The sequence below is a fragment of the Nothobranchius furzeri genome, chromosome 11, assembly GCF_043380555.1.
Source record: "Nothobranchius furzeri strain GRZ-AD chromosome 11, NfurGRZ-RIMD1, whole genome shotgun sequence".
In the NCBI taxonomy this organism is placed as follows: Eukaryota; Metazoa; Chordata; class Actinopteri; order Cyprinodontiformes; family Nothobranchiidae; genus Nothobranchius; species Nothobranchius furzeri.
Window position 1 is genome coordinate 24,714,858 of NC_091751.1, and position 72,089 is coordinate 24,786,946.

Below are 72,089 nucleotides of genomic sequence, written 5' to 3' on the forward strand. Positions count from 1 at the left end.
TGATTATAAACATGTGCATCAGTATGTCTGTCGCTTATGCTGCATAGTTCTGGAAACACCCGTTTTCTTTTATTCGTTGTTTTTAGTGGACGAAGGGAACAACAATAGCTGTAATCTTATTATTTTTCTGTGTGTTTGTGCTGCTGTAGCAAGTGAATTTCCCCACTGTGGGATCAATAGTCTACCTAAAACTTTGTGAGGATCGTTGTTTGAGCCTTTCTCTAAACGTTTGGTCCCAGCTGGGCATCAGAACCAGGTCTGATCGTACAAAAACACCATTCGGTTTTACCATCTCAGTTTTATTACAATAAAAACACGAAGTTACAAAATGCAGCTCAGCCTCTGACACATGGACGTCTGCAGGAAAACATTTTACCCCCAATTTGCAAAAGAAGCTCAAAGCAAAAGTCACACAAACACCTCAGGACGGGTTCTGACCCAAAACACTCAGCAGGACTCACTCAGGAACATGTCTGGTTTCCAGAAGCTGGACAAGAGAAACGATGCTTCGACACCGAGGCAGATAGAAAAAGGACAAACAGGAAGTAGGAGGGTGATATTAAACTGTTCTTCCTGGTTCCATTAGGAGCTGAGTGAACCGGCTCGAGCTCAGCCTCAGCTTTTTGTCCTGATGCTGAACAGGAAGTGAAGGGCTGACGTCTCGGTTCGTTTTTGGCATCAAACAAACTGAGATCAACACAGAATTTCCCCAAAATAAAAGAACAAAAGGGAAAAGAAGCAACAAAACCTGAGCTTGTATTCTGAAAGAGCCAGGAAGTAGCCTTGGTAAGCAGAGTCAAACACAGTGCCAGAACAGAAGACCAAACATCGTTTAGTCTAAACTCAAGGTGCTGCTGCTCCCAGGTCCTTCTCATCCCAGCTGGTGATCTGATTGGTTGGCACGGTCCTCAGCAGGATTAAAATATCTTCTTCTTGCCTTTGTTAGCTCTGGACAAACACGAGGAGAGACCTTCAGTCAGACAATCACCTGGATAACAGACCAGTGCTCCTAAACACTTCCTGTTTGACCCTAGTTCACACCGTGGGACTGTTTCTGTGTTACTGGGACTCTAGTGCTTAGTATTCAAGTCCCAGTAACACAAAGGCGAGTCAGAGTCAAGTCCCTAGGGGCTACAGGCCAAGTGCCAGTCCAGCATCCAACCGCTGCATTACGGTTCCTAATGCTATTAGCCAATGCTAATGTTAGCTTGTTATGTGTGGTTAGAGCCCTGCACTGAAGCCCTAGGCCCGCGGGTCGGCCCGGCCCGACGGCCGGGCTTCGGGCCAACGACTGTGTAATTACCTCGGACACGGGCCGGGCGCCTTTATTTTTTAATCAAATTCATAAAAAAAAACTGAAACACTTGAACGCAGCAGCACCTGCCTGCTTCTCACGCACCGTTAGCTCAGTTAAGGTCTGTGTGGTTTACAAATGCGCCTATAAACAAATTCTCAAACTGCTGATTGAAACATGTGCCCCTGTTCTAATATGCCATTTTATGTCCACTTTGATGTCAGAAACCATTCGTTTATTCTCATGAAAACGGCAGCATTCCATTTTTCTGTGAATAAATTCGCTCTGCAGTTAAAAAAAAATACAGCATCCATTGCTGTTTTTTTTCTAACCGGAGAGCGCATTTTCAGAGCGGCAGATTAAATGTACAAACGCGATATTCATTGGGGGCGTTTATTTAATCTGCCGCTCTGAAAATGCGCTCTCCGGTTAGAAAATTAGAATGCTGCTTTTTTTTCTAATTGCACAAGAGCGCATTTTCAGAGCAGATTACATTTACAAACACATTCAAATAATATAGAGTTCGTAAATTTCATCTGCCGCTCGAAAAATACGCTCTGTTAGAAAAAAAGCTGCATTGATGCTGTTTTTCTTTCTTTTCTTTTCTTTTTTTTTTAACTGCAGAACGCTTCTCACAGATAATTAGAACGCTGAGCATTCTATCACGCTAAAACATTATGAAAGGTTAAAAAAAAAAGTCGGGCTGGGGCTCCACCCCCTCGGGCCGGGCCGGACACGGGCTCAGATTTTAGGCCCGTGCAGGGCTCTATGTGTGGTCATACTACTGGGAAAATTAAATAACCACAAGATCCCAAAGCCTCTGTAATGGTGACATGCTGATTATTTGTTATAAACTTTATTTTAAGCATGTTTATTATTTTGCAACAGTGTCTCCCATTGTTCTCCTGCACGCTTCACATCTGGAATCCTCAAATCATTAGTTTAATTTTCGACTGAAAACCAAAAGTATAAAATACAAATTTTGTTTTATTTTCCATACTTTCTATTTTTCTATTGGACGAAAAACATGAAAAGGAAAAAATAGCTGTTTATTATTTCCTGGGTTTACGTGGACCGGTGTTGTGCGTTGGGCAGGAAGCACGGATCCCGTCGCCTCTGCCTCGCCTGACTGGATGTTAATAGTGTTCTGACTCTACAGAGAAAGTGATGATGCATTTATTGTTCTAGCGGGGTTTTACACGTTAGTATTTGTAAACAGTTTCAGAACCAGGTGGATTATCTGATGCTGTTTTTTCCCTGAAAAATCTGTAAAAGCCAACTGCAGACTTCCTGGTGCGTTTGGATTAGGGATGTCCCGATCAGGTTTTTTTGCCCTCAAGTCCGAGTCATTTGATTTAGAGAATCTGCCGATACCGAGACCCGATCCGATACTTTTGATACATAAAAAAAAGAAGAAAAAGAAAATTGCTACTTATTTTTTATTTAATTACCTTTTTATTTTAATTTTTAACAACAGATCACTTCTGTGAGGTAGCTTGAACAATCGAGTAACAAATAACATAAATTCTTCACTTTTGGACTTTATTGCAAATATAAAAAGTCTAAAATAAAAACAGACAGCACTTCAACTTAAAATACTCGGCAGGGGTCCATTTTACCTCGGCAACCCCAAAATGCTTAGAATCTACCTACATTTTATTTTTTTAAGAACTTTGTTTTGTTTTCTTGGTTTTTATTTTCCTGTCTTCCTGTCCTGTCTGTCTGTCTCTGATCTTCCTGTCTGTCTGTCTCTGATCTTCCTGTCCTGTCTGTCTCTGATCTTCCTGTCCTGTCTGTCTCTGATCTTCCTGTCTGTCTGTCTCTGATCTTCCTGTCCTGTCTGTCTCTGATCTTCCTGTCCTGTCTGTCTCTGATCTTCCTGTCTGTCTGTCTCTGATCTTCCTGTCCTGTTTGTCTCTGATCTTCCTGTCCTGTTTGTCTCTGATCTTCCTGTCCTGTCTGTCTCTGATCTTCCTGTCTGTCTCTGATCTTCCTGTCCTGTCTGTCTCTGATCTTCCTGTCTGTCTGTCTCTGATCTTCCTGTCCTGTTTGTCTCTGATCTTCCTGTCCTGTCTGTCTCTGATCTTCCTGTCCTGTCTGTCTCTGATCTTCCTGTCCTGTCTGTCTCTGATCTTCCTGTCCTGTCTGTCTCTGATCTTCCTGTCCTGTCTGTCTCTGATCTTCCTGTCCTGTCTGTCTCTGATCTTCCTGTCCTGTCTGTCTCTGATCTTCCTGTCCTGTCGGTCTCTGATCTTCCTGTCCTGTCTGTCTCTGATCTTCCTGTCTGTCTGTCTCTGATCTTCCTGTCCTGTCTGTCTCTGATCTTCCTGTCCTGTCTGTCTCTGATCTTCCTGTCCTGTCTGTCTCTGATCTTCCTGTCTGTCTGTCTCTGATCTTCCTGTCTGTCTGTCTCTGATCTTCCTGTCTGTCTGTCTCTGATCTTCCTGTCCTGTCTGTCTCTGATCTTCCTGTCCTGTCTGTCTCTGATCTTCCTGTCCTGTCTGTCTCTGATCTTCCTGTCTGTCTGTCTCTGATCTTCCTGTCTGTCTGTCTCTGATCTTCCTGTCTGTCTGTCTCTGATCTTCCTGTCTGTCTGTCTCTGATCTTCCTGTCTGTCTGTCTCTGATCTTCCTGTCTGTCTGTCTCTGATCTTCCTGTCTGTCTGTCTCTGATCTTCCTGTCTGTCTGTCTCTGATCTTCCTGTCCTGTCTGTCTCTGATCTTCCTGTCCTGTCTGTCTCTGATCTTCCTGTCCTGTCTGTCTCTGATCTTCCTGTCTGTCTGTCTCTGATCGTCCTGTCCTGTCTGTCTCTGATCTTCCTGTCTGTCTGTCTCTGATCTTCCTGTCCTGTCTGTCTCTGATCTTCCTGTCCTGTCTGTCTCTGATCTTCCTGTCCTGTCTGTCTCTGATCTTCCTGTCTGTCTGTCTCTGATCTTCCTGTCTGTCTGTCTCTGATCTTCCTGCCTGTCTGTCTCTGATCTTCCTGTCTGTCTGTCTCTGATCTTCCTGTCCTGTCTGTCTCTGATCTTCCTGTCCTGTCTGTCTCTGATCTTCCTGTCTGTCTGTCTCTGATCTTCCTGTCTGTCTGTCTCTGATCTTCCTGTCTGTCTGTCTCTGATCTTCCTGTCTGTCTGTCTCTGATCTTCCTGCCTGTCTGTCTCTGATCTTCCTGTCTGTCTGTCTCTGATCTTCCTGTCCTGTCTGTCTCTGATCTTCCTGTCCTGTCTGTCTCTGATCTTCCTGTCCTGTCTGTCTCTGATCTTCCTGTCTGTCTGTCTCTGATCTTCCTGTCCTGTCTGTCTCTGATCTTCCTGTCTGTCTGTCTCTGATCTTCCTGTCTGTCTGTCTCTGGTCTTCCTGCATCTCCCAGTCCTCCAGAAAAACTCCCGCCTGCTTCCTTCTTTTTCACCTCCCAAGTAACTTTTTAACCAGCAGATCAAATTGATCTATTGACTGCAAAAAAAGCGGAGTGTGCGCCGCGCTGCCCGTCTGCACCAGTGACGAGCGCTGCAGCGCGAGCGCGTCCACACGTCATGCTCAAATACAGACAGAACTTACCAGAGAGAAAATGAACGGACACGAACGACTGTGTGTTAATTATATATTTTTGGTGACGCCACTTAGAAAAAATTAGAACATGTTACTGTGGCCGTGTGCAGAACGCAGCTGGAGTTCACGAATAATCAGCGGTCTGCCTGCTGCTCTGCTCAAAAGGATCCCCGCTACACTGAGTCCATATAAATAATGTAATATAGGAAGAAACTGGATCTTTTTTGTGCTCCTTCTGGGTGTGTAAGCTAAGGGCATCAGGGGAGCCTGACAACCTTTAAGGGGAACCAAGTTGCTCTCCTGTAATTTGAACCCAGTATCCGAGTCCGGATCGGGAAGTAAAGCCCGAGTCCCGATCAGTCTGAACCCACGTGATTGGGGCTGATTTCCGATCATGTGATCGGATCGGGACATCCCTAGTTTGGATCCTAATGTTGATGACGTCAAACGGTGGTGCTACACCTTCGCACATGTAGGAGTTTGAGTCAAGTTTACGTCCTAACTTTGTAAGTCCAAGTCATCGGCGTGCTCCACAAGTTAAGTCACACGTCCCTTTATTGTGACTTGAGAAACTCCGTCCCTGGATCCAGCAGAAGTTTAAGTTTTACTTAAAGACGAACTTGTTAAGATGCACGACTTTGGTTTTCAGGGCCGATAACGGGAGCTCTGACCTGCTGATGCTAAGGATTTACTTTGAGAGTAAGAACAGCCATGGAGGACCTGTTATTGTTAGCATGAGCTAGCGCTTGGTGATACGTAGTTCATGGAATGGGAAGTTTCAGATTTTCTGTTAATTCAGCCTGAATGTGGACCGAAGAGCTTTTTCACCGAGGTCTTATTTGATAGAAAACAGCCATTGCTGCTCAGCCTGAATGTGGACGGTAAACTGTTACCTGTTTATGGTCTCTAACTTCTGCTCCAGAATCTTCTGCTGGGCCTCCCAGGTGACCTTCTCCTCCTCAAACTGACGCCGTTTCTCTTCCAGTTCCTTGTGCTGATTCTCCAGGTTGGTTTTCATCTGTTCATTGCGCCTCTGGAGCTGGAAGGACACAGAGAACCAACCCAGAGTAAGCTAGAGTGAACTTTGAACGCATCACAGGAACCCCGGCTGGCTCAGGTACCTCGGCCTCAGAGTCTCTGAGCTTCTGGAGTTTCTCTTTGACCTTCATTTCAAAGACTTGCTCCATTTCTTGCTCCATCTTCTTCATTTTAGCCATGTGATCCCGACGCTCCTCCTCCATCTGAGCCAGAGGACTCCTAGAGACACGTGACGGGGTTATACCTGCAGTAGAGTGTCTATGTGGACTAAACCAATCATTATTCAACAGTAATCTACTGAAACAGCCAGAGTGAAAAGGACAATAAAACATCTGGTTCTCATCAACAAGGTAAACAACTATCAGTAACGTGTTATTTATCAAAACCAGGAATGGTGAGGAGGAAACGGAGCCTGACTGCTGGTCCAACAGAACATCTCAGAGGACCTGACGAGTGAGTCACATGGTTCTAGAAGAGTTCTGGTCCACTCCAAGTTCTGTTGTTGCTTCAGAGGTCTGGAGACATTCAGCTCTACAGTGTTCGGGTCAGGTTCTGGTCTACACTTACCTGGACTGGACCACTGCAGCACCTTGGTTCTGTTTCATGACCAGGTCCGGTCCAAGATGTGATGTCTGACTCTGAAGGACTTTGGGATTCATAGGGGCTCCTAGTGGAAACACAGTCAGAACCAGCCTGAAACATCAGCCTTCCACCACGTGCCAACTGCTGGGATCAGCTGTTTTCTGCTATAGTGCATTATGGGTAAACATCTCCACTTTGGTCTCGTTGTTCCAGAATTCCTGCGGTTGGATCCGAGTAAACTCCAGCCTGAGCTCAGCTGCCAGGGATGGGGACTCCTGCTCCTGGAGGTCCACTATTCAGCATATTTGAGGTGTTTCTCTCCTCCATCACACCTGGTTTTGATCAGCAGGTGATGAACAGGCTCCTACAAACCCACATACACTTCTGAAAAGGTGATTCAACCATCTCCACTGTAGAGGAAGGGCATTTCCAATTGTCCTGAAATGACCTTTGACATTTAACCTGCTACCTAAGGGGACAGCCTTTCAGTGTTCATTGAGATCTCTTTGATTCATGTTGTTGGGACTCTCGTCTCTCGCTGTTCTCCATCAGTTTGGATTTCCTACAACTTCATGTCATCTTCTGATGGCTTTTCCTGCGTCCCACCTTCTCATTTACGTCAGCTGTTAGCGACGTTTGTTTGCAGACGGGTCCGTTCACAAACCCACGACTGTGACTGTCTAGTCTGTTCCCTTCATACACCAACGGATCGTGTCGACTGTCCCCAGCTAGTGCACACGTTGTCCAACTGTGTTCACTCCCGAGAAGACTGGCGGCCTCCAGAAATGTTCTTCTATGGTAAATGATCACGTTCGCACATGATCCTTGACCGTTTCCAGATTGATGGGCTAGCTCTGTAAAGTCAGTGCTTCCTGTGTGAACACGCGCGTGTATGCTCCGGAACAGTCAGCAGACCTTATGAAGGAGCTGATGAGGATGATCTAGTGTTGGATCAGTTCCTTGTTGCTACTGAACCTCTAGCATGAGAGGGTCTACTTCTCACTACTGCAGCTTTAAACAAAGAACGACATTTCATCTGTTTATCAGGTTCTTTCTGACTGTTTTTATGACCTGATGAGAACCAGATGATCTGTGAAACCTAACAGGAACTGCTGAGTCAGAAACCAAAAGGAGATGGAATGAGGCAACACTTACATGTCGTCAGCAGGCTCGGGTCTAAATACAAACAAACAAACAAACAAACAACCATTTAGCATGCTGACACAAACCATGCGGTGTTAGCTGTGATTAGGAGTCAGATGGTTACACCTGGCTCTCACAGGTGGGTGGAGGGGTGTTAGTGCTGGATAAGGTCTACATCTAGACCACTTCAGTGGCAGCGTGAGTTTTAGTCTGGGTCAGAGACACAAGGACATGAAACTCACTTGGTCAGCTGGACCTTGGTCTTGGTGTTGTCCACACCGTTGTAGGTGACAGCAGCCAGCTTCCTGCTGCGGTAGTTTTCATAATGAACGTTGTTCGTTACGTCTCTCAGGTCCTGCATGTGGGTCCTAAAAACACGAGCGGTACGTGAGCTTTGATGTCCTCACCGAGGCTAAAGGAGATTGCTGTTTTAGTTTATTTTGTATTTTGATGGTGTGTCCATGGACAATATAACATTATTTTTTGTGTTATTATGTTGTTTATTAGACTGTATGTATGTTGTTTGAGTGTTTCTTTGGAATCTGTTTTATCCGGTGTGGGTTGGTGGTGAGGGGGGTCCTGGTTTATTGGTCTGTTTAAATGTTTTGTTAAACAGTGTTTAAAAATAATCAAGACCTCGTTTACACAACGGTTCCTTTAGGAACATTACTGTAGAACAGTGGTTCCTAATCTGGGGGTCCCGACCCCCACAAGGGGGCGCCAAAGCCTCTCAGAGGGTCGCCAGGACCTCTCCACTTTAAGGGGTTAAAACTTCATTTATTACTTGTTTATAGCCTACATTTTGCTCTGTTTTTTTTTCATGAGTGAAAAGTTTACTGATATTAAGACAGGAAATAATTAGTACAGAAAAAGTAACACACTTTTAAGAACATTTTGCTCAGCTCACTGTTTTATTTTCAAGTGTCAAAAGTTCATTAAAGATAGGACTGGTTGATTAATCACAGCCTTTACAGTAAATAATCTAGTATAAACAGTAATATACACATTTAAGTACATTTTGTTCAGTGCATTTTTTATGTGTCAAATATTTATTGAAAGGAATGATTGATTTATCAGTGTTTACAAGAAACCATGTGTTCAGAAAAGTAATACAAACTGTCAAGCACATTATGCTCTGTTTGGTTTTGTTAATGACTTTGTTCTGTACTGGAGCCTACTATTACTGTTATCTATTGAATCAAAGCATATTAAAATGTGCTTGAACAATTTTATCATTTCTTAATAATGTTTGTACTGGAAGAGAGAATGGGAGGGAGTCGTCAAAGAATTTACTCGTAAAAAACGGGGTCCCTTGGGAAAAAGGTTGGGAACCACTGCTGTAGAACAACGTGTTTCAAAGATGAGCCTCTCACGTGTAAAGGACCGGTTGTTTTTAGTTAGTTTACATGTCAGAGATGCTGCTGGTGGTCCGAGTCAGCAAATAAACCTACACCAGGTCAGTCCCAGCCTAATGTGGGTCCTACTCACCTGATTAACATGTTCCGCAGAATTGTGAAGTCACAGTGTTCTCCATTTTCCACTGTTGGAGGAAAACAGAAACCATCACTTCTCAGAACAGATGTAGGAGGCTGCAGTACCTCCAGAAGCCACCATGTGGCAGCCTAAGCTCCCCCACCCCACCCTGGCTCACCACAGTCCTCTGAGGTTGTTCTGTGGTTCAGAGACTCTCAGAGCTTCTCATGGATGACCCCTCCCTCCCTCCCTCTCGTATATATTTATGTTGACAAGCAGCCAGAGGAACATTTCTGGTATTTCCAAACGTGCTCCCAGAGGACGATCAACCCTTGTGGAAAACCAGTTCCATAGCACCCCGCCTACAAGTGTCCTCAGTTCTTTAGCAGCTGGATCAGTTCCCCTTAGGAGAACAACAGCTGGATCCATCCAGCTCATGGTTTTAATGTGACTGGATCTCACTTTTCTGTGACATCAGATAAACTCGTCTGGAGCTTCATCATTTATTTGGATGTTTTCTAATTATTAACCTTGTTACGATTACCTCTCTAGTCCTCCGAGTAGGCGACCAGTGAAAGGTGTAGGATGGTAAAACTGGTTGATTGTTGTTCTCTTACTTCTAAAGTTCTGAAACTTTAAGTTTCTCCACGTGTTAGCGCCACTCAGAAGAATAATTTATATCCTGACCAACTCCAGGGGTTTTCTTAAGTCATGGTTTAAAGGTGCAACGTGAAAGAATTCAGTGAAACAAGGTTTTACTGAAACAGATTTCATTGTCAGTTTTCCTCCTCTAAAAAACACAAAAGCTGGATGTAGTTAATGTTTTCACCCTGTGAGTTTATCGAATCCGCAGTGAGCTAACACAGCAGTGCCGGCATTTGCAATTCGACCCCAGCGGGTAAAAAGCTCCAGTTGTTTAAAGAACCAAAGCCAGCGAACATGAGCGACCCAGAAGTTATTTCTTGTACCCCTAAGAAGCCACAACATCTTTTTGTTTTACTCTCATTTCATATGAAGCAGGCTAGAGGCCAACTATGAGCAAACAAAGCTAACGGTGAATTAGAAACAACGAGGCAGCTCTAAAAAGATCAATACTCGTACCCTTTTTAATATCATCTATGCTAAACAGGAGGCTTCGACACCTGAAATGGTTATTTCCTTAGGTGCTGAAAAAGCATTCGATAGGGTGGAGTGGGGGTACCTTTTCGCGACTCTGAAGAGATTTGGCTTTGGTGAAAAATGTATTTCTTGGATTCGTCTCTCATATACCTCCCCATAGCAAGAGTACATACTAATGACTATTATTCAGACTACTTTACACTCGGTTAGGGTACCCGACAGGGTTGTCCAATATCACCTTTGTTGTTTGCCATCGCGATTGAACCACTGGCTATTGAATTAAGAACTTCTCCTCTCGTTAATGGGATAACCCGCTATGGGATCGAGCACAAGCTATCGTTGTATGCGGATGATTTAATGTTTTATATTTCTAATCCCAAAGTCTCTGTCCCTGCAGTTCTGAATATTCTGAGGAATTTCGGTCTTTTTTCGGGCTATAAATTAAACTTAGTGAAAAGTGAGTGTTTTCCTGTTAACACAGCTGCCTGTGTTTTTCCTCAGGCAGACCTTCCTTTCAAATTCAGTGTGAATGAGTTCAGATATCTTGGCATCACTGTGACACGCTCTATGACTAATCTTGCATCAGCTAATTTTACCCCTCTTATCTCCACTATTAACACAGATATCCAAAGATGGAAGAATCTGCCTCTTTCATTGTGTGGCAGAATTAATGCAGTTAAAATGAATATCCTACCCAAATTTTTGTTCCTGTTCCAATCAATTCCTATTTTTCTTCCAAGGTGGTTCTTGGACTCTCTAGACAAGATTATTAGCGCTTTTATTTGGGACGGAAAACCACCAAGAATTCGGAAAGCGCTCTTACAAAATTGTAAACTTAGTGGGGGACTGGCGCTGCCCAATTTTCAGTCATACTACTGGGCGGCTCGTGTTCATAAACTTTGCTACTGGCTGCAATCGTCTAGTTTACCTTGGTGTAAATTGGGATTATCATCTTGCATCGGATCTTCGATATCTGCCTTAATTTATCCCTCCTTATCTATAAAACTTTCAAGTCACACAGACAATCTGATTGTCTACAACACACTTAGGATTTGGTTTCAGTTCAGGCAGCGCTTTAAATACCAAGCCGCCTCTCCTTTAGGCCCTTTATGTAACAATCATTTGTTCCCTCCCTCTCTTATGGACTCAACATTCATATCATGACATAATAAAGATATAAAACAGCTCACAAATCTCTATGCATATGGGATCTTCGAAAGCTTTGCTAATTTATCTCATAATTATAAGCTTCCGATTAATCATTTGTTTCAGTACTTTCAGATCCGTAGTTGGTCTCCAAGCTCTTCCCCAGCTTCCCATTTCGGCCCCCAAACCAACTTTGGGAGGATTTACTTGCACACACTCCACATCAAAAAGGTTTGATAGCAAAAATATATAATATCATACTTCCATTAACTTGTCAATCAAACACAAGGATCAAAAACTCATGGGAGATCGAGTTGGGGATTCGTATTTCTGATGATGTGGTATTCATTCAGACCAGATTCCAAACTTCATTCCCATTTCTTTTTTTTTCTTTTTCTGTCTTTTTTTATTTGATTACTTGAAAAACGTGAATATATACAACTATGTACAAATATATACACTCCTTTTGGTTTTTCATCTTCGTATGTGTATACTCACTGAAAATGTCAATGACGTTCTGTATTGTATTGTCTTTGACTGTGATGATAATAAAAAAAATATATGTATATAAAAAGGCGACTCTAAAAATATCTCAAGCTCCTTTTTCAGTTACCAACAACTCAGTATTACAGTGAAATGTGTGTGTGAAGTAAATAATGGGTTAATTGTAGCGTTTTACTTCATTTAATGAGTCATTCAGAACTATAACAGCAAGCTAATAGCAGGATGGTAAACAACCACACTTCCTCTAGTGCCGGAGACAAACTACTATAATACGTGTAGTAAGTGCTCCCTACCATAAATCGTGCAAGAGCGCTAGCACCAAATATGACAATGTATTTATATACTTATAAACTGAATGTATATGACACATCTTTGCTCGTCAATTAGAATTTTCTGGTGCTGATCCGTAACTGGAAACAGTCACGAAACTCTTGGAACGGCAGTGAGTGTCCTACTTTTGATTAAAAATGGACTGCAGTACCGACAACTGACCACAGGATGTCGTGCTTACAAATTGCACCTTTAAGTGAACGTTGTAGTTTTAGTGTTTGCAGAATGAGTGAGTTTCCTCTAGAGAGCTGGTTTTGTATTATTTAGTACGTCTCTGCTGAGCTCCAGGTAAGACTTAACCTGTTCTTACTATGCTGTGATTTACTTTATTCTTCATAAGGGAGCATGTGAGAATCCTCTCCTCATCATTCCGGCTCCATACACCACACCTCATGCTAGGGACACACACTTTAGGAGGCTGCCCTGGTTTGAGAAGACCTCAGGGCTCTCACCTTCAGCCACTCCCCAGGGGTACTGCCTCCCACGAGCTCTCTTTCCATTCACCTCGATGATGGTGTTGCTACCAATGACAGCAAGCGGTAAACGGTCCTGCAGAGGGGATGGAGGGACACAGGCTGCTGTGATTTACACAAGGGCTGTGGACGTCACGGAAACTAAACAGAAAAACCGTTTGATCACATGAAAACGTGTCAAAGCGGAGTGTTCGGGGGACCTTGATTCTTCTGATCATCTTCATCTCCTCCTCATCGTCCGTCTCTGGGAAGTCGTAGATTTTGATTTTATGCTCATGGATTTCATTCATTATCTGCATGTGACACAAAGACAACAGGGGGTGGGGGAGAGCTCCATGTGGGTCGGACATCGATTCTGGTTTGTCAATAAAGAGTTCAGCTCTGGTAAACACAATCAGGCCACATGGACACAGACGGACGTGACATCATAAAGGAGTTTAAAGAGACATTGCAGCCATTCTGAAGTCTGATTGTTGGTAAAAGTTTTTCAGATGCAGAACCAGCGGCCCAGCTACAACACACACACACACACACACACACACACACACACACACACACACACACACACACACACACACACACACACACACACACACACACACACACACACACACACACACACACACACACACACACACACACACACACACACACACACACACACACACACACACACACACACACACACACACACACACCTGTCTTTTGAACTGCTGGCACTCCCCAGGAGTCATGGTGTCGGCCTTGGCGATGAGTGGAATGACGTTGACCTTTTCATGTAATCGTTTCATAAACTCGATGTCTAGAGGCTTCAGCCTGGAACAACACAACCAAAAACAGTCCGTTTAGTTTTACTCTAAGAGATAAAACAACACACACACACACACACAAACGCATGCACACGCACGCACACACACACACACACACACACACACACACACACACACACACACACACACACACACACACACACACACACACGCACACATGCACACACACACATGGAATGTTTCCTTTTAGCTTGAAGGCTGCTCCCCGGCTGCCACACCAGGTCACTGTGGTCCAGCTGGTCCAGCTAGCTTTGGACTGTGAGATTACCTCCTGGAATGTGTCCCAGTGTGAGTGAGACGGCTGTGTGTATATTTGGCAGCAGTCACAGTCTGACATGGACAAGGTCTACAGGTGGTGAAGCTCAGAGAGGATCACACCAGTATTATTCCAGGCTGTTGTTCCTGCAGGAGGCCACCAGCTGAGCTGGGTGTTCCTGAACATCTATCTTCTAACTTGTCAAGCGCCACACTTTAGAGATAATAGAAGAACTCAAGCTGACAGATTCTTCTGACTTTCATATCAAAGCATGTATTACTGTTATTCATAATATTGTGATAACGTAAAAAACAGGGACAAAGTGAACTGAATTATAATACTATTTGAACTGTGCTCGTCTTCAAGCTGTGTTTTATTTCTGATGTAAAATTATCTGTTTAATATCTTTATTTTCAGGCATGATTAATAATAATAATGCATTTTATTTATAACTGCCTTTCACGAAACACAAGGACCCTTTGCAGCAATAAAACGAGCGACGACTTAAAAACAACAGAAACCTGAAAAAGTACAAATGGGACTAGAAGGAATACCATTTGGACTAGGATCAATTATAATGTTTCTATGGAAAATAGGAATTACAGACAGGTGCTGGTAATTACATGTAAAAATTATATATTAGAAAAGCCGACCAATATGGTTTTTTTAAGGCTGATGATGATACTGATTTATAAAGAATTTTGTTGCCGATATATTTACGTTTTAGCAGCACATTGATTGTGAAAGACAACTGAACACTCACTGTGTAATACATAAACTACATAAGTCAATATATCTCTTAATATTTATTGAACTTCAAAGATAAAACAAAGTCAAAACATTAACAATGTGCAAACTGTTTCAGAACAAACGAAAATAAAACAGTTTTTTAAGTGTTTAAAACCCAGAAAAATGGTGCTAATTAGTGGCTGGTTGAGGTAAAATCATCAAGTAAAAGAGGAAACCACAAAGTAAAGCAAACTAGCACATTGTAGTAAATAATACTATCTAAACTACACATAAAATAGTGCAAAGTAACATCAGGCTTAAAGAGATATTCCACTCAGAAGTAAAATGTGTTTGCTAGATCTCCCAGAGTTGGATAAGAGGTAAAAGGATTTTGTAGCTAACAAGCTAACAAGCTAACAAGTCATTCTCCTGATCTGGAAGCAGCACGTTTTGCTTTAGCTTAGCATAAAGCTATGTAAGGAGAAGGAAGGTTCTAACATTGAACAACATCTTACTTAGGGGTGGAATATTCCCTTAGGTGTAAACAATTAAAAAAGCACCTGATTTTTTTTAAATCGGCTTTTAAAAATTATTTCGGCCGATGGCCGATATAGAAAAAGTTGAGTGCATCAGTCGGCCTCTAATTATTAATAAATTTATTTAAATAATTTATTAGCTGTAGTGGAGCCTGGTGTCATCGACTTGAATAATTTTTCAGGTTAGCTGCTAAACCTTATGACGGCCACGCATATACAGAGTTTGTTCTATTAAAGTCCTGTTGAATACTCGGAGTTGATGCATTTTAATGAGCTTCCCCTGCACGTCTACGCGGGCTACAGAGTATGAGCAACATCTGGTATGATCGGCTCTGAAAGGCATTGATCGGATTTTGACAAGCACACGTTTTATTTTCCACAGACATCGGCAGATTTGAACGGTGGCCTGTCGATCGGAACATTCCTAATAAATACCCCTCATTTTCCCAGAATGCACTGAGCCCCGTGTTCTGTTCTGTCAAAAACAAAATGTGTTTGTGGAGTCTGATAAAAAAAACTTGCTGATCTAAAATATACTTCTAATGCATTGAAGATGGCGAAACAGCTGGAGGACTGAGCGGCACCTACCCGTGTCCTGATGGGGCGATGAAATACAGGCAGCATTGCACTCTGTTGTCAGGCATTTGCCGTCTGTTGACCCGTGACTCTGCGTTTAGGTAATCTTCAAACTTTGAGTCTATGTAGTCGATGACGGGCTGCCAGCTGAGGGTCAGACATCAAATTAATATTAGCTACAGTAAAAACCAAAACTACGGTGCTGAGGTTTTATGTATCAGAACATCACAGATCTTCTCCCAGTTCACTGCGGCAACTCGGACAAAAACCCAGAGCCTGCTCAGAGAAGGACATGCTTATAAAGAAAAGAAATGTTCCAACAGACTGCTAAATGTCAGGATGTCGCAGTCTCCTGCAGCACCTGAGCCTACAGGTGTTGAGCAGGGAAAAGTTAGCCTGCTGGCCGTGGCGCATGCCTACGCTGATACAAGAACGCTCCAGTATCCAGCAGACCCAGCTGCAAATTGAGGACATAAACAACTTAAAATACGAGCAAAGCCGCTAATTTTAACCACATTTATAAAATAACATGCTTTTGTTATCCATCTACTTCTTAAACAAGTGAAACCTAAAGGAGAACGTGGATGCAATCTCCTTTTTTCTTTCCCAATTTCATAGCATTGCTGAAGTAAAGGATCAGGACTCGGTATTGACCCGGACTCAGGTCGAGAGCCAAATAACTAACAAAACCATAAACAATTAATGTAATAAAGTTCCTTATTTGAAGTAAAATATTATAAGACTGGTAACTAAATGAAAAAGTGTTTGAAGTGCTTTTATGATCTGAAATTTAAATTTAAAAACATGTAGATAAATTAAATAGGTCATCTAAATTATCAGTACAAATGTTTTAAGGGGTTAATATCTCATGGCTAAATGTCTTATGGAGCATCTCTACTAGAGTAGCTCTGCGCTGGACCCATCATGTGGCTGGAGTAGAGCCATGCAGACTGCTATGAAGCGACCAGACACGCCGATAGCTATTGCTGGTGCAGCTGTAGCCTCGCTGAAATAAAACAGGAAAAACAAGAGTTTGGAAGAAAAACAGACACAGCAAATGGCAACATGAAGGCCTGAGTAGTTCAGTCATGTGGACGTTATTTTCAGACTTTTAAATTTGGACAAAAAAAGTAGCATGTATCTCTAAATAGATTGAGCGCACGGTCCAACAAAAATGGGGAATATCACCAGTTTTAGCACCTGAACCAGTGCCGTGTGCTGGAGCAGCAGAAAGTAAACAGTTACAACCCCAGACAAGAGCGACCGACAGTGGAGCTACGCCTGCCAAGCTAGCAGACACGGGGTTAACTCGGGCAGGACATTTTAAACAATGTCCATCCATGCTGCAGATGTGTATCTATCTGTATCTTCCTACCGTTGATCTGGAAGGTGTAGAGTGGCATTATACAGGCCTTTTGAGACCTGATGAGCAGAAGATGTTTATGATGGCAAGATAAATAAAACCCAAATGGTTAGAGGGAACTTCTATATGTTTGTTTTGTCTATAACAACATGTAATCAGCAACAGATAAATGAACTCACCAGCTGCTGTTGTCTACAGCATCCCCAAAGCCGGGCGTGTCAACGATGGTCAGAAGAAGCTGCACTCCTCCTTCCTTTACCAGAACCTTTGACTGTTCCACCTTCAAGCAACAAACATGAGTAAAGGTCTCAGACCAGCTTTTTGCTAGTGCCATCATGAATGTAGAACATCTAACTTTAAAATACTTTTCCAACATATGCATAGTGCTGGGCAATAACATTAATATTCAAATAAGGTTGATACACACACGCACGCACACACGCACGCACACACACACATACACACAGTGTGTCATCACCCCGCTTCTCCTCCAGCTTCACTGGCTGCCAGTCAACTGCAGGGTTCATTTCAAGATCCTGGTTCTAGTCTATAGGGCCTTACATGGACAAGCACCATCTTACATTGGTGATCTTCTTAGTCCCTACACCCCCAGCAGGTCCCTGGGGTCCAGTGATCAAAGCCTACTGGTTGTGCAGCACCAGGCTAAAGACCAAAAGTGACAGATCATTTGCTGCTGTGGCCCCCAGACTCTGGACCTCTCTCCTCCTGAACCTGAGATCAGTGGACTCAGTGGTTTCCTTTAAAAAGCAGCTGAAGACTCACCTGTTCAAGCTGGCTTTTGTATGACCTTCATCACCACTCTCTCTTTATTCTGCTCTCCCCACCTATTCCACCTTCCTCAGGATCCACTGATGTCCCTCTTTCCTATTCACTCTCTCTCTTTCTTAACTTTTTTTTAATCACAACAGTCTATTTTTGCTCATTTTAAATATATTTTTAACCATTTTCTAAATGCTTTTTTATATTTTTACATTTTTTTGAAGCGCCTCGTGATTTTTATCTTGAGAGGCGCTATAGAAATGATATTTTCTTCTTCTTCACACACGCACGCACGCACGCACGCACACACGCACACACACACACACACACACACACACATTTTGTGTTGAAATGCGCTGAAAGCTGACGACTACACTCCCGTCAGTCAAGCAGACAGAATATTATTAATTCAGTCCTATGCAGGATTAGATTATACTAGTTTGTAACAGTTACGTCAAATCTTTTCAACGCAGGATTAATGCACAGGCTTCTAATTTTTTTGGACCTCACCTGTGATAAAGTCTGAACAATATTTCCTCCATGTTTTAAGAAAGTTAGTCTCTGAATCCAGCTCCACTCTCTTTACTGTCTAAGTGAGTAACTCTGTGCTGCTCAAGACCAACCGGAGACAAATGGGATCAATCTCAACCTTTTATTAATGCTATCAATAAAAAATGCAGCAAAGCATCATTTAACCTGCAGGTATTTGCTACTGAAGCAACATCTGAGTGAATGAAATACAAGAAAAAGGAATCAGTTTTCAGGAAAACAGGAAGAAATTTTTCTGCTTTTACATTTTTCACTTCAGTTCAAACACTTTTAAAATTTTATTTTATTGAAAATATCTTCTTTATTCATGTTGTGAGAATATTTGTGTTGCATTGTTTGGAGAAAGAAGGTTTTGTACTTTTTTGTTTAATACGGTTGTTTAATGTCCTTTAAAGTGACAGCATGTATTTTTCCTGGTGATAGGGGAAGTAGATACCAAAATTGTAGCAAGCAAGCAGTATTTTAGTGTTGGAGTAAGACCTTGCCCACGGATGCCCATTAGGGTCAAAAAGCCCTGGGGAGTGCAAACTTCAACAAAATAACGAGCACATCAGACTCCCTTTCATCACTGGCAACAAGTGAAGCGGTAAATATGTAAAACAACAATGTTTAAGAATGGTGAAAGTTCTGTAATCGTTTGTTACAAATCAGTAAATGCATTTTGTCCTCATGGGCTCCCATAGAAGGAAACATGGCATTTAAAATGGCGTCATCCAGATACTTGGTGTGCTTCTTAATGCCAACGAACCTCGCCTTGATGTCTTGGCCCCACCCCAGTTGCCTAGGAGATACGTCATCAGGCGTGTTCCAATGATCATGTTCTACCGAAGCGTCTGTTCTCCGTTTGTTAGCAGTTTAGCTAGCTGAGCAAGGATACATGGGAGGTGTCTTGTAGCCTAGCCTTGGTCAAAAATTACCCAGAATACACTGCAGTATTTTCAAAAGGATGGCGGATCAGAAAATGGCAGCTACTTCGGGGGCAAATTTCAAGTTTAAAAGTAAGTCAACTAATTTAAAATGTTTTGTTTTAGATGCAAATAAGTTATCTTTTTAATTAAAAAAGTAAAGGTTCGTTATATATTTATATTGAAACGTATACGTATAAAATATAACGTCATCTCCTGTGTCGTGATGTTACGTGACCGCCATGGAAGCCGTGGTCACGTGATGCTAGTCTGTTCCATTTAACCATTTTCTTTGACCAAGGAAGGACAGTGCCCTCGTAAGCAAGGCTCCTGGACTCGCAATACATCGCCTCGCAAGGCCAGGCGCCTTGACATTGAGAAACACCCTTAGACCCACTCCCATGTATTTTAGACCTGATTTTTATGGTTATACATTATAAAGCCGCCAATATTTTTCAACAACTGGGCATTATTTCATTCATTTTCAGCAACACTTGGTGGATATTTCCAAAGATGAACGGTAAAAACTACACATTGTCTCTTTAAATTGCAATTTGTACGTTATAGAGGTGATTGTTCTACTGTGAAGAATCGAGCCTGTGAGAATGTTCAAAAACATCATTTTGACCCATATTAACAGAAGAATATATTGCAATAAATATCGTTACTGAATGCGCATTGGCAATATAGATTTGAGGACTTATTGCTCATCTTATCAACCCAATCTTTGTCTTTTTGGATTACACTAGAAATGGGCTGTCCTGGTTCTTGAGTGATGCTATCCTGCATGTTTTAGTTGTTTCCCTGATTTTAATAATGGGTTATTAGCAGGCTTCTATAGGGCCTGATAACCTGGTGAAAAGGTGACTCAACCATTGAATTAGATGAAACAACTAAAGCACACAGGATTACCTAGCCCTGAAATACAATGGGATGCAAAATGTTTGGGCAGCCTCGTTAATCTTCATGATTTTCCAGCATAAATCGTTGGTGATAAAAATGTCTGTTAAATATATCATATAGGAGGCACACACAGTGGTATTTGAGAAGAAGTTTATACGACTTACAGAAAGAGTGCAATAATTGTTTATAATAAATAAGGCAGGTGCATACATTTGGGCACTGTTGTCAATTTATTGATTCCAAATCTAAAATTTTAGAACTAATTACTGAAACTCAAAATTGGATTGGTAAGCTCAGTGACCTTTGACCTCTACACAGGTGAATCCACTTATGAGTATTTAAGGAGGCCAAGGGTAAGTTTCCCTGCTCTTTAAATATTCTCTGAAGAGCAGAAACATGGGGTCTCAGAACAACTCTCACATGAGCTGAAAACAAAGACTGTTCACCATCATAGGGGAAGGATCCAGAACGCTGTCTCAGAGATTTCAGCTTTCTGTTTCCACAGTAAGGAACATATTGAGGAAAGGGAAGACCTCAGGTACAGTTCTAGTTAAGGCTCCAAGTGGCAGACCAAGAAAAATCTCAGATAAAAAAGTTAAGAATGGTGAGAAGTTGAGAACAGTCAAGAGTCAACCGACAGACCATTACCAAATACCTACATCAACTTGCTGCACAGGGTTTCCCTTACATAGGCGTAGCCATGTCGGGCCGCCACGGCTGAAATCCCACCGCCACGCCTACAAGATCCCAAGTTTTTTTTTGTTTTGTTTTGTTTTAGCGCTGTTTCCCGAAGAAGCAGCGGGAACTACTATGTTGTTGCTTGTGATCACAGCCAGCGGGCAGCAAGGAGGAGCAGGCAGGGCAAGGTGAAGTTACAGCATAAGTTACTGAGTTTAAAATTAGAAAGGTAGCAGTGGATATAACGCTTTTTGGTTTACATGTTTCAATAGCATTAAGATAAACGAGTGCTGACGATCTTGACAGGGTTTCCTCCAGTGGTTATTAGGCCAGGTTCTCCTCCCCCCACCAGGCTAATCATCACTTATTCATGTAAAATTTATTTATTTTTTCATGTCTGACTTTAACCGCATCTAATACTGTATTACGATGTGAGCGCAACAGCGACAACTTAAGATCGATGTGTGAGCAGCCTGAGAGGTCGGGTGTTTTCATCGGAACCCTTAAAACCTCCAGCAGGCTACGCTGCACTATTGACGTGTTAGCAACTTAGCGACGTGACATGTCTCGGAGAAAGCATAAAAACACGTTGGACGCTTCTTCTGAAGCGGGAAAATAACACCTCTTCTTAAGCAGAGCACGACGTCGCCTCGGCTCGTTCACGGCCGAGCCGGTGTCGGTACAAGATCGGCTCGGGGTCCTTCGACTGCCGATGACGTCAAAGTACGGCAAACCCACTTGGTCAAAATACACTACACATCTCTACTGTTGGAAAGAATTTAGCGGTTTCGTTATTAAAATAATGTTTCTTAAGACGTAAGTTTGTGTTTATTATGGTATTTGTAAAATAAAACACAATTTTATTTACTCTTTGAGCACATCCCTTGAAGGATTATAGGTATTAGCAACACCTGTGAAATTGTATTTGCAGGAAAGAAGTGTGTCCCGTTTATTGAAGTATTTTGTGTTTAGTTTTTGACGTCTTGTCCATGCGTAGTTCAGGTACGCTCCCTAGCTGCTAGCCAAAACTCTGGAGTTAAAAGTTTTCTGGCTTTACTAAAATACCTGTCTGTACTTATTTGATCGATGGTAGTTTTACTTTCTATTAGACTCCAAATGTAATCATTTGGCACGTTTCTAATTCATAATTTGTAAGAATGTAATCGGTGATATTATTATTAGCATTTCTATGGGTTTTTCGACGCATGTTAGCATTGTGCTAACCACTCGCTGCCAAATTGCAGCCTTTGCGATTAGAAAATCTCCTTTTGTCACATCGCAATTTAATTGCACATGCAGTTAATCGTTCAGCCCTAATATACATGCAGCTCTATGCTAAAAGTGTATTTTCAAAGAGGTAATGATGGATTTCTTTGTAAAAGTTGTCCATCTTTCCATCAGAAAGAGTTGCCTGGACCAGCGTAACGTGATAACAACGTAATGTGATTATGTAATTCCATAAGGTTTATGTTCAGCCAATCAACTACTTTGACGTCATCGGCTGTCGACGGACCCCGAGCCGATCTTGCACCTGAGCAGATCTTGTACCAACACCGGACTCAGCTCGATAACATTGACCCAGCACAGCCACTGGGTGGTTGGAGCTGCCCCGTGACTGCCTGATGGAAAACCAGCGGGTTTCATCAGACTCGTAAAGTTTCTTGCTTTTGCTGGGCACCCCCTGTATTTTACCGCTCCCTCCTGCAGTCTTTCCCTATTAAAATTTAAAATGATTCTGTAAATTCCATGTATCAATAGAAACTTTAGGTTACTGTCGTAACCCCGGTTCTCTGAGTAACATGAGTGAGATGTCTCACTATGGGATACGCCCCTCCGCGGATTCCTCAGAAGCACTTATCTCAATACGCCAATCCTGATTGGCCAGTGACCGTGAAGTACGCGTCCCCATGCTACTATAAGTAGCAAGCGTCCCAACGCACGCACTATTCAAGATAAACACCTCTTCTCGCTTCGCCCAGCAAGAAGGGTTGTCTGGTGAGACATCTCACTCATGTTACTCAGAGAACCGGGGTTACGACAGTAACCTAAAGTTCTCTTTCTTAACATTCGTTTCGATGTCTCACTATGGGATATAGAGACTCCCGTATTGCCAGACAGCTTATCCAGCGATCACCAACCTACAGGGATACGTCTTGGCCCGCCAAAGACCCCACACTCAGAATCGTGTGAGTCATTGCAGGGACCGAAACATCAAGCTTATAGAAGCGTGCAAATGCAAGTGGAGAAGCCCAACTTGCTGCAGCACAAATCTCCTGGATTGACAGCCCCCGAAAAAGGGCCCAAGAAGCAGACAGGCCCCTAGTAGAATGGGCCCTGAGCCCAACAGGTGCCTGAATGCCCTGACAGGAGTAAGCCATAGAAATAGCCTCCACAATCCAGTGGGAAAGCCTCTGCTTTGTGACGGGTTTCCCCTTACGAGGCCCACCCCATGACACAAAAAGCTGGTCCCCCCTGCGAAGGTTATTTGTCCGATTCACATACTCCTTGAGCGCGCGAATCGGACACAGCTTGTGCCACCGCTCCTCCTCAGGAGAGGAGAAGGGCGGTGGGTAGAAAGCTGTGAGGATAATAGGAGAAAAGGAGCCCACCACCTTAGGCACAAAGGCAGGGTTGGGCTTCAAGGACACCTTCATGTCACCTGGTGCAAACTGGGTGCAGGATGGGTGCACAGAGAGAGCCTGTAAGTCACTAACTCGCTTTGCAGATACCAAAGCCAGGAGTAGCACCACCTTAAGAGACAGGATCTTAAGGTCCAGGCCGTCCATAGGCTCAAATGGAGGCCCGGAGAGGGCCGACAGCACCAAGGACAGATCCCATGAGGGCACCAGGGGTCGAGACACAGGGAGAAGCCTGCGCGCGCCCTTCATGAAGCTACACACCAGGGGGTGTTGACCTGCCAATTTCTTCCCAAAACCCAAGTGTCGGGCGGAAATGGCTGCTAGGTACACTTTAATGGTGGAGAAAGCCTTCTTCCCATCCAACAAGTCTTGCAGGAAAGACAGAATGACATTCACCGGGCATTGGAAGGGTGAGACCTCCCTGCCCTGACACCAGGCTTCAAACACCCTCCATTTACAGTCATATAGGGACCTAGTGGAGGGGGCCCTAGCATTCTGAATGGTTCGAATGACTGCCTGGGGCAGCTCTGCTGACACTAGTCCGCACCCCTCAGGGGCCAGGCCCACAGGGCCAGCCGTTCTGGATGAGGGTGGAAGATCGAGCCTCCCGCTTGGGACACCAGGTCCCTGCGAAGCGGCAGTTTCCAAGGTTGGCCCTCCAGGAGCTGGAAAATGTCCGCCACCCAATGCATGGCTGGCCAGAATGGGGCCACCAGAATGAGAGTGTGGCGCTGGGTTCGTACCCTCAGCAAGGTGGATGGTATCAGGGCCACTGGGGGAAAAGCGTAAAGCAGACCCCGTGGCCAGTCGTGCGCCAGCGCGTCCACGCCGAGTGGAGCGTCTCGGTCACGCAGGGAGAAGAACAGAGGACACTGAGCATTCTCCTTGGAGGCAAAAAGATCCACTACGGCTGTGCCGAACCGGATCCAAATCTGTTCCACCACTGCTGGATGCAGGCTCCAATCCCCATACAGGGGTGTCCCTCTGGACAACAGATCAGCCCCCCGATTCAGAACACCCGGGACGTGGGTGGCTCTGATTGAGAGGAGATGCCTGCTGCACCATAGGATCAGTCTGCGTGCCAGTGTGTCTAACCGCATGGAGCGCAGCCCCCCCTGGCGGTTTATATATGCCACAGTCGTGGTGTTGTCTGTTCTCACTAGGACATGATGGCCGGACAGAAAAGGCAGGAAGCGCCTCAGGGCCAGAAAGACCGCGAGGAGTTCCAGATAATTTATGTGTGTCCCCCAGAGCTCTCTGCTCCACACACCCCTGACAGAGCGACCCTCCAGGAGCTCCCCCCAACCTGACAGGCTCGCATCTGTCGTGACCACTTTCCTCACGAGAACCAACCCCAAAGGCACCCCTTGTGCCAAGAGGGAGGGGTGACGCCAACAGCGGAGCGCCGCGACGCACGCTGCAGAGACCGTCACCCTGCGCGCTCTGTGGCGCACTGGAGAGAGACCCAGAGAAGCCACCCAGCGTTGAAAATCTCTCATGTGTAGACGGCCGAGTGGTACCACTGAAATAGCCGACGCCATGAGACCCAACAGCCTGAGGCATAACGCAAACCGCACCGAACTGTGTAGGCGGAAGCGCGCCAGGCAGAGCGAGAGCGCGTCCACGCGCGGTGTCGAGAGACGGGCCGTGAACGCCCCTGAGTCCAGATTCAGACCTAGAAAGGTTATTTTCTGGGAGGGGAGTAAAGCGCTTTTCTGCCAGTTTATTCTGAAACCCAGACCACACAAGTGACGGATCACAACCAGCGTGTTTGACGCTGCCTCCTCTCTGGACCGTGCCAGCAGGAGCCAGTCGTCTAAATATGTGGCCAGTTGAATGCCCCTCCCTCTCAGAGGGGCGATCGCCGCCTCCGTACACCTGACAAACACCCTCGGGCTCAGCGAGAGGCCGAATGGGAGCACGGTGTATTCGTAACACACTCCCTGAAAGGCAAACCTCAGAAATTTCCTGTGTGGAGGGTACACAGGAATATGAAAGTATGCGTCCCTCAGGTCGATTGAGGTGAACCAGTCGTTCTGGTGAATCAGACGCAAAAGGGATGAGAGCGTGAGCATTTTGAATCTGTACTTTCTGAGGCATCGGTTCAGGGCCCTCAGATCCAGGATCGGGCGAATCCCGGTCCCTCCCCGTTTCGGGACCAGGAAGTACCTGGAGTAGAAACCGCTCTGAGACCGATCGGGAGGCACAATGCATATCGCTCCCTTCTCCAGCAGGGAGGAGATTTCTCCCTGAAGGATGTGAGCTGATGACCCCTGGGCGTGGGAGAACACTACGCCGGAGAATCGAGGAGGAACTGAGGCGAATTGGAGCCTGTAACCCCTCGAAATTGTTCTTATCACCCAATGTGAAGCAGAAACCGCTGTCCATTCCTCCATGTGAGTTGAGAGCGGTGACACAGCCGTGACACACGGAGCACCAGCTCCCCCCAGAGGTTGTGGGGCAGCAGTGCTCGTGGCAACCACTGCGCATGCGCGGGGGCTTTGTGCTTTGACGGCCCAGGTGTACGGGGACGACCCGTGGCTGGCTAGAAAGTCCGCCAGGGGCCGACCCCGCCTGGGACCGCTCATGGGTAACATTTTTATTGATTTTTGCTGCGCCCTTGACATTTTGTCTGGATGCGGCAGCGAACGTTTTAATGCTCCTTGAGCGTGACATGTTTGTGAAAAACAACAATGTGAGTGCTTGTGACGTGTGTTCTGAGCCGGCACAGCCGGCTGCACGTCCTGGCCCCACCCTGGACTGCTCGGGGACTCTGCCGGAGGGGTTCCGTGAGGGGGGGAGAAAGCACCATGGCAACGTTGAACAGGAGGGGCTGGCGAACGGGGAACTGCCAGCTGCAGCGTCGGGAGGGAAAGAACTCCGTCAGGCTGCCCTCTTCTTCTTCCTCACCTGCTGACCGCCGGGTCGGGTGGATTGTCCCGGCGGCGGAGCAGCTTGGTTGCCGGATCGCTGAGGCCACACTGGTCGAGGCGCTGAGCCCGAGGGAGCTGGTTGGACAGCTTGAGACTTCGGGCGCTTTGGGATCCGGAACTGAGGCTGGGCTCGGGGTATTGCCTGAGGAAGGTTCGGCCGAGCCGGCAGTGCCGGTGAAGGCTTACGGGGAAGGCAGAGATGAAGGGCTTCATCCTCTTTCTTTTTGGCCTCACACCGTTGCTGCATCGATGCCAGGGCAGAGCCGAAAATGCCTTCAGGCACGATTGGCATGTCCAAAATGTCCTCCTTCTCTCTATCAGAGAGGTTGGTGAGGTTCAGCCAACGTGCACGTTCCTGAAGCACCATCATGCCCATAGCTTTCGCCGTAGCCTGGACCGCGCAGCGCTGCACCCGCAGGCAGATGTCGGTCAGTACGGTGATTTCCTCCCACACCTCCGGGTCCGGCTTCGTATTCATGTCCTCACAGAGCTCGGCTTGGTACGCTGAGAGCATGGAGGAGACATTCAAAGCTCGGACCGAGATGGCGGCAGCCTTGTACGCCCTCTCGTTCAGCGCCGACTGGAAGCGGTCCGCCTTTGCAGGGAGAGCGGGAGGCCTGGAGGAAGTTGCCGAGAGTCGTGGGTGCAGGTGGGCTGCAACCAGCGGTTCCATCGGCGGCATGCGAAGCATGCCAGCCCTCTCCATCCCCTCGAAGTCCAGCGAGGAGGCTCCTTGGACCGGAGACCTTGAGCTGAAAGGGTGTTTGTCCCAGGAGGACCTCACTTCTTGGAGAAGCTCCGGGAAGGCGGGAAGGAGGGGCTTTGCCGCCCTTGTGGCCTGAGGCAGCTTCTTACCCTCGTAGCGGGACCTGACAGCCTCAGTGACCACGGTGGGCCAAGGGATGTTGAGCCTGGTCGCAGCGCGTCGGCAGACTGACTGCATGTCCAGGTGGGCGGCCGGAGAAGCCGCTCCATCCCTGGGAGAGGACGGAAAGCTAGGCATGGAGGCCTGAGCGACGGGGAGAAAGACGTCGTCATCCTCGTCCTCCTCTGAAATGAGGAGTTCCGAGGTGTCCTCGTCGTCTCCGTAGTCCAACTCCAACACGTCCTCGACGGGGTGGCTCGGACCGGCCAGTTCGAGCTGTGAGCCCCAGCTGAGTTCGGCACACGGTTCCGGCTCCGGGAGGGCATGTTCGCTGGCGTCCCCAGGCGGTGGCCCAGGGGCCGGCAGGCAAGGATCCTTCCCCGACAGGCTAGCTTGGCGCGCTAGCCGCCGGCGAAGGCTCTTCAGGGTGAAGCAGGCACAGTTCTCACATGACCCGGGGACTTCCAATGCCAGCTGGGCGTGTTCCAGCCCGAGGCAGCTCGAGCAGACCTTGTGCGGGTCTTTGCTTGAGATTTTGTTCCCACAGGTACAGAGGCGAGCTCCTGAGCCATCGACTCCTCTGGTGGGAGGAGCGGCTTCCATGTTGGCTAACTGGTGTGTTAGCAGAGAGCGAACAGGTGCACTGGAGTGTGAAGCTGCTCGTTATGCCCCGAACCTATGGTGAAGGTCAGGACAGAAGGACGGTAAGTTAACGTTCGGCGACGGAGAGAATATTAGAAGGCTCCGTCTGTGAACAGTTGAGCTAACTTACCTCAGAGATAAGCGACCACCGAAGCGAGAAGAGGTGATTGAATAGTGCGTGCGTTGGGACGCTTGCTACTTATAGTAGCATGGGGACGCGTACGTCACGGTCACTGGCCAATCAGGATTGGCGTATTGAGATAAGTGCTTCTGAGGAATCCGCGGAGGGGTGTATCCCATAGTGAGACATCGAAACGAATGTTAAGAAAGAGAACAATCTCTGTCTCTGCCAGCTGCAGTAAATGTAGTTTCCAAATAATAAATAAGAGGTGCATTCATCTGTGTATCTCCTTTGACCCGCATTAGTGATATTCTCAGCACCAGAACAGTGAAGCAAAGAAAGACTCCTGAGTTTGTTAGTGATTTTATTTATTAGGTGCATCTAACCTGTTCTACTTTTCTCTGAAATGAGATCAAATCAGTGCTTCTATCGGTTGTCTCCAATCTGCACTAGAAAATTTTACTTTATTTAGAGACGTGTCATAATTTAATATATTGGCCCAATATATCAGTTGGCCTCTAATGCAGAGGAAACCTTTTCTCCGCCCACAGCACCAACAGAGCTGCTTGAGGTTTGCTAAAGCACATTTGGACAAGCCTGCTTCATTAATAAGGTGCTGTGGACTGATGAAACTAAAGATGAGTTATTTGGGCAAAACAAGAGGAGTTATGCATGGAGGAAAAAGAACACAGCATTCCAAGAAAAACACCTGCTACCTACAGTAAAACATGGTGGTGGTCCCATCATGCTAAAGGGTTAGGGTGGAGGGACGCATGGATTCCACTCAGTATCAGCAGATTCTGGAGACCAATGTTCAGGAATCAGTGACAAAGCTGAAGCTGCTCCGGGGCTGGAGCTTTCTACAAGACAACGACCCGAAACACTGCTCAACATCTACTAAGGCGTTCATGCAGAAGAACAAGTAGAACGTTCTGGAATATTCATCTCAGTCCTCAGACCTGGATGTTACAGAACATCTGTGGTGTGGTCTGTCCATGCTCAGAGGCCATCAGACCTGAATGAACTAGAGATGAAAGAATGGTTCAAAATACCTTCTACCAGACTCTCATTGGAAGCTACAGGAAGTGTTTAGAGGCTGTTATTTCTGCTAAAGGAGGATCTACTAAATATTGAGTTCATTTCTTGTAGCGGGGCCCAAATTTATGCACCTGCTTGATTTAGTTTAAACAATTATTGCACACTTTCTATAAATCCTATAAACTTCATTTCACTTCTCATATATCACTGTGTTTGTCTCCTATTTGATATATTTAACAGAATTTTTTATCATAACAACCAACGATTTAAACAGGAAAATCATTAAGATTAACAAGGCTGCCCAAACCTTCACATCCCGCTGTAGATGAAGCTAAAACTTTGCCAACAGGAAGTATTTACAACATAATCTAATGAAACCTAACCAGCTAATCTTTTTTTAATCATAAAATTTCTAGGAAGCCAAATATAGTTCATCACATAAAACTCTGGGCCCGTCTGTGCATCGGCAGAACAAGAATGAGCTCATTCCACAAGTCAGCCTGTTAGCTAATCACCAGCTCCCTGTCCTCATAAGCTCCCATTAACTCGGAACAACAAGGCTATCCACCCAAGGTTTTCTCACGTCCAGCTAATACCCTCACAGAGCCGGATTAGATTACACACTGCATTCCAGCGTTTCATCACATTCTCCAGAACCATTGTAAATAAAAGCAGCTACAGCCATTTAAAAAGTCATTAACTTGTGGTTCCTGATGAGCAAAAGAAGAAGAGCTCTCTGTTCTCCATTTAAATTAACTGCCAAAGCTTAACCCAAAAGGCGAGCCAGTAGTACTAGAAGCACACACTTCAGCCCAGGAGATAAACCCAACTGAATATTTAGTTGGGGTGGTGTCTAAAGCCGGGCGGACACTGTCCGACTTTTTCACTCGTAGCACTCAGCTTCAGCTCAGACTGTACGACTTCCTCGCAGGGCAGATGTCACGAGTCATGCGCTCACACTGTACGACCCAGTTCTCGGATGCGACCTGACTGCTCACACTTTACGTCTGGTAGCAACACGTCGGACCCAAAAATATGCTAAAAATAGCAGATTTTAAACAACACGTCAGACTTTTTTTGTCTTGTTTTGCCTGTTGTCCTTCGGGAGTGCTGCAGGAGGACACACAGGGATTTATGGGGGTTGGATGAGGAAAACGAAATAAAGAAAGTAAATTTGTGTTTTGTGATCAGTTTAATTTGACATGAACACGACAAGCACGCTTTCTTGGCAATCTTTGTGAGTAAAAAAACGTGTAGAAATAAAAATGAACAACGTGTGTTATTAGGGAAATAGCGGGCGAGCGGTGTTGATGCATGATTGCGCATGCGCCGTGAGCGGTTCTGATACTTTTTGGGTCGCAGCTGCTCGCAGCGCCGCTTCAACAGTGCGATACCCTCACGAGGGACGAGCGAAATATTAAACACGCAAGAAGTCCGTGCGAGCTCACGATTGCTGATCGGGAGCTGATCACGTGGTGTTAATCGCCTCTCGTAACCCCCCGTACACGACGCTCAGCGCAAAACTCGCCCCGATCTCGTGGATTCTCGCACGAGTGGAAAATCGGCTCAAAAAAGTGAAAAAGTTGCACAGTGTACGCCCGGCTTAAGGGGGAAAAAAGGGCAGATGGAGACGTTGGGAACACCAATGGGGAGAGAGTAGAGCGTCCTCACATGCAAAATCTTACCTCTTGCCTTTTACTCAACATTTAGCATCACTGACTCGAGGCCAGCTAGCCGCCCTAAAAGTGTAATTATGTACTCTGGACACAAGCCAGTGAAACTACCCAGTTGTGGGGTGGAATGTATCGTCATTCTGCTTTCACGTTTCTGCCCTGGTTCCTCGGTTTGCCTGGATGTTTGAAGTGGTAGTAGCCGTCTGTTTCTCCTTCTCCGATATTATTGAGTGGAGAACCTCTCACACCTAAGGTGTTGTGTTGCTCAGGATGTGAGCGTGTACTGAGTGGAGGACCCAGGGAAGTGCGTCAATTCCATGAAAACGACAATCAAATGGTCAAATAGTGACCTTCGGTTCGAGCAGTGTTATTGGCGGAGGTTTTTAGACAAAAGCGAGAGAACCACTTAATTTTTTTATTAACCTCCACAATTTACTTCGAGCTATACTATGTTAGAACCTTAAGAGGCAAAAAAAATTTTTTTTATTCTTATTTGTTTTAACAACAGATTTTTTTTACTCAACTGAAAGAACAACCACCACATTTTTACATCATTTTAATTCTTTCAACTGATATATTTAATTATTTGGATCTGAAAACTAAAAGAAAAAAGATTTTTCCTGCAATAAAACAATAAAGTTAACTCAGTTTATTCGAACAATTTAATTTTGTTTCCTGTGCTGTCAATCGGGGTACTAGGGAGTAAAAAAAAAAGTTTATTCTCCCAACGTATTCTCATCAGTCGTGTAAATAACATGGTAAACTCACTTAAGTGAATCTGCATCGTGTTTATGTCTGAACAACAAAGACGGATCAGCCAGCCATGCGACACGACTGTGTTTGTTCTTATTTAGAGCAGGTAACTGATGACTTAAGGTAAACATCCTTCCTTAAAGCTGTGCACTTGTAATCTAATCACTCAGGATGTGTGTTAATCCCAGGTCTGACCTGAGTCAGATCTGGCTAAAGAAGCCGACGGGGTGTGTGTTCGTACTTCTGATGTTTTAACTCATTTGCCAAGAGTTCAAAACTGAACTAGTTAAATTGCAACGTTACAACAACGCTCTTACCTGAACGGTTTTCTTGATCCGGTTAGATGGACTGGGATACTCAGGGGAGTACAAGTCTGTGAGGAAGAGCGAGTTGATTAACGTCGATTTCCCCAGACCAGATTCCCCTAAAAGACAGAAGACAGAGGCAGAGTCATCACACACCAACTGCCAATCACTCAGGAACATAAGAAAACAATTACCAGGTTACAGATTTACATAGGAGCTGGCTGATTTTTGTTTTATAGGCTGAAAAAAGAGAAACGGGGCAGAAGATTTGTTCTTCCAAACTAATTTCCTGTCAGCATTTCAGAAATCTAATCAGAGAATCACAGGAAGGAAGGAGAGGGAATCAGGAATTCTTCACTCTAACAGGAAAGAAAAATAAATCAGAATCTATGTGATGTTGGTTCAAGAATTTAAGAGTCAGAAGTCAGATTCATAGCTCTGACTTGGGATCCATCTTATCTGGGCTAGAATTCACAGAGAAAAATATTCTCCTGGGTAACAGCACAAAACTGGGTAATATCCTTAGAAATAACCTTAACAGTTGTGTCTTTTTGTGTATTTAAACATGTGTGCCATGTTCAGTATATACACCATGAAATCAGTGTCTCATCGCTTAGGTGTTAAAGGAATTCACCATATGTCATTTCCAATTCTAAATCTCTGAACTGCAATTAATATGTTAAACATAGAACACAAACAGTAAAAATAAAATTACAACTGCTCCTTCTCAAACAAAAAGTAGCATTCACCTGTTTGTGAATGTAAAGAAACTTGAAGACAGTTGACGATGGAGGAAACAGAGGTCATATGCAGAGGCGACATTGGGCACTGGAAAATGTAACTGCTTCACCGCCATATTGGATGGGTCCCATACACTCCAAATTTCAGTTGGAGTCAACACTGTTTAGTAAAGTAATATGTTCTGTGTCACATAAGCAGATGAGAAAAGTGGGTACTTTTATAAAATGCATGTTTCTGTCACAGATGAGCATGAAGTGGCATGGCTCTGGAGTTGGACTGCCCTAAAACAAGCGTGGTACTGAGATTTACGTTTTTTTAAATTAGCATTTGAACTAGGGACGCATCGATACTACATATTTACAGAGTATGAGTAAATGCAATTTACAGGTCCTTCTCAAAAATTAGCATATTGTGATAAAGTTCATTAATGTCTGTAATGTACTGATAAACATTAGACTTTCATATATATTAGATTCATTACACACAACTGAAGTAGTTCAAGCCTTTTATTGTTTCTAATATTGATGATTGTGGCGTACAGCTCATGAAAACCCAAAATTCCCATCTCAAATAATTAGCATATTTCATCTGACCGATAAAAGAAAAGTGTTTTTAATACAAAAAAAGTCAACCTTCAAATAATTATGTTCAGTTATGCACTCAGTACTTAGTCGGGAATCCTTTTGCAGAAATGACTGCTTCAATGCGGCGTGGCACTTGAGGCAATCAGCCTGTGGCACTGCTGAGGTGTTATGGAGGCGCAGGATGCTTCGATAGAGGCCTTAAGCTCATCCAGAGTGTTGGGTCTTGCGTCTCTCAACTTTCTCTTCACAATATCCCACAGATTATCTACGGGGTTCAGGTCAGGAGAGTTGGCAGGCCAATTGGGCACAGTAATACCATGGTCAGTAAACCATTTACCAGTGGTTTTGGCACTGTGAGCAGGTGCCAGGTTGTGCTGAAAAATGAAATCATCTCCATAAAGCTTTCCAGCAGATGGAAGCATGAAGTGCTCCAAAATCTCCTGACAGCTAGCTGCATTGACCCTGCCCTTGATGAAACACGGTGGACCAACACCAGCAGCTGACATGGCACCCCAGACCATCACTGACTGTGGGTACTTGACACTGGACTTCAGGCATTTTGGTATTTCCCTCTGCCCAGTCTTCCTCCAGACTCTGGCACCTTGATTTCCGAATGACATGCATAACTTGCTTTCATCTGAAAAAAGTACTTTGGACCACTGAGCAACAGTCCAGTGCTGCTTCTCTGTAGCCCAGGTCAGGTGCTTCTGCCGCCGTTTCTGGTTCAAAAGTGGCTTGACCTTGGGAATGCGGCACCTGTAGCCCATTTCCTGCACACGCCTGTACACGCTGGCTCTGGATGTTTCTACTCCAGACTCAGTCCACACTGCTTCCGCAGGTCCCCCAAGGTCTGGAATCGGACCTTCTCCACAATCTTCCTCAGGGTCCGGTCACCTCTTCTCGTTGTGCAGCGTTTTCTGCCACACTTTTTCCTTCCCACAGACTTCCCACTGAGGTGCCTTGATACAGCACTCAGGGAACAGCCTCTTCGTTCAGAAATTTCTTTCTGTGTCTTAACCTCTTGCTTGAGGGTGTCAATGATGGCCTTCTGGACAGCAGTCAGGTCGATAGTCTTACCCATGATTGCGGTTTTGAATAATGGGGCAACGGTGGCACAGGAGTTAAGTGCTCGCCCCGCAATCGGAAGGTTGCAGGTTCGAGCCCCGCTCAGTCTGTCGCTGTCGTTGTGTCCTTGGGCAAGACACTTAACCCACGTTGCCTGCTGGTGGTGGTCGGAGGGACCGGTGGCGCCAGTGCTCGGCAGCCTCGCCTCTGTCAGTGCGCCCCAGGGCAGCTGTGGCTACATTGCAGCTCATCCCCACCAGTGTGTGAATGTGTGTGTGAATGGGTGAATGACTGTGTTGTAAAGCGCCTTGGGGGGTTCCAGGACTCTAGAAGGCGCTATATCAAATACAGGCCATTTACCATTTTTACCATTTAATGAACCAGGCTGGTAGTTTTAAAAAGCCTCAGGAATCTTTTGCAGGTGTTTAGAGTTAATTCGTTGATTCAGATGGTTAGGTTAATAGCTCGTTTAGAGAACCTTTTTATGATATGCAAATTATTGGAGATAGGAATTTTGGGTTTTCATGAGCTGTATGCTAACATCATCAGTATTAGAAACAATAAAAGGCTTGAACTACTTCAGTTGTGTGTAATGAATCTAATATATATGAAAGTCTAATGTTTATCAGTACATTACAGACTAGGGGTTGTACGAACTAGTCGACTAGTCGACTTCACGGCTCTGTAGTGACTTTTTATGCCTGTCATCAACTAGTCGCTGTCACGTGATAATGACTGACAAGATGCAGTCCTCGGAAAAGACAGCAGGTGATGAGCCCCTGCGCGTCTGGATCGAGGCGGAGGCGACGCGCTGTGCGGTACTGACACCTGCGGTAAAACGGACATTTAACCAAACTGTGACCTTTTCCCTCTTGCAATTTAACCTTCCCCTCACCCCCATCCTAATCTTAACCAGTTTGCGCATGCAAAGCTCTGATCGTTGACGTGCGCTCCAGACATTGCGTCCTGAGCACCGCCAAATCAGGTGTCACCACCTCAAAAACAAATTAAACACGCGATCGTTCATGTCGGCTCATTTCCTTTCATGTTTTCTGTCTGTTATTTGTGCCTGATGCGCTTTGTTGCTGCGGAGCGAGGCGCATCAGCTGTTGTCCTCCGGTGACGCACCCCCAAGATTCCACTATCTCCACTCCGCTCCGGCACGAACTCCGCAGCAAAAACGGTCCCGTTGTAGTCGGCCGGCGAGCAGCGGCACTCCGCTGTTTTTGCGGTCGGTAGATCTTTTAGAACTGCAGTTCAAAGGTAACTCAAAAGGTGAATATGTATGAACCCAGGTAGCAGTTTTTCTTTAGGATTGAGAGGAGATGCAGGAAGATAATAAACAGGCAGGACAGAAAAATAGTCAAATAAAAACAAGTTAGTTTTTGTACCTGCTGGTTGCAACAAACAGACACCATTGAAGGTCATCAGAAGTGAGGAACAGAAAATGAAATAATTATTTTAATGTTTAGAGCAGCAGGAAAGGCTGCAGGCGTTAACTTGTGTTAACTTAGAAAATGTGGGCGCAATTTAAATTGTCAAAAACTCCAGCGAACCTACCTACCGACCGACCCCCACCCCCACCCCCCACCCCCCCCACCGCCGCCACCGCTTCCGGCGTATGACGTCATCAACGACTAGTCGAAGTCGACTCGACTTTCATTACTTGACTGTCGACTTTAAAAACAATAAAGTCGTGCAGGCCCTATTACAGACATTATTGAACTTTATCACAATTTGCTAATTTTTTTAGAAGGACCTGTACTTGTTGCAAATAATTAGAAATTGTTTTTCATTAGAAATTTTTCTGGAAAAAATGATCTTTTTTAGTAAATCATGCTTTTATAAAAATACCTTTTTCTAGAGCTAACATAACCTCAGAAGAATATCTTACAAAATATAGCAGCACAAGTGTGACAGGTTCAGGGCCCCCACATAAAAGGTCATCTGCCTGTTTACCAATTCATTTTAAATCGGGCTATGACCCTGTCCATGTGGCATCACGCTACTCATGGGAATGCTCCCTTCACCATGGTGGACGTGAAATGAACTGTTTAGGTTTGTTACAAGTCCAAAACAAACTAAACTAAAACTTTATATAATCAGATTTGGTTGAATGAACAATTTGTTTAAATCCAAAATGTTTGATTAATGTGTTCTATACTTGACATTAATGAGCGATGGGTTATAGTGAATATTTTTCCTGTAATGATTTATTTCAGATCTTAAATTACACCAGATTAGTATTTGCTGAATTTAATGTTAATCTATCAGTGTGAACACAGTAACGTCACCATATCATCATTCATGGTTAAAATATTTCTGCTTCAAATAATCTGTTTAACATTTTTACTTCACACTAAGAAATAACCTCTCTAAGAAGTATCAGAGGGAGGGAGGGATCTTCTGAGGTATTTGGCAATGCCTTTTAAAACTTGTCAAACTCTGATTCATCTAAATTTGTCAACAATAGTTAATAAAAGGTTAGATCACTTCATGATCTAGTCAGTTCTCCGCTTCCTCCTGGTTCGGCCGACCGACTCAAACTCAAAGCCTCTCTGCAACGCTTGCGAGTGTATCAGATGCAAAATAGATAAGCCAGGTTCCTGTCGTCACCTGGCAGGTACCTCAGAGCAGATGGGTCGTACTCAGAGCTGAACTACGAGCTCTTTTACCCAGAGGTCCACTCCACCGGCAGTGTCCATATAGACCTCTTGACACCCTGGATCGCGTGAGGGTCTCCAACGCAAAGGGTTTGTAGATCCTTAAACTGGAGTAGGATGGTTTTCTGAATAATCTCTAGCTTATTAAACCATACAGACTAACTGATTTGACAACCCAGACATCACAAGATCTTTCAGATATTTAATAAGGTTTTGCAACGGGGTGAATTCTGGTAAAGTCGGCAACTTGATCAGACAAGTGAACACAGCAGCAGGGAGATACCGTTTGTGAGCTAGCTAACATTAAAGTGGCAGTGTGTAGTTTCCTGCCGCTAGGGGGAAGTACATAAATACATTTCAGGGTAGTTGTACACCATACCTTCCTGACTGTCCCTAATTAAAAAAAACATTACACATAAATGTTACCTGTTGAGCAGAAAGCATGCAAACTCAACATGACTCCTCAGACTTTGATGGTCCTTCAGTTAATTCCATGAAAGAATGCAATGCCGATTGTAGTTTTCTGCTGCTGTAATTTCCGGACCTTCTCGGGGTCCTGCAACTGCCGATGACGTCATCATACTACGGCAATACCACTCAGCCAAAATACATTGCATCTCTTTTCAATTCTGTTCTTTCACATATGATTTGGAAAGAGTTTAGTAGTTTTGTTATTAAACTAGTGTTTCTTACTGCCTAAATGATTTTGAACATGGTAACGTAACTTCCGAAAGTCGTACGTCCAGCACAGGACCCTGAGCTGGCCAGAAGGAAACATGTGCCCCCCCCCCCCCCCCCCCCCCCTGTACTTTAGACCCACTTCTTATGGTTATATGGTACAAAGCCACCAATATTTCAACAATTGGACATCATTTAACTTATTTTCAACAATGTTTCGATGGACAGTTCCAGAGATTAAAGGTCAATACAGCTTTCTATGTGTCCCACCAAGGTTTTCTAAATCTTCCAACTAGTAAACTGGACGTTAACTAGGAGAAGCTAAGTTAAACTGGCAAAAAAAATTTTTTTTTAAATAAATCAAACATCTCAGTCACCACTTTTGTCGTCTGTTCAACACTTACGTAACCCATGTGATCAGTATTGGGTTGTGTAGACCAAGTACAAGTTCCAAGGAACACGCGCTGTATCAGGCCGATACCGATGCTGGTATTGGTGCATACTAAGTTTAAACCATCATAACATTCTCAATAAAGTCATAAAACAGTAAGTCCCCTTTAAAGCATGAATGTGGTAAACCACCCTCAGCACTGTACTTGGGGTAAGCTTAGAGCAACAAGTAGCTGTTGAACAAAAGCTGCACTGTGAGTGCAGAGGCTAGAAATGGAGCCAAACACCTTTACAAGTGGCCACAGCGATGGCCAACACGAACCACAGCTGCCAGCAGCTCAGTCCTCTCATCACTTAATGAACAGAAAGGGTCCCAACAAAACAAAAACATGTTTCACTCACCCTATTTATGACACTTAGTCATAAATATTTTCCCAACAGGGCTGAGCCATATTGACCACTATTGTTACAAAAGAAAAGGATTAAAAATGTAACGTGATGAAGGAACCATTTCTCCCCTCTAACAGCTGTCCTTGTGACACAGTGCCAGTGTGCATGAACAGCCAAGGTCATGCATTCACTTCTAATGTTTACATTCCAGCAGAGAAGACAGAAGAAAGAAGAACGCTTTTCTTTTAATTAATCAAATAACTCTATTTTAATAAAGCTAATCAAAACAACTGTTAGTCAATAATAACCATGTGACCAATCTGTGAAATCACAATGTTATGATTAATGAATTATGTTATGTGTAATGAGTAACATGACTTTGGTCTAACTGCACTAGACATCCTGATTCACGTAATGTCAACGCATGACACATTGTTTACTCATCCAATCAGAACCTTCATTCTGAAGCGTGGCAGAGTCTCTGTGGTGTTTATTTAACCTGTCCACTGCGATTCGTCCAGAATCGTAAACAACCAAGATTAATAAAACAGAACAACGCCATTTTGAGTTCGTATTCAGCCAGCTCTCAAGATCATCTGATGTCCATCACTGCTAAGTGAAGTACAGACTGGCCATCTGTACGTTTTACTTTTAAGCTGAGAACTGTCAAGCTGGAAAATCCTGTCGTTGTTACCAACAAAACAACGGTTCCTTCAGAATAAAAGCTGAACTCGCTGACCCAAAGGGAGGTCCCTTAGACGCTGTGAACCACCTGCCGTTTTTACCTGGAGACTATCCATAGACTGGTTTGTCGTGCTGTCGACGCTGTTTCATCGTTCCAGCACCAGAGGAGGGTCCGAGGACCTGGCAGCCTGATCTAACACGGGAGTCCCTGACGGGTAATGTAGAAGGGCACAGATAGCGTCTCATGTCTTTCCTGACTAAAGTTCAAACGTCGATCAGTTAGGAGCAAAACAACATCTCCCACTCAGACTCGCTTCTCCAGACAGAGGTTCTGAACTGACATCGACCCCACACACTCCACCTCATTACATTCCATTCGCATCCATCACTAGAGTTAGTCCTGTTAATTGTTTAAAATAATTTAGATAATAAATTTTTCTTTAACGTTCCGAGGTCTCTCTCTCTTCTCTTGTCTCGCAGTTCATGCAAAGCATTTAATTTTAAATTTCCCTGTAATAAAAAGAACACTCTTCTGATTTAAGAAAGTCCAGTGTCCAGAGATGGGACCCATGCCAGGTATGGATCATTAATATCTCTGGTCATTAATTAAATTGTAATACCCTTCATTTCCATTACAAAAATATTAGCTGGCTGGTCATCAAAAGCAATTATAGTTAAAGACCTTCTAAAGCACAGTGACACAGTGGTTAGCTAGGAGTTTGCAAGTTCTCCCTGTGCATGCGTGGGTTCTCTCCGGGCACTGCGGCTTCCTCCCACAGCCATGACTGTCAGGTTACTTGGTCTCTCAAAATTGTCCTTAGGTGTGAGTGTGTGTGTGTGTGTGTGTGTGTGCTTGATTGTTTGTCCTGTGTGTCTCTGTGTTGCCCTGCGTTGGAACCTGTCCAGCTTGGACCCCGCCTGCATGCCTGGAGACAGCTGGAGATAGGCATTAGCCCCCCGCAACCCTACGAGGATAAGCGGTTAAAGAAAATGGATGGATGGACCTTCTAAAGTCCTGAAAGAACAGGAGATCTTTGAGTTAACTAAACACCAGTTAGATGTCAGGATGCTCTGATGGTAACTCTCCTGAACTCCATTGTTGACATATTCTGTCTGGTTTTATAGCATTATGTTTATGTTTATTTATTTGGCAGACACTTTTATCCAAAGCGAATTACAATTTATATCCTATAGGGCATGTTGTGATCTGTGGGGGGAACCGGAGTACCCGGAGGAAACCCACGCATGCATGGGGAGAACACGCAACTCCACGCAGAAAGGCCGCAGCCGAGTTTCAAACCTGCAACCTTCGTGCTGCGAGGCAACAGTGCTAACCACTGTGCCACCATGCAGCCTCCAACTCTTCACTGGAACAAAGGAAGAAACACTCCCATCATGATCTGGAGGCGGGATCAGGGCGAATAATGACCAGTGATACTGTATAGAAAATCTCTGAGTTAGTTTCACTTTTGTTCTGATCTGAAGATCCTCTACTTTAACATCATTATGTAATATGAGCAGGAAGAACGAGCTGATTGGTTCTCAGCGTGTTTGGCCCTCACACATCCTTAGAGACACTTTGGTCCAACTGGCCAGATCTTCCCTCTCCGTCTGCACTCCACTGTAACAGTGTTTGTGGATATCAAATCAAATCAAATCAACTTTAGTTATAAAGCGCTTTCACATGGCCAAAATGGACAAACAACGCGCTGTACAACCAATAAAAAGCACCACAATTGGACAGACATATAACCATTTAAAATACAATAAGAAATCCTGAGTGCAAGTTCACAATCCATATCCGGCCTACTTCCCCCAACATCAATGTCCAAACGCCGTAATGTAAAGTTTTTAACAAACAATTTAGACATTTAGATATTCAAACTGCAATATTTTAAATCAATCAATAGAACACAGAATAAAAAAACACTAATTCCTGATTATGTAGCCTATCACTTCTTATTGGTCAAATAAAATATTTTAATCACAGCACATTTAATAACTGGAGGGTTTTTTGTTTTGTAGAAAATCATGTGATCCATAATTCATGCATGTATGGTGTCTTTTAACCCATTTATGGTCTTCAAAGCTTTTTATTTAATCACAGCACATCTGGGATTCAGTGTCTAACACAAGGGAAGCCAACCCCATATCCTCTAGTTGGAGGACTACCATCGTACTAGTGGGCTAAAGCCATTTCTTTATTCTGAGCAAAGATTTGTGTACTGAGGAAACAAATATCAGTCTGTTACTTTCAATCCAAAGGAGGCTCAAAAGGTCTGGGAAGGAAGGAAATGCTGGACCCTTCATTGAGGTCTGTGACAAAAAGCAAGTGACTGGACCACAGTGAACAACAGAGCCCCACTCCACAGCATCTTGGCTGGCTAGAAGAGCAGCTGTGGCAACAGCAGGCGCTAACACTCACCGTGCTCCAGAAAAGAGCAACTGCTTGGTTTGCAGGACCATCAGATTTATACCCTCTGATACCGCATTTAAACTGTTTCCTCTGCTTTTACCATTTTATTAGTTATCTTTATCTGTGGGTTACTACAGGATATTTCAAATTCCCCTTAAACATTTCTTGTATAAAAGTATGTATTTATGTACAAACACTCACCTGACTCGTACAGCTTAACGGTGAAGGTTCTGTGTCACGCTACACTAAACCAGAGCTATTGTTTCCTATATAACAAGAAGCCCACCTCTAGTGAGCATCCGACTATAAAACATGACTCCATAAGTGGGTCTGATCCTGGTTTCCAGTCCTGCTTCCTCTTCTCTGGTTCATGTTTGTTAGAGACAAAGTGTCGGGATGAGAGGTGAAACAGCACAGATGCTACTCACCTACCACCATGAGTGTGAACTCAAAGCCTCTCTTCACAGATTTTCTGTAAACCTGGTTGGGGAGATTAGCAAAGCCCACGTAGCCCTCCAGGTTCTTCTGTTGCTGAAGACCAGATAAAAACAGGCGTAAAAACACTTCAGTCGCGTTGGTAAATGTAACCATTTCAGTTTCCAACCTTCAGAATGACTGTAAACTGAGCAAATCCCTCATGCTGACTAGAGATACTCTCATCTGGGCTTAATAGTGTCTCGTGTTTGGAAATAAGAGCTCCAATGTGTGTCCATCTGTGAGCCGGTGATTTCTACTGAAGATCCTGAGGGTGGGACATCCTAACTGACCACAGAAACAGCTAACTGTGACTGAGAAGTGTTTGTCACGGCTCCCTGCATCTCCAAACAAACAGTTATTTCCTTTCATCTCACATTTCAATCAAAAATTATCTGCATTAATGTGGAGCTTTTAATAAATATCTTTGATGTCCAGAGACAAAATACTCACAGCTGGAGAGTCAGCGAGTCATCACGATGAGCCACGTTCAAAGTCGGCAGATTCAGAAAACAGAAAGATGCAAAAATAAAAAAAGAAGAAATTATTTTAAATAAAAAAAATCATGTACAAGCTACACATGAAAACACCAGTAGCAACATTTAAACCAGCTACATTTTTGGTGTCTGCAGATTTATTAGATGACATTTGTCCAGCTGGTGAAAAACAGCTTGAGGATAGAATAAATAACCACATCAATGGTTCCCATCCCTAAGTTCTCCCATCTTCCTGTGGTTAAACTGGTAATGATGCAGGCTCTGAGAGAGTTCCAGACCTCCTCAGGCTTCTGGGGGGTCGTAAAAGAGCAACACCATCTAACCTGTTAGAAGAAAGATCCTGTAACAAAGAACTGCTCCAACAGCGCTTTACAGATGAAGCTGGTGTTAAAAGCTCTGAGGTGGGAAGGATTCAGCCCTAGGATTTGGACACAGCTCAAGTGTGCAACAGTTATCATCCTCCCTGTGGGATCAAAGATTTCTGCCTCAAACACCGTTTGTAACCAACAGAGTTATCAGGTGAATATTGTCAGCTTAGGGCTGGGGGATGTGGCCTAAATTCAATATCACGATATGTTGAGGATTTCACCTTGATAACGGTAAATGGAAGATAACTACAGGTAAGTGCAGAAACAAAAGTTGTCCACTAGATGGGGCTGTCACGTGTGTTAAGTTGAGTCACATTTTTACGTGACTCAAGGTGGAACAGCTTCTTAAAGAGACATGAACGTTGCCAACCTACACACAACTTTTCATTTTTTTAATTATCACATTTATTGACATGGGAAAAATTATCATCTCAATAAGAGTCAGAAATTTCAATAACAATAAATTTTCGATTTATTGCCCAGCCCTATGTCAGCCATAACTTCATTTAATATTAAATAAAAACCACTGCATGACCCTGCCACAGCAAACGGGGAACAGACTTTAAACAGATCTACAGTACAGCAACTGCAAAAGAGAAGTCCTATGCATGTTTACGAGAACTGACATCGGTTCATCTAAATGTTTGACGAATCACATCCTCCTCTCAGTTTAACCGGTTTAACCGGACATTACACACAGGCTCTCAACAGACTACTGGGTGTTAGCACCTGGTCCACAAGGTTCCTGTTCTCCAGACAGCTGATGAACAGCAGAGGAGTCAAATATTTCCGACTGGAACCTCGAGAAAACGTTTCAAACGTTACACCACAGAAGACCCACGTATTGTTGCTTTAAAATGACATTCTGAAATGTGTTTGTGAAAAAGTTAGAAGCCATTTCTATCACTGCTGTTGTAGATTTCAGTGTTTCCCCTAGGAATTCTTCCAGCTGTGGTGGAGGTGGGGATTATGACACGTCTCACCTTTATGTTCATATTGTTTTATTTGATGCACTCCACTTTGAACTGCACCAATCCAGCAACTGCTGCATTTTAATAACTAGTATTAAAGGTGAATACACCAATATTTGCACAAGAATAATTTTTGTTTTAAACTCTCAGTGACACACTTTGCAGGGGGGATTTAGCATTTAATTTTTCTTGGCGTCTGGAAAAACATCTCCTTCTGCACCCCTTTATTTGACTTTCTGCCCCCTGTATTTTGGTCCAAGATCATTACTGAGCTGGCCCTATTAAACATGTTCTACACCCCTGCTTAGTAGACTTAATGAAGTATTTTTAAGTCAGTATAAAAATGACTGAAACACAAATTTACATATTTGGCATTATTGACCAATATCTCTGATTTAATTTATTTGTTAAGAACATCAAGATGCATTACAGTGAACATTATAATAAAGTACATGTTTCTAGTGCAGAGAGGTGACAACCCATAGAAGCACTGATTTGATCTCATTTCAGAGAAAAATAGAACAGGTCAGATGCATCTAATAAATAAAATTACTAACATGAACTCAGGAATCTGTTGCTTTGCTTCATTGTTCTGGTGCTGAAAATATCACTAATGAGGATCAAAGAAGATACACAGATGAATGCATCTCTTATTTATTATTTGGAAATTAGTGGGTGTGGTTTACATCAATACATTATTTTAAATCTGAAACTGATATGGATTGATCAGAAGTTGCTATGTGTATTGTTTATTTGAAAACTATTTACAGAGCAGCCTCAGAACTGAGATTAAACAGTTTTGATCACAGCAGTAAAGGAACTATTACAGAACAAGTTTTTCAGTAAAATCAGAACATTCATATTTAAGTGCATGAATTAATGCATCTGAACTCATGCAGCAGGAACTAGGAAATAGGAAATACTAGAACCACTTTATTTTTATTTGATTAGATTAAACAGATTTTTTCCTAACGTTGTTGGCATTTTTCCCCACACACAGTTAAACAAACCAATGTTGATTGAGGTGTGTGTGTGTGTGTGTGTGTGTGTGTGTGTGTGTGTGTGTGTGTGTGTGAGAGAGAGAGAGAGGGAGAGAGAGAGTTAAAATAATAAAAAAAAAAAAACCCGACCAGAGTGGAGGCAGTGACAGACGCATGCACAAGCCGTTTTCAGCTGTCTTGTCAAATACACCACGTACGTTACGAAAAAAGTAACAAGCGAAAAAGAGGCGAGCTGAAGAAAACCTAGGGAGTACTGAAGAAAAGTCAGCAACAGTGAAGCAAGCACAGAGAGATCCGTTACTGTGTGTGTGTGTGTGTGTGTGTGTGTGTGTGTGTGTGTGTGTGTGGGTGCGTGCGTGCGTGCGTGGATGGGCCGGACGGACTGAGCTCCCGGCTGCAGTTTTGTGTGTAGAGAGGGGCGGGCGCTCTATGTGACTGGCCAATCACAGAGCGTGAAGACAGTCAGTTACCCAAAGAGGGTTTTCCTTCAGCACGATTACAGATATTTACGAGTTTTACTCGTTTCATGCTCGTATTCGTCAAAAATTCTTTATCCGTACCGGACGCTAGTCAGAAATGAGTATCCGGCTCATCCCTAGCTGTAACCACCCTGCCCTGCCTCCTCCTCCTTGCTGCCTGCCGGCTGTGATCACAAGCAACAACAGAGTAGTTCTGCTGCTTCTTCGGGAAACGGCACAAAAAAAAAATCAATCAAACTTGGGATCTTGTAGGCGTGGCGCTGGGATTTCAACCGTAGCGGGCCGCCACGGCTACGCTTATGTAAGGGAAACACTGGATTTGCTTGACAAGCCATCCATTATACAGGGTATCTGCAGGTTTAAGGGAGCCAAATTTAAGACTTTTTAAGACCCTTTTTAAGGCCACTTTGACCAAATTTAAGCTATTTTTAAAATTAAATTTAAGCTATAATTTCCAGCTATTGCCTGGAACCGGTGCTAACCACGTCGCGAACGTGGGATTAGCCATCCAGTTACCATTAAACTTGCACTTCCCCATGGCGCAAGCTCCCACTAGCTTAACCAGCTAATTTGCTCATCTAAAAATAGCCCCCTTTCACAACCAGCTGAGAGTGTACAGTTCCACTTACGCCATTATCATACACAAAAAATGCTGAACACCAACTAGAAATTCACGAAAATTTCATAGCAATAAAATAATTTTGTTTATTGGGTTTTTGGAGATTTAAGACCTTTGGAAACTGCATTTAAGGAATATTTGTCATTTTTAAGGATTTTTAAGGCCTTAAATTTGGAAAAGCAAATTTAAGGCTTTTTAAGACTTTTTAAGGACCCGCAGATATCCTGATTATAGTCTGACCACAACCCATAGAAAGAACCCGGATGTGGGGCGGAATCTACAGTTTTCTTTTAAACCGTCTCTGAACGCAACTGGACAACGCTAGGACCAATCAGAGCAACAAACAACACAACAAACTCACCAGTCCTCCATACACCGTTGAAGAACACAAACCTCTGTCTGCTCATGTCTCAAATAAACCCAACCTGATGCCAAAGAAATTCCCAAGCAGGAGCCATCTTTGTAGTTTGTAGTTAACAGCTCTGGTGCCAAGTCCACCCAACACCTCTACACACAGAGTGCTGTGACTGTTCTCACCTAAAATTGTTCGATCCAGTGGAAGACCTTCTGAGGCTACAATGGGGCATGGCTAGACCGACCTGCAGAGCAAAATCTTTGCTACCGCTACGGTTGGTCTAGATTTCTAGGCTAGTTGTAGATAGCTTCCTGACCTGCCTCTGATCAGAAAAAAATACAGTTTATGTCCTACTAGACTAGTGGATCTTAGTTAGTGGGGCTGCACGACATCAGGGGTAGAGGGCACGCAAGAGACCATGCCCCCCCCGGAGATTTCCTGGTGGAGAATACAAAGTAGATGCCATTTTCAACAAACTCCCTCCCCTGGGACACATCTAGTAATGTAAGTATCGATTAGGGCTGCGAAGATTCGTCGACGTTGTCGACAAATATCGACAATAGAAAGAGTCGACAATGAATTTCATTGTCGACGTTGTCGCCAGACGTGTTTTTTCTGACTGAGTGAGGCATCTCACTTCATTATAATCTCTGCCGAGTGTCGCACATGCGCAATAGCTTCTCTGCTGAGCGTCAACTAACAGAAATGGCGGCGTCCAACACAGCAGCTATGCGTACCAAAACATCAAAAGTTTGGGAGCATTCTAGCCTGGATTCAGCGAATAAAAAGATTACCTGCATTATTTGCAAAGCAGTCCTTGTATATCACGGCAGCACCTTGGTGATGCATGAACACTTAAAGAGAAAGCACGTCGGACAGTTGAATGAAACAGAGTCTGACTCACCTCGGAAAGATTTAAATAACACGAAAGCCAATACGTTTTGTTTTGGATGTACATTGTACATTTTTTAAACTAATTTTCGCTTTAAAAGAAGAGAGATTTAATGTTATACCCGATTGTGCCTGACAAAAGTATTTTAATTTTATTTATGTCTTTACTGACTGGGCGCTGTGCCTAATTGGTGTTAGACAGGGCATTTTTATTTACTTTTAGTATGAATTGGCCTATCAGCAACAAAGTTCAATAAAATATGTATTTTTCATTGAAGTACCCATCTTTCTTGTGTTTATCATTTTTCACATAATTAAAGCAATCTCATGCTAAATTTAAGTAAAATTTAATAATTATCCGATTAGTCGACTAATCGTTTCAATAGTCGGTGACTAGTCGACTATTAAAATAGTCGTTAGTTGCAGCCCTAGTAGCGATATCGCAATACATCTCGACTGTTTATTGAATTTCCCTACAATAATTTCAGTCTAAACAAATCGCTAATATCGTCTGGCTGAATGTATCGTAATATATTGATACCCTGTATCATGATAAGTTTCGTATCGCCCAAATTTCTCCAATACACATCCCTAAGGGCTTCACTGAAAATAATTGCAAGCCACTGTTCTAGACTGAAGAATTAATGGCTACTGCAAGCTAACTGCTAGCCCAAGCTAAGAACTACTCCATGCTAAAAGCTAATCCTGACAGCTCAAAACTCATTAGGATAAAATTTGCTGCAGCAGCTAAACGTAGCTCTTTCTCTAGGAGTCTGATAGTGAAAAATATGTTAATTAATCAGACATAATAGTAAATAAATGTCACAACACACAATGATGAGAGATTTGACAGCTAAAGGTGTTTTTCAGCTGTGCTTCTAACTGAAGAGCTGCTGCTTTGTGTATTTGTATTCTTTTCTCTTAAAAAAGTCAAATCAGAATTAAAGGGAATTATGGTGCCTTTGTTCCAGACCACATAGCCATTAGCACTCATCTCAAATATGCTGACAAATTTATAGCCAATCCACCACTGGTATGGTTATCAGTGATCAACAGAAAAATATCCCTTTAATGTGATCTTGGTATGATCCAAATGTAGGTTTGTGAGCATTTTCAAACAACCTTTAACTGAAGCCTTTACAGCCAGTATTTTGTCAATTATTTTGATCACAGACAAATTAAATCTACATGATTTCTGGATTTTCAACCTACAAATAAAGTGGTTGTTTGTCTTTGTCACAGAGGAGAGCTTCCTTGCTGACTAAGAGGTGCTAACCCAAAAAATACCAGGAGGTCTAAAATGAAACAGGAGCAGGGTGTAAACTACCAGAAACTGGTGAGGTTCTCCTGGAAACTGGGGTTAAACGAGCCCAGAGCTAGAGCCTGAAGCTCTGAGCAGCACGTCTTTCTGCTAAACCACTTCCCACGACCGTGAAGCATTTCTGGCATCCTCCACTCTCTTATTCTACTAAACTTCTGCCGATGCAACACGGTCTCATTCACACGATGGCTGAAACCTCCCTCAATAAGATTTTTACTTAAATATGGAAGAAACCTCCTCAAACAAAAGCCCTTAAATTTAAACTGAGGGATGTTTGGTTTCTACGCTTTAAGAGGTGCTGCTGGATCTACTTTGCTGCTGTTCCTTCTTCCACTAGAGGAACATGTGTCAGTAACCAGGATGCTGGTTGCTGATAAATCATGCTGCTGCAGACACGAGATCGGTTTCGCTTACAACACGTTAAAAATCCACACGTGCGTGGTCACCAGATCGGGTGCTCAGGGACACCGTCCAGCACAATCTAGACAATTTCTGGCAACACACATGAATTAAAGGAATAATTATCTTCTCAGTAGCTCAGGGTCTGTTTTAGCTGTTAATGACCTTAACTTTAGAACAGTATGGTAACAGCTTGGAACATTGAGAAACGTGTAATTAAGAAAAGCACATGTCTGCCTGTCAAAAGCCACGCCTGACTTCATTCACAAGTGAGTCATAAACAGGTTCTCACTCAGAAAAGGTAACAGTTTCCGGCTCTGTAGTATCATTGTTGTTTAAATGGAATTTACAGGATCTGTGTGTCACCAGACTAGTAGAACAGCATGTCTGGGATCTGATGGCACAAAGTAAAATAAAATATTAAACAATAATCTGAGATACCAACCAGTCCTATAAGGGTGTAAACATCTGGAGCCACATCTTGTTTGTTTACTTTCCTCCAGTTGCCTCCTATTTGTTTTAAATCCCATTGCGTAATCTCGCCTTTCCAATGGATCCGTAAGCGGCACTAAACGTAATAGTTGTTTAAGATGCAAAATGATATCAAAAGCATTATACCTAGCTGGTTCCATGAGGTCACAAAATCACAGGAGAACTGCAAGATCACGTGTGTCTTTGTCAGTTTGCGCAATACGGAGCCTAAGTCTCCTCCCTTTCCAGTCGGCTCATGGGTCCCCGGAAGAACAAAAAAATGAATGCAAGTCAACGGGCCTGAAAAGAGCTATTTTCTAATCCGCTTTGCCCTGTGCCCTGGATCACACATGTGTTGTACTGCAATTTAAATGAAAACGAATGATGGGTGTTTCGAACACGCCAGTCACGTACTTTGAGATTTATCAGCTTGTAAAAGTTTGTATTTAGCACGACTACAAATCAGAAATCGGCACGTCGCATATATGACGTCACTTTCGTAAAGTATTTTTTCAGTCCTGTACTTATTTCTCTATAGGGAGCCTAAATCACGCCCATCTACTTCCGGACCACGGGTACCCGGAAGAACAAAAAAATTAAAACAAGTCAACGGGGCTAAAAACGCTATTTTCTAATTTCCGCTTGTTATGTTCCTTGGATTTCACATATGATGTCCGTGAATTTTAAAGAAGCATTTTGATACCAAGAACACGCTTATTTTTGAATGCAGAGAAACGCTATTTTAGGTTTTGTGTGAAAATGCGTCCAGGACTACAAATGCGCTTCACGATAGTGACGTCATCGAGCCAAACACGGAGAAAAACAGAGGCAATTTGGCTGTAAATTCAGCAAATGTAAAATCCTTCAGGAGGAAAGAACCACCATAAACCTGGCTATGTGGTAAGTAGCAGCTACGCTAGAGGGGAGGAGATTATGTGGTGACGTCTCATATGCAACGTGCCGATATCTAATTTGTACTAGTGTTGTCAAAAAAATCGATACCTAGATATAAATCGATACTAAAAGTGGTATCTAAATTAGATATTCCATCCCTGTGGTATCGATATTATGGACTATTATACACAGCCTTCTTCAAGTACACCGACACGCACGACAGCCAGATGCCGTAAAGCAGCCTCCGCCTCCCAGACAAACAGAAGAAGAAGATGCCGCATGGCTACATTGCAATTTCCCACGCAAGTTGTCTCCGATCCAAGTTTTGTCTGCTAAATAAATAAACATAAACAGCGAATTTGGGAGGCGCTTCACAGCCCAACTTCATTAGCATACCAAGTCCGACACGTAGTTGTATATTCACGCTTATGTGCTTAAAAGAAACTCCCGTTTATTGCAACCCGGACCTAATTTCTAGCATGCAGTACGTTTGTTTACTCACGCTGACAACTTTGGTGCTACTTGGATTCCCCGGGGTATTTAGATCCATCAGCGAATCGCCATCAGCGTATATATCCATATAACGGGTGCGGACGGGCACAGGTGTGCCCATGGTGCAGCCTCGAAATAAGACATTATCTGCACCAAAACATCTCAATGTCGAAAGGTTTTGTTAGGAATCATTAACATGATTCCCCTGTTCGTTTGGAGCGGGTCTGGGATTTCTAGGCGTAAACAGACTAGCTGCGGCTAATTAACCGGCGCTTTTAATGACGTCACTGCCGTGCGCCAGTCTGTTTTTATTATTACCGGTAGATGTACCTTTGTCCTACTGTGGAGAAATTCATTTTCTCCCTTTATTGACCAACAGAGTTGTTCAAAAGTACAGAACAAAACATATGGCATTACAGCTTATGACAAAAATGCACCAGAGTTTAAGCAGCAAAACATTACTCTGCAAATAGTGTATTTATAGTGAGACAATTCATGATTTAAAGTGTTAACTTTCGCCAGGTTTTGTATGCACTTTTGCAATATAAATTGAGGAATGTTATTTTTTGAATAAACTTGTTCAATAAATTGGTGTTTTTAAATAGTATCGAAATCGAGCATCGAGTTTTTTCAAGTATCGAATCGAGTTTGAAATTTTAGTGTCATGACAACCCTAATTTGTAGTCATGCTAATTACGAACTTTTAAAAGCTGATAAATCTCAACGTACACTCAACAAAAATATAAACACAACACCTTTGTTTCTGCTCCGGTTTTTCATGAGATGGACTTAAAGATCTAAAATTCATTCCAGATACACAATATTACCATTTCTCTCAAACACTGTTCATAAATCAGTTTAAATGTGTGATAGTGAGCACTTTTGCTTTGCTGAGATAATCCATCCCACCTCACAGGTGTGCCACATCAAGATGCTGATCCGACATCATGAGTAGTGCACAGGTGTACCTTATACTGCCCACAATAAAAGGCCACCCTGGAATGTGCAGTTTTGTCTCACAGCAAAATGCCACAGATGCCACAAGCATTGAGGGAGCGTGCAATTGGCATGCTGACAGCAGTGGTGTCAACCAGATCTGTTGCTCGTGCATTGAATGTTCATTTCTCCACCATATGCCATCTCCAAAGGCATTTCAGAGAATATGGCAGTACATCCAACCGGCCTCACAACCACAGACGACGTGTAACCACACCAGCCCAGGACCTCCACATCCAGCAGGTTCACCTCCAAGATCGTCTGAGACCAGCCACTCAGACAGCTGCTGAAACAATTTGTTTGCATAACCAAACAATTTCTGCACAAACTGTCAGAAACCATCTCAGGGAAACTCAACTGCATGCCCGTCGTCCTCATCGGGGTCTTGACCTGACTCCAGCTAGTCGCCGTAACAGACTTGAGTGGGCAAATGCTCACATTCGATGGCATCTGGCACATTGGAGAGGTGTTCTCTTCACGGATGAATCTCGGTTTACATTGTTCAGAGCAGATGGCAGACAGCGTGTGTGGAGTTGTGTGGGCGAGCGCTTTGTTGATGTCAATGTTGTGGATCGAGTGGCCCATGGTGGTGGTGGAGTTATGGTATGGGCATGCATCTGTTATGGACGAAGAACACAGGTGCATTTTATTGATGGCATTTTGAATGCACAGAGATACCGTGATGAGATCCTGAGACCCATTGTTGTGCCGTACATCCATGAACATCACCTCATGTTTCAGTAAGATAATGCATGGCCCCAAGTTGCAAGGATCTGTACACAATTCTTGGAAGCTGAAAATGCCCCAGTTCTTGCATGGCCAGCATACTCACTGGACATGTCACCCAATGAGCATGTTTGGGATGTGCTTGACCGGCGTATAAGACAGCGTGTACCAGCTCCCACTAATATCCAACAATTTCGCGCAACATATTGAAGAAGAGTGGACCAACATTCCACAGGCCACAATTGACAATCTGATAAACTCTATGCAAAGAAGATGTGTTACACTGCATGAGGCAAATGGTGATCACACCAGATACTGACTGGTTCCGAGTCCCCAGACCCCCAATGAAGCAAAAACTCCACTTTCCAGGGTGGCCTTTTATTGTGGGCAGTATAAGGTACACCTGTGCACTACTCATGATGTCAGATCAGCATTTTGATGTGGCACACCTGTGAGGTGGGATGGATTATTTCAGCAAAGCACAGGTGCTCACTATCACACATTTAGACTGATTTGTGAACAGTGTTTGAGAGAAATGGTAATATTGTGTATCTGGAATGAATTTCAGATCTTTAAGTCCATCTCATGAAAAATAGGAGCAGAAACAAAGGTGTTACATTTATATTTTTGTTGAGTGTATGCGACTGGCGTGGTCAAAACACCCATCATTAATTTTCATTTAAATTGCAGGACACAGTGTTTCCCCTAGGAATTTTTCCAGCTGTGGTGGTGGTGGTGGTGGTGGTGGTGGGGGGGGGGGGGGGGGGGAAAGAGAATTATGACACGTCTCTAAATAAAGTAAAATTTTCTAGTGCAGAGAGGAGACAACTCATAGAAGCACTGATTTGATCTCATTTCAGGGAAAAATAGAACAGGTCAGATGCACCTAATAAATAAAATTACTAACAAACTCAGGAATCTTTCTTTGCTTCACTGTTCTGGTGCTGAGAATATCACTAATGCGGATCGAAGGAGATACACAGATGAATGCACCTCTTATTTGTTATTTGGAGACTACATTTACTGCAGCTGGCAGAGGCAGAGATTTTTTCTATTGATACATGGAATTTACAGAATCATTTTAAATGTTAATAGGGGAAGACTGCAGGAGGGAGCGGTAAAATACAGGGGGTCCCCAGCAAAAACAAGAAACTACGAGTCTGATGAAACCCGCTGGTTTTCCATCAGGCAGTCACGGGGCAGCTCCAACGACCCAGTGTCTGTGTTGGGTCAATGTTATCGAGCTCAGTCCGGCTCGGCAGAGAGTGAACGAGTCGAGGCGACGTCGTGCTCTGCTTAAGAAGAGGTGTTATTTTCCCGCATCAGAAGAAGTGTCCAACGTGTTTTTACGCTTTCTCCGAGACATGTCACGTTGCTAAGTTGTTAGCGCCGCGCGCTAAAACGTCAATAGTGCAGCGTAGCCTGCTGGAGGTTTTAAGGGTTCAGATGAAACACCCACGGCCAGGACGAAAACCACATTGCTCCTCCTCTAGCTGAGATTCAACTATCGATCGGACCCTCCTCTCCAGTACCTTGGCATAGACCTTTCCAGGGAGGCTGAGGAGTGTGATCCCCCTATAGTTGGAACACACCCTCAGGTCACCCTTCTTAAAGATGGGGACCACCACCCCGGTCTGCCACTCCCTAGGAACTGCCCCCGATGACCACGCAATGTTGCAGAGACGTGTCAACCATGACAGCCCTACAACATCCATAGCCTTAAGATAGCCAGGACGAACCTCATCCGCCCCCGGGGCTCCGCCACTGTGTAGTTGTTTGACTACCTCAGCAACTTCTGCCCCTGAGATCGGACAGTCCATCCCCAGGCCTCCCAGCTCTGGTTCCTCCTCGGAATGCGCATTGGTGGGATTGAGGAGCTCCTCAAAGTATTCCTTCCACCGTCCGACTATAGCCTCAGTTGACGTCAGCAGCTCCCCATCCCCACTGTAAACAGTGTGAGCGAGTTGCTGCCTTCCTCTCCTGAGGTGCCGGACAGTTTGCCAGAACCTCTTTGGAGCCGATCGATAGTCTTTCTCCATGGCCTCACCAAACTCCTCCCACGCCCGAGATTTTGCCTCGGCAACTGCCACTGCTGCACCCCGCTTGGCTATCCGGTACCTGTCTGCTGCCTCCGGAGACCCACAGACCAGCCACGCCCTGTAGGCCTCCTTCTTCAGCCTGACGGCTCCCCGAACCTCTGGTGTCCACCAGCGGGTACGGGGGTTGCCACCACGACTGGCACCGGCCACCTTACGACCACAGCTAGCAACAGCCGCCTCGACAATCGCAGAGTGGAACAAGGCCCACTCGGACTCAATGTCCCCCACTGCTCTCGGGACGTGGTCAAAGCTCTGCCGGAGGTGGGAGTTTAAGACCGTCTTGACAGGTTCTTCTGCCAGGCGTTCCCAGCAGACCCTCACTATGCGTTTGGGTCTGCCAGGTCTACGCGGCATGTTCCCTTGCCATCTGATCCAACTCACCACCAGGTGGTGATCAGTTGACAGCTCCGCCCCTCTCTTCACTCGGGTGTCCAAAACATACGGCCGCAGGTCAGATGATACGACTACAAAATCTATCATCGACCTGTGACCTAGGCTGCCCTGGTACCAAGTGTACCGGTGGGCATCCTTATGTTCGAACATGGTGTTCGTTATGGCCAAACTGCGGCTTGCACAGAAGTCCAATAACAAAACACCGCTCGAGTTCAGATTAGGTGGGCCGTTCCTCCCAATCACACCCCTCCAGGTCAAGCTGTCATTGCCCACGTGAGCATTGAAGTCCCCCAGCAGGACAATGGAGTCCCCTGATGGAGCACTATCTAGCACTCGTCCCAGGGACTCCAAAAAGGGTGGGTACTCTGAACTGATATTTGGCCCATAAGCACAAACAACAGTCAGGACCCGTTCCCCGACCCGAAGGCGCAAGGAAGCTACCCTCTTGTCCCCCGGGGTAAACCCCAACACACAGGCAGAGAGTCTCGGGGCTAACAAAAAGCCAACCCCAGCCCACCGCCTCTCACCCGGAGCAACTCCAGCAAAGTTGAGTGTCCAACCCCTCTCCAGGTCTCGGGTTCCAGAGCCAATGCAATGTGTCGAGGTGAGTCCGACTATATCTAGCCGGTACCGCTCAACCTCTGCCACAAGCTCCGGCTCCTTCCCCGCCAGCGAGGTGACGTTCCATGTCCCAAAAACTAGTTTTCTTGTCCGGGGATTGGACCGCCAAGGCTCCCGCCTTGGTCTGCCACCCGGTTCGCATTGCACCGGACCCTTCATGTTCCTCCTGCGGGTGGTGGGTCCACAGTTGGACGAGCCCATGTATCCGGTTCAGGCTGGGCCCGGCCGGGCCCCATGGGCGAAAGCCCGACCACCAGGCGCTCGCTCACGGGCCCCAACCCCAGGCCTGGCTCCAGGGTGGGACCCCGGTAACCCTCCGGGCCGGGTACTCCGACTCTTCGTTTTAACCGCCATGAAAGATCTTTCGAACCGTTCTTTGTCTCACCCTTCACCTAAGACGAATTTGTCATGGGAGACCCTACCAGGGGCACTAAGTGCCCCAGACAACATAGCTCCTAGGATCATTAGGGCACTCAAACTCCTCCACCACGATAAGGTGACGGTTCAAGGAGGAGCAGCTCTATACCCTTGCAAGGGTGATTGAGGGGGCATGGGAGTTTGCCCAACCAATCCACATGTACTTTGTGGATTTGGAGAAGGCTTATGACCGTGTCCCCAGGGGCACCCTGTGGGGGACGCTCCAGGAGTATGGGGTGGGTGGCTTTCTGTTAAGGGCCATTCAGTCCCTTTACCAGAGGAGCGTGAGTTTGGTCCGCATAGCCGGTAGTAAGTCGGACCTGTTCCCAGTGAGGGTTGGACTCCGCCAGGGCTGCCCTTTGTCACCGGTTCTGTTCATCACTTTTATGGACAGAATTTCTAGACGCAGCCGTGGTGTGGAGTGTGTCGAGTTTGGTGGCAGGAGAATCTCGTCTCTGCTTTTTGCGGATGATGTGGTCCTCCTAGCTTCATCCAGCTCTGACCTTCAGCTCTTGCTGGGTAGGTTCGCGGCCGAATGTGAAGCGGCTGGGATGAGGATCAGCACCTCCAAATCTGAGACCATGGTTCTCGACCGGAAAAGGGTGGCTTGCCACCTCCGGGTCAGGGGAGAGGTCCTACCTCAAGTGGAGGAGTTTAAGTATCTCGGGGTCTTGTTCACGAGTGAGGGTAGGAGGGATCGGGAGATCGACAGGCGGATTGGTTCGGCATCTGCAGTGATGCGGACGCTGAGCCGATCTGTCGTGGGGAAGAGGGAGCTGAGCCAGAAAGCCAGGCTCTCGATTTACCGGTCGATCTATGTCCCAATCCTCACCTATGGTCATGAGCTTTGGGTAATGACCGAAAGAACGAGATCGCGGATACAAGCGGCCGAAATGAGTTTCCTCCGTAGGGTGGCCGGGCTCAGCCTTAGAGATAGGGTGAGGAACTCGGACATTCGGGAGGGACTCGGAGTAGAACCGCTGCTCCTCCGGATCGAAAGGAGCCAGTTGAGGTGGTTTGGGCATCTGGTCAGGATGCCTCCTGGACGCCTCCCCGGGGAGGTGTTTCGGGCATGTCCTGCCGGCAGAAGGCCCCCGGGTCGACCCAGGACACGTTGGAGAGGTTACATCTCCAATCTGGTCCGGGAACGCCTTGGGGTCCTGCCGGAGGAGCTGGTGGACAAGGCCGGGGAGAGGACGGCCTGGAGCTCCCTAATTGGGATGCTGCCCCCGCGACCTGGACCCGGATAAGCGGAGGAAGACGACGACGACAGATGAAACACCCGACCTCTCACGCTGCTCACGCATCGATCGCTGTTGCGCTCACCCCGTAATACAGTATTAGATGCGGTTAAAGTCAGACATGAAAAAATAAATAAATTTTACATGAACAAGTGATGATTAGCCTGGCGGGGGGAGGAAAACCTGGCCTAATAAGCACTGGAGGAAACCCTGTCAAGATCGTCAACACTTGTTTATCTTAATGCTATCGAAACATGTAAACGTAATAAGCATTATATCCACTGCTACCTTTGTAATTTTAAACTCAGTAACTTATGCTCTAACTTCACCTTGCTCTGCCTGCTCCTTTCTTCTTGCTGCCCGCCGGCTGTGACAAGCGACAACACAGTAGTTCCCGCTGCTTCTTCGGGAAACAGCGCAAAAATAAATAAATAAATAAATAAATAAAACTTGGGATCTTGTAGGCGTGGCGGTAAGATTTCAGCCGTGGCGGGCCGCCACGGCTACGCCTATGTAAGGGAAACCCTGGGACAATATGTGGGTTCCAGGGCGTAAGGCAAAGCGGATTAGAAAATAACTCTTTTGAGTTGACTTGCATTTATTTTTTTCTTCTTCCAGGGACCCATGAGCCGACCGGAAAGGGAGGAGACTTAGGCTCTCTATAACATGCAAGGAGAAAGATGGCAGCACGAGTCCAAAAAAGTCTGTGGTTTGTTTCCTGTTCCGTTTGCCTCAGCTACGGCGGTTTCATAGGGAATGGTGTACTTTTTTACTAGTTAAGCAAATGGAAATCTGTATGTCTTAGGTTGAAAGTTTGTAGATGTTTTGCTCTGCTTTTTTGTTTGACTTCCTGTCTGGCCCGATCTGAACAGCCGAGCTTAACGCATTCTGGAAGTGTAGCGTGTAAAAAACAGAATAAAGGAGCGGAACTACACGCCCCTACGCTTCTGGGATGGGTCTACAATGCAAAGCTTCACAATGGGTGGAAACACGGCCATCCATTGTAACAGTGGCCAACTGCAGCAAACTACACTTGGCAGACATTACGCATTTGGAGGAAAGATCCGGTAAAGGTTCAGCAGTTCTTCAGATTTTCTGATGTTTGGCTTTTTTAGAAGATTTTGGGCCTTTTAATTTAATTTCACCACAAACAGAACATAATTATGGTAGCTGGTAACTTGGGCACTACACCTGTGTTTCTCAATTAGTGGGGAACCACCCATGGAGGGGCACAGGGGGCATCAGTGGGGGCGGGAGAAGCACGAGGACTCATCATCAATGGTGTCTCTTTTTCAAGCTTGAATGCTAACCAGCCTCCAGTCACAAGGAGGCAGCAGTGCTCCAGGAAAAGACAAGAAAATACAACAAAGCCAACATAAACGCTGGATTTACCGTGAATAGTCAGACATGAGGAAAGACCCCAATGGAGGCCGGTGAAGACAATGCATAGTGGGGCTAATGTGCCCCCCAGTCTAGCTTAAGCATTAAAATGAACTGTTGGAAAACAACTACAATGCCACAATAAATAAACAAACAGAATGACTATTGAAGTTCCAGCGTGTTGACAAAGAAAACCAGTTATAACCAGTTTTTAAAAATGACCTGAAAATCCTAACCCACACTCTAATCTAGTCAAATATTCAGTTTTTATCTGAGCTATTCACAAAAGGTAAGACAATAATGGCTCACAGCCATTCCGAGGATGCCCACTTGAACTATGAGACCATCTTCTAGATGCTTGTGTCTTCTCATTTTTCAAATACCAATCTAAATATAAAATTACATTCTGTTTTTTGTGATTAATACGGCCCTGTAAAAAAACACAATGAGACAAGAACTGAACATTTATCATACATGTGAAGCTCTGTTCAGGCCGGCAGACCTATGCTGTCAGAGAGGACTAGTGTTACTAAACCTAACTGGCTCAGTCTTGATGGTAGTCGGAACGATTGATGGCGCCAGCGCTCGGCAGCCTCGCCTCTGTCTGTGTGCCCCAGGGCAGCTGTGGCTACATTGTAGCTCATCACCACCAGTGTATAAATGTGTGTGAACGGGTTAATGATACTCTGTAGTGTAAAGAGCTTTGGAGTCCTCTGACTCTGAAAGGCGCTGTACAAGTGCAGTTCATTTATCAGTCTCTTCACACGCACCCCTGAAACTAGACCACCCTGTCATCAGATACTGGTACAGCTGGCACAGAGCCTGGCCAGCTCATCTGTGCTATGTCTGTGATACTACACAGACCCCACAAACTACAACTACACAAACAACACAGCCTAAACAAAATGCATCAGCAACCGATCTCACCAACTATACTAACAAAAGACTACACAAACTACACAGACCACACCATCTAAATAAAACACAAACTACACCAACAACAGACTACACCTACTACAGAAACAAAAGGGTGCAAACAACTACACAGACCACACACAACTACACAATACCCTCTACACAGCCCAAAGAAACTACACTAACGACTGTCCACTAGGGGCAGCATGACTGAATTTTTTTTAATCGACAGTCAAGTAATGAAAATCGAGTCGACTTTGACTAGTCGTTGATGACGTCATACACCTGAAGCGGCGCGCGGGGGGTTTTTTCGCTTGAGTTTTTGACAATTAAAATTACGCCTACATTTTGAAAGTTAAACATCTCTTTTAACAGCGGTAGTTTCTGCATCTATAGACCCTTTTACTACCTACGTCATCAAAAGTTGCGCGCGCAGCCTGGCAACGAGAGTGAAGGCTTCCTCATTCACACTCGATACTAAAACAGCGTTTTAAACCCTTTGTTTTGAAGTTCTGAGCACATAAAAATGTCGGGTTGTTGCGTGTATGGATGCCAGAACCGCTTCTCTTCAAGCAGTGGACTGAAACTTTACAGAATTCCGAAGGGAGCACATCCATTTCAACAAAATCGGAGGCGTCTGTGGCTGCAGGCCATCAAAAGGGTTGATGAAAACTGGACTGAAAACACGATCCGAAATGCTCGAGTTTGTAGCGCCCATTTTATATCAGGTAAGGTAATTATGCACTAAGATTACATATAAATTTATACGCTTTATTTCATGCTTCAAATTAACATTTCATTCTAATTCATCTGTATTTTCCCACTGCATATTAGTATAAACTGTATTTCTCTAAAATTAACACGATTGTACTCTGAGCACACTAAAAAAAGAAACCTATGCTATACTCACCCTGCCATGGCTGTGAAGACGTAGTTCTCTGGTTTGTTTACTATGAGCCAAGCCTCGTACATAGCAGTCTTGTGTCCTTGTCTTTGGCTAGGAAGGACTTCTGCCTTCAAGACGCAAAACTCAGAGTCTATGTGGTGATATTTTACTTTCTGTGCGTGGCCACAGACAACATAGTTGTATGCATCTAACGATTTGTATGCCCGTAGCTTCTCACATGTGTACTTACTGGGCCTCTCCACTAAAAACGTATATATCTGGCCACTGGATATCTGGCCACGCACCTACATCTTCCACCCATTCCGTAATGCCACAGGGATCCGGGAGTCTGTTGCCATTCGTTAAAGTGAGTTTAATAATATAACGTTCAAGATTTGCCGGTGATAACCCCGCAGCGTAGCTTGATAAAGCCTGACACAACGCCATTCTCTGTTGCCAAGCTGCACGCGCATTCTCGCTGACGTCATATTGTTTACAAACAGTAAAAGGGTCTATACTGCTCCGCTTCAGCTCTCTCTCCTCTCCCCCTGCGCAGTGCGCCTGCAGCCTCTCAGAGTTCCTGCTGCTCTAAACATTAAAATAATTATTTCATTTTCTGTTCCTCACTTCTGATTACCTTCAATGGTGTCTGTTTGTTGCAACCACCAGGTACAAAAACAAACTTGTTTTTATTTGACTATTTTTCTGTCCTGCCTGTTTATTATCTTCCTGCATCTCCTCTCAATCCTAAAGAAAAACTGCTACCTGGGTTCATATATATTCACCTAATGAGTTACCTTTGAACTGCAGTTCTAAAAGATCTACCGACCGCAAAAACTGCTCGCCGACCGCATCAGTGAGGTGCGTCACCGGAGGACAAAACAGGTAACGCGCCCCGCTCCACAGCAGCGAAACGCATCAGGCACAAATAAAAGACAGAAAACATAAAAGGAAATGTGGCGACATGAACGATGGCTTGTTGAATTTGTTTTTGAGGTGGCGACACCTAATTTGATAATGTTACTGTGGCCGTGCTCAGGACGCAGATATCTGGAGCGCGTCAACAATCAGAGCTTTGCATGCAGAAACTGGTTAAGGTTAGGATGGGGGTGAGGGGAAGGTTAAATTGCAAGAGGGTAAACGTCACAATTTGGTTAAATGTCAGTTTTACCGCGGGTGTCAGTACTGACGCTCTGGCACAGCGCGTTGCCTCCCGATTCGCAGGGGCTCATCACCTGCTGTCGTTTCCGAGGACTGCATCTTGCCGCTCATTATCACGTGACCGCGACTAGTCGATGCCAGGCATAAAAAGTCACTACAGAGCAGTAGGGCTGCTCAATTAATCGAATTTTAATCCCAATTACGATCTGAGTTTTGAACGATTATAAAAACAAAACAAGCCGATTATTTGCTCCTCCCACTTGCGCTGCCCTGAGTTGCAAATGAAGCACTCTTCCCACAGTGTTGCCAACTTAGCAACTTTGACGCCATTTCTAGCAGCTTTTCAGACCCCCTTCTTGACTTTTTAAATCATAAAAATATCTAGCGAACACTTCAGAAACATCTCTGGTAACCCTTAGCTACTTTCTGGATGACTGTTGTTGACATTTCTTGGAGGTTAGCTAAACCTTCCGCCTGCGCTCCGGACCGTTCTTCAGGACATTAGGAAAGGGAATGATGTAGTGATGTGTCAGTTTCTAAAGAAACGGCTCTCAGAGCCGTCTCCCTGTTGGAGTAACCAGAGTTAGTGACACACATACCGCACCTGCGGGCTCCTGAGCCGCTAAAAACAGCTAAAGGTGCGCGTGCTAAACACACGTACAGCTTGCCCATGATTGCTGTGAAACCGGGTTGGGGGGTGCAGCTGTGGTTGGGACAATTATTACATTAACTGACGGACCTATAAATAAATAGTTTATAAATAAGGTAGAAATAGATAGAAATAAGTTCCTCACGCTGATAAATAATAACTAATCTCTCTGAGGACACGGTGCTGCACTCTCTTACGGCACCTTGACATGACTAAATAAATGTTATGCAACATTTTGTAAACATCAATTTATTTACATTTATTTGTTATAAATGCCACTGTATAATTCTTGCTGTCAGTATTTGCAAGATATTGGTATTTGGGTCTTTACTGGTTAGACTTAAATGAGTTAAACCAAGGTCAATAGCCCTTGGGTCATAAACTATGAGCTATAAGTATATTGGTGTTTTTATACTGGGAATCAGGAGTTATTTTAGTGATCATCTTGTTTCTTATTTATTTTTGTCCTGATTGTGCCCTGAGCAATTTTATGACTGAATAAAAACAAATAAAATCAACATAAATTGAAAAATCGTCTTAAATAATCGAGATCTTAATTTCAGTCAGAATAATCGTGATTATTATTTTTGCCATAATCGAGCAGCCCTACAGAGCAGTGAGGTCGACTAGTTCATACAACCCCTACAGTCTACACAAACTATACCACTGACATCAAATAAACAAACTATAAACAACACAAACTACAACATTACGCAGACTACACAAACTGCACCATCTACACAGACAACACAAACTACACCATCTACGCAGACAACACAAACTACACCATCTACGCAGAGTACACAAACGACATCATCTACACAGACAACACAAACAACATCATCTGCACAGACAACACAAACAAAATCATCTGTGCAGACAACACAAACGACAACATCTACGCAGACACCACCATCTACGCAGACTACACAAACTACACCATCTACGCAGACTACACAAACTACACCATCTACACAGACAACACAAACGACATCATCTACACAGACAACACAAACAACATCATCTGCGCAGACAACACAAACTACACCATCTATGCAGACTACACAAACTGCACCATCTACACAGACAACACAAACTACACCATCTACACAGACAACACAAACTACACCATCTACGCAGACTACACAAACTACACCATCTACACAGACAACACAAATGACATCATCTACGCAGACAACACAAACGACAACATCTACGCAGACAACACCATCTACGCAGACAACACCATCTACGCAGACTACACAAACTACACCATCTACGCAGACTACACAAACTACACCATCTACGCAGACAACACAAACTACACCATCTACGCAGACAACACAAACTACACCATCTACGCAGACTACACAAACTACACCATCTACGCAGACTACACAAACTACACCATCTACGCAGACTACACAAACTACACCATCTACGCAGACAACACAAACTACACCATCTACGCAGACAACACAAACTACACCATCTACGCAGACTACACAAACTACACCATCTACGCAGACTACACAAACTACACCATCTACGCAGACTACACAAACTACACCATCTACGCAGACAACACAAACTACACCATCTACGCAGACTACACAAACTACACCATCTACGCAGACTACACAAACTACACCATCTACGCAGACAACACAAACTACACCATCTACGCAGACTACACAAACTACACCATCTACACAGACTACAAAAACTACACCATCTACACAGACTACAAAAACTATAAAACTATAACCAACTAGAGCTGAAACAACTAATCGATTTAATCGATATAATCGATTATTAAAATAGTTACTAACTTTTTTTGTCATCGATTAGTTGTTTAATAATCATATTTTACCGCATAAAGTCTATTTTTTACCACAATCTGACATCGGTTACAATCTGTTAAATTTGCCGCCAGTGTGTGGCAGTAATGAGCCACTGATCTACCAGTGGAGCCGTAGAAGAAGAAACAAGCCAATAAGTGCCCTCGGTTTTCATGACGTATCACGTTACTGACGCTCATCTTGCTGTGAGAGATGGCGGAACAAGAAGAAATATGGAAGAAAAATAGAAGCGACAAACTGAAGAGAAACCCCGGACAAAAACCTCACGAGTATGGGAGCACTTCACTCTAGATGTCAAGAAAAGACGGGTGACCTGCAAAATATGCAAAAACCATCTAGCATGGCACGGAAGCACGACGTCCCTAAGTGAACATTTGAGAGGAAAACATGTGGGGGCTGATGCAGCAGAGGAAAGTCCGGTAAGTAACAGAAAATAAACAAGCTAACGCAGATCAAATTTGGGAGCTGAGTTCGTTATAGTGGATGTTAAACATGTTTTTTTGCCGCATCAGTCTACGGTGTTCTACTTCTGATTGACTAGGTGCAATCGTGAATCTCCTCCGTGTTGTGTATCATGCGCTTGCCAAATTTAGCGCGTCTGTTTATAAGAATGTTCTCGTTAAGGGAAAAACGGCACAAACCCATAACTATGTTCCTCATTCAAAAAAGGACAACTCCGCGGAGAAAAATAACCAGACAAGCTGTGTCCAGGTGAATATAACGCGGCATAGTTGTACGCTTTCAATTTTTAAATACAGGAGAAATTAGGAAAGTCCTTTTTTTACTATTAAAAGGCTGTTTTACTGTTCAACGCTGTAAAACGCCTCACAACACATTTTTGTCAAAATAAATGATCACTGTATATTGTTAATTAATTCAAATAATGTAATATTGATTTAGTGTTGTAGTGTGTGTGCTGCTTTATTTTATATGTGTACTTATTTCAGTTTATTTGTGTTTCTTATGCAGAAAAAAACAAGCAACGATGGACAACTACATGGGAAACAAGACACTCACCCCCCAGCAATGCATACCACTTACAAACTCTATTCTAGATTCTACATAATTTTTTATGGAATTTACCTCTTATATATATATTTTTTAAACAATGATTTATTAAGTTTTTAGAACAACACAAATAACTACAAATCAGCACAGCCAGATACAAATAAGAAAAGGAAAAACAAATACAGGTACATGAGTTACAAATATATATATGTCTGGGTCAAAATACGTACAGCGTTTCACATTTGAAGTCAAGCGAAAGTAACGGGGGGGGGGGGGGGGGGGATGCAGACATTAATCATGATGTTTAAAAGCAAAATGTGACCCCCCTTTATGTAATAACACAGCAAGGTCACGAGGTAAGTGATCAAGCAACGGCTGCCATGTCCTACAAAATGCATTACAATTGCCCTTTATGACGGCACTGAGGCGCTCCATTGGCAGCACCTTAAACATTTCTCTGTACCATTGTGTAACAGTGGGAGGCTGTATCCGAATCCATTGAAACAGTACACATCGCCTCGCTAAATGTAAAAGTTTACCTAACAAGAGCATCTGTACAGAAGACAGAGAGAGCCCTTCTATAGACAGACCCAGAACGAACAGCACAGGGTTCAGTGGGATCATTTGATGAAATATGGAGCGAAGCTCTATAGCAATATTTTCCCAAAATCTAAAAATTAAAGGACATTGCCATATGCAATGATAATATGTCCCCACACCCGTATTGCACTTTACACAAAGAGGAGAAATCTGAGGATGAATTTTATTTAGAAACTCTGGCGTTCGCTGGAGTCTATGTAAAATTCTGTAATGGCTTTCCTGGAGTCTGTTACAGGAAAACAATTTCTTGGCAGATCTAAAAGTTTTGAACCATGCTTCTGTACTAAGCTGAACTTTGAGGTCGGTCTCCCACCGAACCCTGGCCTTATCAGTGGTCACAAAATTCAAAGACAATAATTTCCCATAACAAAGAGAGATAAATTTCTTGTTTGTGATTATTTCCTCATTAAATTTAAGAAGAAAGCTTTCAATAGGATTTAAAACTGGCTGATTGGCTGGAAATTTAAGGGAATTTACAAAATGTCTTACTTGTAGGAACCCAAAAAAGTGTTTATGTGGTAAATTATACTTAATTTGAATTTGATTAAAGGCCATAAAACTACCCCTATCAAACAGATCGCAAATAAATCTTATATTTTTAGAGTGCCAAACATCAAATATACTAATGCCAATACATGGGGGGAAAGCTTTATTCCTAATTAGAGGCTGCAGTGCACTAGAAAAACCTCTTCTTCCGACGTGGGCAGCAATATTATGCCAAACCTTAAGTGTAGACATCAAAATAAAATTATTTCTGACACCAAGAGGAAGGTCAGCCAGATCAATAGACAAGAGACTAAGAGGCGATAGAGGGTCACAGCACCAAGTATCCACTAGTGGCTCATCTGGGTACAAAAAGGAGTGTAACCACCCTGAAATTATTTGTGCATGGCAAGCCCAGTAATAATATAAGAAGTTAGGAAGTGCCTGCCCCCCCCCCCCCCCCCCCCATCTGTAGGTAGTTGTAAAATCTGTATCTTAAGTCTAGATTTCTTCCCATGCCATATAAATTTAGAAAGATATCCCTCAATCTCTGAGAATGTTTTCCTGTTGATCCTGAGAGGCAACATTTGTATGGGATATAATATTCTGGGTAAAACATTCATTTTGATTAAACTTATTCTACCCATCCAAGACAGGGGGAGATCAAACCACCTGTTGAGGTCATTTTTAATTGAAGCCACAATAGGCTTAAAGTTCAACTTGCACAGCTCAGTTGTATCTGCGGACACCCTGATACCTAAATATGTAAAACCTGTGGTTGCCCACCTGAAAGGAAAATTAGGAGGAATGTCCCACCTACCCCCATCACCCAGTGGCAAAGCTTCAGATTTATCATAATTTATTTTGTACCCTGAAAAAAGGCCAAATGGATTAATGATATGTGTCAGTGCAGGAATAGAGGTTTCTGGCTTAGTGAGAAAGAGCAACACGTCATCCGCGTAAAGGGAAATTCTGTATTCAGTATTTAACAAGGTTACCCCACAGATCTCAGGGTCAATTCTTACAGCCTCTGCCAGCGGCTCCAATGCTAGTGCAAACAGCAAGGGAGAAAGGGGGCATCCCTGACGCGTTCCTCTACCCAGTGGGAAAGCATCTGAAACCGAGCCGTTAACCAGTACCCTTGCAGCTGGGGCCTCATACAACAGTTTGACCCACTTGACAAACTCAGATCCCAACCCAAATCTTTCCAAAACATCAAATAGATACTCCCATTCCACCCGATCAAATGCTTTTTCAGCATCCAATGAAATTGCAAGAGCCCTATAATTAGTGTTCTGAGAGAACTGCACAATATTTATGAGTCGATGTACATTGGAGCGGGAGTATCTATTTTTGACAAAACCCGTTTTGTCAGGCTTTATCAGAACTGGCAGAACCTCCTCCAATCGTCTAGATAAAATTTTGGACAAAATCTTGCAATCTACACCGAGTAAACTTATAGGTCTGTAAGATGTACACAGATCTGCAGGTTTATCCTTCTTTAAAATCAAGGATATATGGGCAAGGTTTAAGGTGGGTGGGAGTGTGCCCCTCTCAAGAGATTCTATATACATGTTCAATAAAGGACCCACCATGTGTTTGGCCATTTTTTTTATAAAACTCTGGCCCAAACCCATCAGGGCCTGGAGCTTTTCCACTCTGTAAGGATTTGATTGCATCTAAAACCTCCTGCGTCCTAATAGGACTGCAAAGATCTAATCGATTTTCCTCTGATAGTACAGGAAGATTAACTTTATCAAGAAACGGTTTCCTAACGTCTGCAGTATTTTGACACTCAGATGAATATAAGTCCTGATAGAACTCTTTCATTATTTTGCTGATGTACTTAGTCTCAAATTGTAAAACACCATTCTTATCTTTTAGAGAGGGTATTGCATAAGAGCCCTTTTTCCCCTGGGCAAGTCGGGCAAGTAAGCGTCCAGGTTTGTTGCCCGATTCAAATAATCTATGCTTTGCATAAAACATTGCAGTTTCTGCTTTCTGAGTTAGTAGTTGGTCCAGGGCTGATCTAACTGCATCCAATTTTTTAAGCACAGAAACAGACGAGGATTTCTTAAACTCTCTCTCCAAATTAGTAATATCGCGTTCAAGTACTAATTGTTTGGCTAAGTTGCTCTTCTTTTTCGCTGAGGTGAAAGAGATAATAGAGCCCCTGAGAAATGCCTTACCTGCCTCCCATAGAGTAGAAGCACTAACCCCTGGTAAGTCATTTGTAGAGAGAAAAAGTTCCCACTGATCTTCTAAGTATTTAACAAATTCAGGGTCACTAAGGAGAGCTGGATTTAGCTGCCAGTGTCTAGACAAAGGATCATAATAAGGTGGTAAGAACTCTATTGAGACTGATGAGTGGTCTGAGAGAGTGCATGCGTTGATCAAACAACCCCGAGTTCTGTCAAGGGCAGATCTAGAAACAAACATGTAATCAATTCTGGAAAAAGAAAAATGGGGGCGTGAGTAAAATGTAAAGTCCTTCACATGCGGATTACAAACTCTCCAGGCATCAAAAAGACCAAGATCTGAGCAGACGTCCATTGTAGCCTTTGCCATCTTTGAAGGCGGTTGACATTTTGGTGGATTATAATCAGTTTCAGGATTCAAACCGCAGTTGAAATCCCCACCAATTATTACGTGACTTGGACACACAGAGGAAGTTTTCGCCAGAAAGTTTGAGTAAAACGATCTATCAAAAGTATTTGGTGCATAAACACTTCCCAATAGAATTTGTTCCCCATATAACAGCCCAGTTATCAGAATAAATCGTCCGTCCGTATCCCTTACAATAGCATTTAGAGTGAACGGTAGATTTTTATGGATCAATATTGCAACCCCTCTACTTTTAGAGTTGAAAGAAGAAAAATAAATTTGTCCCACCCAATCACGCTTGAGTTTTAAGTGTTCAGAATCTGTGAGGTGGGTCTCTTGCAGTAATGCAATCTGCACTCTATCTTTTTTGAGTGAGGAAACTATTTTGCGTCTCTTAATAACGTGGTTAATTCCCTTGACATTGAGAGTCATAATTTTAATGTTACTCACTGTATAAGATGTCAGTCATTGGACAAAAATCGTCAACCCAAAGCAAACAGAAAGAACCATCATAATAAACACACTGTAAAAGATTTAACCCATGACCTGGACTGGCCGTGCTGACATGAACAAAACCATCGTAAACGAATGGCAAGGAAACCTTCACACACACAACAAATTGCATACGAATATAGGAATTAGGATAGACGTCAAAATATCACAAAACAAACACACACACACACACACACACACACACACACACAAAAGGAAATCAAGAACGAAAGAGCCACCCACTGGGTGGTATTACAAGACCAGTGTAGCCAAAAGAAGTTTCACTCCACGGGGGAAAAACAAAACAGAACCCCACCCCCGCTTCCCAAACCTGAATAAGATCAGGTTACTGTCAGTTGTGAAAAAAAGAGAAAAACTGAAGACTGAGTAAACAATTAATACTTTATACTAGATATTGGCCCTAAAGCCATTTTAGGAACAAAAGACGAACAAACCTCTATTTTCCCTTTAAACTGTCTCTCTTCCATCAGGCTGCATTAAACATATTGGACTTACGCATCCTGCGGCGTGCTGAATCCATGCCATGTTCCAAGTTAAATCCAACAGTGCCACAGTTTGTACAGGACAAGTATCAGTTGTCTTTTAATCCAGCGCATTGATGAAACTTTGTGCATCTTTAGGCGAATCAAACTTATGCTCAGTGCCATTATGATTCAACACGAGCGTCGCTGGGTAGCGCATTCTGAAGCGAATGCCCTTGTCAATTAACGCACGACAGGAAGCATTAAATCCCCGTCGTTTCTCACGGATCGCGTAGGAAAAGTCCTGGTGTATAAAGATCCGCTGTCCCTCGTAGCGAAGTTCTGGCGCCGCTCTCGCTGCTGCCATGATCCGCTGTTTGTCTCTGGAGTTATGGAGCTTAATAATCACCGGCCTGGGGCGAGTACCCCGCGGGCCGAGGCCCCGGTGTGCACTATCAATTTTAATGCGGGCTTTACCCGTGGAGCTGTTGCCCAGCCCAAGCGTAGCAGGTAGCCAGGTTTCAAAAAACTGAGCAGGACTCTCACCCTCCGCGCCTTCTTTCAGATTAATAATGCGGATGTTGTCGTGCCTGCTGCGGTTCTCTAAGTCATCCAAGCTTTATGCCATGATCTTAATCTTCCCCTCAGCTTCAACCAGTCTTCCCGCGAGGTCATTCACCCCATCTTCCACATCAGAGATTCTCTGCTCTGCCTCCGTGACGCGCTTGGAGACACTTTCCAGCGAGGACGAAATTTTCTCCAGCGTCCCGGACAGTGTAGACAGTTTTTGATCAATTACCTCACTGATGCTATTAGTCACCTCACGGATGAGAGCTGCGGTGTCCACCGGGGGCGAGGGCTGGTCGCCCATTGCTACTAGCATGTCCGTTTGGCTAGCAATGTTGTTCATCATGGCGGCCGTCGTCTTTCGAGTCTGTATCTTCGTCTGTTTCGACATTACTTGTCATCCAAAAAGCGTAATTATGGCTGTTGCGTATTCCTATAACTCTCAGTCAATATTTTAGATAAAAATATAGACAGTATCGCGCATAACACTGTAAAAAAATACAGGTGGGAGCGGGAGCACAGTGAAAACACGTCTTCTAGCCAACCATCTTCACCGGAACTCCTACCTCTTATATTTTGATGCCAAAAAAATATTCTGGGCTGATATTTTGCACTGTTTAGCTCATTTTACACCGCTGACTGTGTTCATGTGCAATAAAATAGATTGCAGTCAACTGCACAATTCTCTTATGTTTTTCTTTTTCTTAACTGAAATGTATTCATCAATTGTATAGGTTAAATAGCTAAACAATAACAAACCGATAGGGCTGTAGCGAAGCCTCGACGAAGTCGACGGCTCGATTCTAAAAATTTGTCGACGTCAGATCCGGAAGTCGACGCACCGCGCCCACTTGTTGCATCCCCAGGAGTTTGTAAATAGAGGAGGAATCTGCCTGTTTTTCCTCTAGTTCGCCCTCTTCTCCGCCTTCACTAACATCTCCACCAAATACCGAAGACCCGGAACAACGTCCGTCCTCTACTAGATTATTTTCCTGTTTTGCCCCTTCGTCTCCCGGCAACGGACAACAACTTCCGGGGTCAGATGCGCTGCTTCGTGTCTATCGCAGATGTAGAAAATCACCGGGAGCGTTTCTCCCTTCATAAAGGAGCTTCTTTCAGACATTAGGAGAGCTGTTTTGGTGGTAGCAGTCTCTCCTCCGTGGTCTGTTTGCTGCTGGGTATTTTTGGTTTATTTAAACTTGGTAACTTGAACTTAATGTTGGTAAAGCTACTGTTAGCGTCTTCGCTAACAGCTTCTTGCGTTGGGATAAGCTGTTACGTTTTGGTTTAGAGTTCATCTTTTTTGTGGTGTAGATCTCCCTTTTATTACATTTAGAGTGTTGTGGGTTTTCGGTTTAGTGTAAAATATCACCTGAGTTTGGTTTAACCCGTAAGACCACTCGCCTCACGCACATAAGTGACCAAAACAAAGCAGCATGGAGACACTCCATCTTCTACCACCTCTCAGGCAGCAGCCTGCACTCCCAAGTTCTACATGTCACCAGAACATAACCAACCAACACAATAAACGCAGTGTTATACAAAATGGAAGGCCTGTAGTGTTTATTCTCTTACAGTAAGAATTTATCAATTTTTTTGAGGAATTTATTTGAGATTTTATGGTTTTTGTTAATTGTGCAATAGAAAAATAATCATTAGATTAATTTTCTAAATAGTCATTAGAATAGTCGACTATTCGATAAAATAATCGTCAGAATAATCGTTTTAAAAATAATCGTTTACCCCCAGCCCTACAAACCGAATAATCGAAAAAAATAATCGACAGATTAATCGATCATGAAAATAATCGTTAGTTGCAGCCCTATAACCAACATAAACTACACCCTCTATAAAGCCTAAAGAAACTACACCAACGACTGTCTACACAAACTATACCATAGACATCAACTAAACAAACAATGGACAACACAAACTGCAC

At 44.1% G+C, this 72,089-nt stretch overlaps 1 protein-coding gene across 3 annotated transcripts; it reads right to left on the minus strand.

The window, feature by feature from the left end:
• Window positions 1-283: 283 nt before the first annotated feature.
• septin7 (septin-7) lies at window positions 284-41,867 on the minus strand. Of its 3 annotated transcripts, XM_070556236.1 has the most exons (13): window positions 41,765-41,867; window positions 31,738-31,844; window positions 17,121-17,221; window positions 15,591-15,725; window positions 13,350-13,467; window positions 12,852-12,944; window positions 12,631-12,727; window positions 9,095-9,146; window positions 7,849-7,974; window positions 7,619-7,639; window positions 5,965-6,100; window positions 5,737-5,882; window positions 284-948 (listed from the first exon to the last, which is right to left on the minus strand). In XM_070556236.1, the coding sequence occupies exons 1-13, from the start codon at window positions 41,772-41,774 to the stop codon at window positions 918-920; spliced, it is 1,173 nt and encodes a 390-aa protein (XP_070412337.1). In that variant the 5' UTR covers window positions 41,775-41,867; the 3' UTR covers window positions 284-917. The 3 variants fall into 3 exon arrangements, with proteins under 3 accessions (XP_070412337.1, XP_054601652.1, XP_070412338.1); XM_054745677.1 differs by lacking the exon at window positions 15,591-15,725; XM_070556237.1 differs by lacking the exon at window positions 7,619-7,639.
• Between the last annotated feature and the right edge of the window lie 30,222 nt (window positions 41,868-72,089).

Coding starts and splice junctions, on each gene's coding strand:
- septin7 (XM_070556236.1), bottom strand. Junction 12,728..12,851: donor AGATGATCAGAAGAATCAAG/GTCCCCCGAACA, acceptor TCCCCTCTGCAG/GACCGTTTACCGCTTGCTGT. Junction 9,147..12,630: donor CCCCTGGGGAGTGGCTGAAG/GTGAGAGCCCTG, acceptor TTCCTCCAACAG/TGGAAAATGGAGAACACTGT.